The 71930-nt window shown below is 45.1% G+C and overlaps 2 protein-coding genes across 8 annotated transcripts in view; both read left to right on the top strand.

The window, feature by feature from the left end:
• The first annotated feature begins 13231 nt into the window (after positions 1–13231).
• BNIP2 (BCL2 interacting protein 2) lies at positions 13232–50782 on the top strand. Of its 7 annotated transcripts, XM_038746506.1 has the most exons (12): positions 16699–16716; positions 32087–32184; positions 33350–33417; positions 36635–36817; positions 39713–39889; positions 41977–42079; positions 42328–42459; positions 43653–43739; positions 43846–43944; positions 45092–45127; positions 45207–45271; positions 49101–50782. In XM_038746506.1, exons 1-11 carry the CDS (start codon positions 16711–16713, stop codon positions 45232–45234), a joined length of 1017 nt encoding a protein of 338 aa, XP_038602434.1. In that variant the 5' UTR covers positions 16699–16710; the 3' UTR covers positions 45235–45271; positions 49101–50782. The 7 variants fall into 7 exon arrangements, with proteins under 7 accessions (XP_038602438.1, XP_038602434.1, XP_038602439.1 ...); XM_038746510.1 differs by lacking the exons at positions 16699–16716; positions 45207–45271 and adding an exon at positions 13232–13313 and having other exon boundaries at positions 49098–50782; XM_038746511.1 differs by lacking the exon at positions 45092–45127.
• A 9506-nt stretch (positions 50783–60288) lies between these two features.
• Positions 60289–71930, top strand: part of GTF2A2 (general transcription factor IIA subunit 2) — a 15869-nt gene continuing 4227 nt past the window's right edge. Inside the window, exons 1-4 of the mRNA XM_038747532.1 lie at positions 60289–60373; positions 65274–65411; positions 67723–67827; positions 70205–70331. Of these exons, the coding sequence (XP_038603460.1) occupies positions 65340–65411; positions 67723–67827; positions 70205–70331 (304 nt within the window). The 5' untranslated portion in view covers positions 60289–60373; positions 65274–65339. The remainder of the gene's footprint in view (positions 60374–65273; positions 65412–67722; positions 67828–70204; positions 70332–71930) is intronic.

The following is a 71930-nucleotide window of genomic DNA, read 5'->3' as shown; positions in this document are numbered from 1 at the left end:
CTGAGGGAGGGGTGAATTCACTCATTCAATCATATTTATTGAGCGCTTACTGTGTGCAAAGCACTGTACTAAGCGCTTGGGAAGTCCAAGTCGGCAACATATAGAGACGGTCCCTACCCAACAACGGACTCACAGTCTAGAAGGGGGAGACCGAGAACAAAACAAATAGAGAAGCAGCGTGGCTCAGTGGAAAGAGCCCGGGCTTTGGAGTCAGAGGTCAATCAATCAATCAATCAATCAATCATATTTATTGAGCACTTACTGTGTGCAGAGCGCTGTACTAAGCACTTGGGAAGTACAAGTTGGCAACATATAGAGACAGTCCCTACCCAACAGTGGGCCCACAGTCTAAAAGATATGTACAAACATATATACATATATACAGGTGCTGTGGGGAAGGGAAGGAGGTAAGATGGGGGGGATGGAGAGGGGGGATGGAGGGGGGGACGAGGGGGAGAGTAAGGTCATGGGTTCGAATCCTGGCTCTGATGATTGTCAGCTGTGTGACTTCGGGCAAGTCACTTCACTTCTCTGGGCCTCAGTTCCCTCATCTGTAAAATGGGGATGAAGACTGTGAGCCCCCCGTGGGACAACCTGATCACCTTGTAACCTCCCCAGCGCTTAGAACAGTGCTTTGCACACAGTAAGTGCTTAATAAATGCCATTATTATTATTATTAAAGGGTGCAAATCCAAGTGGAAGGGCGCTGCCAAAAGGAGTGGGAGGAGAGGAAATGAGGGCGTAGTTGAAGAAGGCCTCTTGGCCGGGATTTGCCTTCAGCAAGGCTTTGAATGTGGGGAGAGTGATCGTCCCATATGGAGAGAGGCCATTCCAAGCCAGAGGCAGGATGTGGGCATGGGGCCTGAGGCGCAATAGAGGAGATTGAGGTGCAGTGAGTAGGTTGGCATTAGAGGAGCAAAGTGTCTGGACTGGGTCATAGGGGGAAATCAGGGAGGTAAAATAGGAGGGGGCAAGGTGATTGAGTGCTTTAAAGCCAGTGAGAAGGAGTTTCAGATTGCCAGTTCTCAGCTGTGTGATTTTGGGCGAGTCACTTCTCTTCTCTGTGCCTCGGTTACCTCATCTGTAAAATGGGGATGAAACCTGTGAGCGCCCCCCCCCCGTGAGACAACCTGATCACCTTGTAACCTCCCCAGTGCTTAGAACAGTGCTTTGCACATAGTAAGCACTTAATAAATGCCATCATTATTATGATGTGGGGGTTTTCTGTTTGATGAGCCATCCCTAGTGGGGAAACATGGACTGAATGGTTGTGTGGAGAAACACTCTGGGCAGCAGAGTGAAGTATGGACTGGAGTGGGGAGAGACGGGAAGCAGGGAGGTCAGCAAAGAGGCTGATGCAGTAATCAAGGCGGAGTGGGATAAGGGCTTGTATTAACGCGGTAGAAGTTCATTTATTCATTCAATCGTATTTATTGAGCGCTTACTGTGTGCAGAGCGCTGTACCAAGCGCTTGGGAAGTGCAAGTTGGCAACATATAGAGATGGTCCCTACCCAACAGCGGGCTCACAGTCTAGAAGGGGAAGACAGACAACAAAACAAAACATATTAACAAAATAAAATAAATAAAATATGTAAATTATGTACAAGTAAAATAAATAGAGGGGCTGTAGGGAGGGGAAGGAGATAGGGTGGGGAGGATGGGGAGGGGGCGAAGAAGGAGGGGGCTCAGTCTGGGAAGGTCTCCTGGAGGAGGTGAGCTCTCAGTAGGGCTTTGAAGGGAGGAAGAGAACTAGCTTGGCGGATGTGTGGAGGGAGGGCAATCCAGGCCAGGGGGGAGGACGTGGGCCGGGGGTCGATGGCGGAACAGCGAGAATGAGGCACAGTGAGGAGGTTAGCGGCAGAGGAGCGGAGGGTGCGGGCTGGGCTGTAGAAGGAGACAAGGGAGGTGAGGTAGGAGGGGGCGAGGGGATGGACAGCCTGGAAGCCAAGGGCGAGGAGTTTTGGCCTGATGTGTAGGTTGACTGGTAGCCACTGGAGATTTTTGAGGAGGGGAGTAACATGCCCAGAGCGTTTCTGCACAAAGATGATCCGGGCAGCAGCCTGAAGTATAGACTGAAGTGGGGAGAGACAGGAGGATGGGAGATCGGAGAGGAGGCTGATGCAGTAATCCAGTCAGGATAGGATGAGAGATTGAACCAGCAGGGTAGCAGTTCGGATGGAGAGGAAAGGGCGGATCTTGGCGATGTTGTGGAGGTGAGACCGGCAGGTTTTGGTGACGGATTGGATGTGAGGGTCACGAGAGAGCAGAGTCGAGGATGACACCAAGGTTGCAGGCTTGTGAGACGGGAAGGATGGTAGTGCCGTCAACAGTGATGGGAAAGTCAGGGAGAGGGCAGGGTTTGGGAGGGAAGATAAGGAGTTCAGTCTTGGACATGTTGAGTTTTAGGTGGCAGGCAGACATCCAGATGGAGATGTCTTGAAGGCAGGAGGAGACATGAGCCTGAAGGGAGGGAGAGAGAGCAGGGGCAGAGATATAGATTTGGGTGTCATCAGCGTAGAGATGATAGCTGAAGCCATGGGAGTGAAGGAGTTCACCAAGGGAGTGAGTGTAGATAGAGAACAGAAGGGGACCAAGCACTGACCCTTGAGGAACCCCTACAGTAAGGGGATGGGAGGGGGAGGAGGAGCCCGCAAAAGCAACTGATAATGAACGGCTGGAGAGATGAGGAGAACCAGGAGAGGACAGAGTCTGTGAAGCCGAGGTTAAATAGCGTGTTGAGGAGAAGGGGGTGGTCCACAGTGTCGAAGGCAGCTGAGAGGTCGAGGAGGATTAGGATAGAGTAGGAGCCATTGGATTTGGCAAGCAGGAGGTCATCGGTGACCTTTGAGAGGGCAGTTTCAGTGGAGTGTAGGGGACGGAAGCCAGATTGGAGGGGGTCGAGGAGAGAGTTGGCATCGAGGAATTCGAGGCAGCGGGTATAGACTACTCATTCGAGGAGTTTGGAAAGGAATGGTAGGAGGGAGATAGGGCGATAACTAGAAGGGGAGGTGGGGTCAAGAGAGGGTTATTTTAGGTTGGGGGAGATGTGGGCATATTTGAAGGCAGAGGGGAAGGAACCAGTGGAGAGTGAGCGGTTGAAGATGGAAGTTAAGGAGGGGAGAAGGGACGGGGCGAGAGATTTCATGAGATGAGAGGGAATGGGGTCAGAAGCACAGGTGGCCAGAGTAGCACTTGAGAGGAGGGAGGAGATCTCATCTGAGGATACTGCTGGGAAGGATGGGAGAGTAGTGGAGAGGGTTCATTCATTCATTCATTCATTCATTCATATTTATTGAGAGCTTACTGTATGCAGAGCACTGTACTAAGCGCTTGGGAAGAACAGGAGGGTTGGAAAAGAGGGAGGAGTGACTTTGGGGAGCTCAGACTTGATGGAGTTTGTTTGGATGGAGAAGAAAGGGCAGATATCAGCCAAGGCGTGACGGTTGAGCCTACAGGATTTGGTGTCAGATTGAATTTACGAGATGAATGAGAGAGAGAAATCGAAAATAACACCAAGGTTATAGGCCGTGAGACAGTGAGGATGGCGGTACTGGCTATAGTGATGGGAAAGTCAGGGGGAGGACAAGATTTGGGTGGGGAGATGAGGGGTTCTGTTTTGGACATTCGATGTGTCAGTGGGACATCCCCGCAGAGATGTCCCGAGGGCAGGAAGAAGTGAGAGACTGCAGACGAGGAGAGAGATCAGGGCTGGAGATGTAGATTTGGGAATCGTTTGCATTGAGATCGTAGGTGAAGCCATTCAGTTCTCCAAGACAGTGGGTGTAGATGGGGAATAGAAAGGGAACCAGAACTGAGCTTTTAAAGAGTCCCAAAGTTAGGGGGTGGAAGGCAGGGGAGGAGCCTGTGGAAGAGATTGAGAAGGAGCGGCCGGAGAGGTAGGAGGAGAACCGGGAATCGGCGCAGTCGAGGTTGGATAATGTCTCCAGGAGAAGCAGGTGGTAAACAGCGTCGAAGGCAACTGAGAGGTTGAGGAGGATTTGGATGGAGTGGGGGCCATTGGATTTGGCAAGAAGGAGCTCATTGGTGACCTTTGAGAGGGCGGTTCCTATAGAGTGAAAAGGAGAGGAAGCCAGATTGGTGGAGGTTAGGGGAAAATTGGAGGAGAGGAAGTGATGATGGTAGGGGGTGCGCACAACTTGCTGAAGGAGTTTGGAGAGGAATGACGGCAGGGAGATGGGGCGATAACTTAAGGAAGCATTTGTGCTATGTCCTCGGGTACAGACAAGATAATCGGGTCCTGTTCCAGACAGGGCTCACAGTCTAAGCGGGAGGCAGGACCAGTATTCACTACCCGTTGTATGAACGAGGAAATTGAGGCACGGAAAAGTCGAGTGACCCTCTCAGGTTTCCACAGCAGCGTGGCCTAGTGGAAAGAGCACGGGCCTAAGAGTCAAAGGACCTGGGTTCCAATCCCGCCTCCACCAATTGCTTGCTGTGTGACATTGGGCCAGGCGCTTAACTTCTCCGGGCCTCAGTTTCCTCAACTGCAAAATAGGGATTCAACACCCGACCTCCCTCCAACTCCGAGGCCTGTGGGGGACAGGGGCTGTGTCTTGACCCGATCAACGTCTCCCTATCCCAGCGTTTAGGACGGTGCTTGACACATAAATAAGCAGCTCAACAAGCACTATAATACTAGTAAAAATCGGGATTAGATCCCAGGTGTCCTGACCTCCAGATCTGTTGGGTCTCACTGCTTCTGAAGCAGTCAAGTGTGAGGCAGGGATTGGGCCAGTTCCTGGTGTGGGGAGGTGAAGCGTTGCAGCGAAACAACTGATGTTGACACGGCGGGTGAGTGGAGAGCTCTGCTACACCTCCTTAATCCTCTTCCTCCTGTTCTTTTTTTTGTTTATGGAATTTGTTAAGCGCTGACTGTGTGCCAAGCACTATGCTCCCTTTGCTCTTCCCCCACCTCCCTGCCCCACAACACATATGTATATATTTGTCATTTTATTCATTTCTGTTGATGTCTGTTTCTTCATATTGATGTCTGTCTCCCCCACCTCCCTAGACCGTGAGCTCGTTGTGAGCAGGGATTGTCTCTCTTTATTGCTGTATTGTACTTTCCCAAGGGCTTAGTACGGTGCTCTGCACACAGGAAGCGCTCAATAAATACGATTGAATGAATGAATAAAGTGCTGGGGTACATAGAAGCTGATTAAGTCGGATACAGTCGCTGTCCCACGTGGGGCTCCCAGTCTTCATCCCCAGTGGGGCTCAGTGGAAAGAGCCCAGGCTTTGGAGTCAGAGGTCACGGGTTCAAATCCCGGCTCTACCACTTGTCAGCTGTGTGACTTTGGGCAAGCCACTTCACTTCTCTGGGCCTCAGTTACCTCATCTGCAAAATGGGGATTCATAATAATAATAATAGTAATAATAAGGATGGCATAAATAAGCGCTTACTATGTGCAAAGCACTGTTCTAAGCGCTGGGGAGGTTACAAGATGATCAGGTTGTCCCACGCGGGGTTCACAGTCTTAATCCCCATTTTACAGATGAGGGAACTGAGGCTCAGAGAAGTGAAGTGACTTGCCCAAGGTCACAGAGCAGGCATGTGGCGGATCTGGGATTCGAACCCATGACCACTGACTCCAAAGCCCGGGTTCTTTCCACTAAGCCACACTGCTTCTCACAGATTGAGACTGTGAGCCCCCGTGGGCCAACCTGATCACCTTGTAACCTCCCCAGCGCTTAGAACGGTGCTTTGTACATAGTAAGCGCTTAATAAATGACATCATTATGATATTAAAGATGTGGGAACCGAGGCCCAGAGGAGTGTAGTGATTTTCCCAAGGTCGCACAGCCGACAAGTGGAGGAGGCAGAACTAGAACCCCGGTCCTTCTGACACCAGGCCGGCCCACGTCCTCCCCCTGGCCTGGAATGCCCTCCCTCCGCATATCCGCCAAGCTAGCTCTCTTCCTCCCTTCAAAGCCCTCCTGAGAGCTCACCTCCTCCAAGAGGCCTTCCCAGACTGAGCCCCCTTTTTCCTCTCCTCCTCCCCATCCCCCCCGCCCTACCTCCTTCCCCTCCCCACAGCACCTGTCTATATGTTTGTACAGATTTATTACTCTATTTTACTTGTACATATTTACTATTCTATTTATTATATTTCGTTAATATGTTTCGTTTTGTTGTCTGTCTCCCCCTTCTAGACTGTGAACCTGCTGTTGGGTAGGGACCGTCTCTATATGTTCATTCATTCATTCATTCATTCATTCATTCAATCGCATTTATTGAGCGCTTACTGTGTGCAGAGCACTGTACTAAGCGCTTGGGAAGTACAAGTTGGCGACATGTAGAGACGGTCCCTCTTAATCTCCATTTTACAGAGAGATAAGTGAGGCACAGAGATGTAAAATGACTTGCCCAAGGTCACACAGCAGACAAGTGGCAGAGCCCGAATGAGAACTCGGGTCCTTCTGATTCCCAGGCCAGTAGGCCACACTGCTTCACTGTCAGGTAAAGCCCTTTGTGAGTTTGTGTTATGTTGCCGACTTGTACTTCCCAAGCGCTTAGTAAAGTGCTCTGCACACAGTAAACGCTCAATAAATACAATTGAATGAATGAATAAATGGTCTTGGGTAGGGAATAATAATAATAACGGTATTTGTTAAGCGCTTACTATGTGCAAAGCACTATTCTAAGCACTGGGGAGGTTCCAAGGTGATCAGGTTGTCCCACGGGGGGCTCACAGTTTTAACTGCCCCATCATTTTTTGATTAAGGACTGTTTAAAGATCCACTGACTCCCTTTCTCAAAGGAAAGGATAAGTGGGTGAAAATTTGCCCCCCCAAAATGTAGAGGCATTGTGATGAGAACAAGAATGCTCTTTGGGTCTCCTGAATTGCAGTCAGCGCTTAGAACAGTGCTTTGTGCACAATAAGCGCTTAACAAATACCGTTAGTAGTAGTAGTTGTAGTAGTAAAGCCAGGAGACCCACTCTAGGACAGAATTGGTTTTACCTGCAGCCAGAAATATGGTGAATTGTATTCTGGACCAAAAAAAAAAAGTAAGCTCATTGTGGGTAGGGAATTTATCTGCTGACTATTGTTTTGTACTCTCCCAAGCGCTTAGTACAGTGCTCTGCACGTAGTAAGCGCTCAATAAATACCTTTAACTGATTGATTAGTCCCCATTTTCCAGATGAGGTAACTGAGGCCCAGAGAAGTGAAGTGACTTGCCCAAAGTCACACAGAGTCGGAATTTGAACCCACGACCTCTGACCCCAAAGCCCGGCCTCTTTCCACTGAGCCATGCCGCTTCCCCTATAATATAATAAGAATTATTATAATAATGGCATTTGTTAAGAGCTTACCGTATGCCAGGCACCCTTCTAAGCGCCGGGATTGATCAAGTCGGGCACCGTTCCGGTCCCACATGGGGCTCGCGGTCTTCACCCCCATTTTACAGATGAGGGAACTGAGGCACAGAGAAGTGAAGTGGTTTGCCCAAGGTCACACAGCAGACACTGGCGGAATGTGTCTGTAATGTTGTCATATTGGATTCTCCCAAGGGCTTAGTGCGGTGCTCTGCACACAGTAAGCCCTCAATAAATACGGCTGACCGAGTGACTGGGCTCTATTCGTTAAGTCCGCTGGTCCTGATTGTTATCGACAGACATGACGGGGTCCCTTCTTGGAACTGTTGTCGACAAACAGGGTTGTCATATGGGTTCATTTAGTCGATGAAGAAACGAGGGACTCCGAGAGAACGGGTCATAGATCGGGGCAGTAGGAAAGCGGCGATGGGGTACGAGCGACTGCAACGCCCGAACCACCCGTGTAAATCGGCCGCAGGGTTTAGTACAGTGCTCTGCACACAGTAAGCGCTCAATAAATACGATCGATGATGACGATGAGAACCCAAGGCGGTGACGCAGATGGAAAAAATGACCCGGAGACATGAGTTCAGATAGAGCAGGAAAGGAGGAAAGCGGCCACCTGCCCGTTCACCTCCCGAGAGAGGTACGAGTGACGAGCCGCCCCGATCCCATTCTCACTGTTTCTTTTATTGAGTTACAAGCAACGCGGGAGCGGAGCATTTGGGAATTTCAGGAATCCACTTAGGACCGACAGGACGTTACAAATTCTCGTTATTCCCTGTTCTCACTGCCTTGTGCAGGATGTTGTTATCTGCCCCATGGCCTTGCATAGGTAGGTGGTACTTGCTACTGGCCTTGAAGACATCTGTTGCTGAGCCTGGCATAAAATACAAAAAAGGAGTTGTTCTCTCGGCCTGCACAAAATGGAGGGTTACTGTCAGCATGCATTCATTTATTCATTCAATCGTATTTATTGAGCGCTTACTGTGTTCAGAGCACTGTACTAAGCGCTTGGGGAGTACAAGTTGGCAACATATAGAGACGGTCCCTACCCAACAACGGGCTCACAGTCTAGAAGGGGGAGACAACAAAACAAAACATGTGGACAGGTGTCATCAGAATAAATAGAAGTAAAGCTAGATGCACATCATTGACACAATAAATAGAATAGTAAATATGTACAAGTAAAATAAACAGAGTAGTAAATCTGTACAAACAGATATACAGGTGCTGTGGGGAGGGGAAGGAGGTAGGGCGGCGGCAGGAGGTTCCGAGTCCCGGCATTTTCTACCTTTACAGATGGAGGGACGGAGCCGGTCGCGCCACCAGGCTGAGGCCACCCACCATCATCATCATCATCAATTGTATTTATTGAGTGCTTACTATGTGCAGAGCACTGCACTAAGCGCTTGGGAAGTACAAATTGGCAACATATAGAGACAGTCCCTACCCAACAGTGGGCTCACAGTCTAAAAGGGGGAGACAGAGAACAAAACCAAACATACTAACAAAATAAAATAGACTAGATATGTACAAATAAATTAAATAAATAAATAGAGTAAAAAAATATGTACAAACATATATACTTATATAGAGGTGCTGTGGGGAAGGGAAGGAGGTTAGATGGGGGGATGGAGAGGGGGACGAGGGGGAGAGGAAGGAAGGGGCTCAGTCTGGGAAGGCCTCCTGGAGGAGGTGAGCTCTCAGCAGGGCCTTGAAGGGAGGAAGAGAGCTAGCTTGGCGGATGGGCAGAGGGAGGGCATTCCAGGCCCGGGGGATGACGTGGGCTGGGGGTCAATGGTGGGACAGGCGAGAGCGAGGTACGGTGAGGAGATCAGCGGTGGAAGAGCGGAGGGTGTGGACTGGGCTGTAGAAGGAGAGAAGGGAGGTGAGGTAGGAGGGGGCGAGGGGATGGATGGACAACCTTGAAGCCCAGGGTGAGGAGTTTCTGCCTGATGCGCAGATTGATTGCAGGAAGCAGGATGGGCCTTAAACTCGGGGTTATAGTCAGGGATGCCGGTTTTCCGCAAAAAAATGCCAGGTTAAGTATTATTCTAATCTCTCCCCCCACCGTGCCCCTTTTTACAGCTAGGAAAACGGAGGCAGCGTGGCTCTCGGGCTTTGCCGGGTTGAGCCAAACAGGCTGGTCTGGAGCTCAGTTTGGCAGCGCTCCCCACACCTTCTCAAATCCCACTCCTCCAAGAGACCTTGCCCAGTTTGGTTTTTTTTTTTGCATGTTCCCACTCAGCCCTCGCAGCTGCGGACCCTGTAATCCCCCTGAGTACAACAATCATGCCTTTCGTGTTTCTGCAGTACTCTCCTCGGTGTTCACTGTACCACTGGTCAGCGGCTAGCACCCTGCCATTTTCCAAAATATAACGCTGTCTTCTGAGGAGCCTGGGCCCTGAGTCTCGGGTTCTCGACCGCCTATTTGCACGGGAGTAGTCAAGCCGCCCTGAGCTGCCGGCTTGTACTCCTCTGCCGAAAGTGGCTGCAAATTGCCTCTCCCCGAATCCTCGGTTGTCTTTTTAGCAAAAGCGGGGATGGTTCTTGGGATCCCTCAGAAAAGAAACACTCCTTCTGGGAAGGCTCTCGTCCTCTTGTCTTTAAGATGCATTTTCATGACTCTTCTCCTTCTTTGCAGGCCGAACGGTTCATTCGGGCAGACGCTTGTCAAGTCCGCTAACGGACAACACGATCCAGGAGGCCTTCCCAGGCTCAGCCCCCCTTTTCCCTGTTCCCCCTTCCCTCCCCATCGCCCTGACCCGCTCCCATCACGCTGCCCTCCCCCAGCCCCACAGCACGTGTGCTTATATGCACACACTTATAACTATAATTCTCTTTATTTTTTATTAATGATGTCTAGATAGCTATAATTCCACTTATCTATAGTGACGCTACCGATGCCTGTTTACTTATTTTGATGTCTGTTTCCCCCCTTCTAGACTGCGAGCCTGTTGTGGGCAGGGATTGTCTCTCTGTTGCTGAGTGGTCCTTCCCAAGCGCTTAACACAGTGCTCTGCACACAGTAGGTGATTGATGAATGAATGGATGAATGAATGATCCAGATCCCCGGCCGAGGCCTGTATATATGTATATATGTTTGTATGTATTTATTACACTATTTATTTATTAATTTTACTTGTACATATTTATTCTATTCATTTTATTTTGTTAATATGTTTTGTTGTCTGTCTCCCCCTTCTAGACTGGGAGCCCACTGTTGGGTAGGGACCGTCTCTATATGTTGCCAACTTGTGCTTCCCAAGCGCTTAGTCCAGTGCTCTGCACACAGTAAGCACTCAATACGATTGAATGAATGAATGAACTATAATTCTATTTATCTTTATTAATGATGTCTAGATAACTATAATTCCACTTATTTATAGTGACGCTACTGATGCCTGTTTACTTATTTTGATGTCTTTCTCCCCCTTTTGAGACTGTGAGCCTGTTGTGGGCAGGGATTGTCTCTCTTTGTTGCTGAGTGGTACTTCCCAAGCGCTTAATACAGTGCTCTGCATACAGTAAGTGATGAATGAATGAATTAATTAATGAATGATCCAGGTCCCAGGCCGTGGCCTATATGTATGTATATATGTTTGTACATATTTATTACTCTATTTATTTTACTTTTACATATTTATTCTATTCATTTTATTTTGTTAATATGTTTTGCTGTCTGTCTCCCCCTTCTAGACTGTGAGCCCACTGTTGGGTAGGGACCATTTCCATTCATTCATTCAGTCAGTGATATTTATTGAGCGCTTACTGTGTGCAGAAAACCGTAATAAGCGCTTGGGAAGTACAAGTTGGCAACATATAGAGACGGTCCCTACCCAACAGTGGGCTCACAGTCTAGAAGGGGGAGACAGAGAACAAAACAAAACAAAACAATATGTTGCCAACTTGTACTTGTACAGTGCTCTGCACACAGTAAGAGCTCAATTAATATGATTGAATGAATGAATGAACTAAAATTCTATTTATTTTTATCAATGATATCTAGATATCTATAATTCCACTTATAGTGACGCTACTGATGCCTGTTCACTTGTTTTGATGTCTGTCTCCTCCCTTCTAGATTGTGAGCCTGTTGTGGGCAGGGACTGTCTCTCTTTGTTGCTGAATGGTACTTCCCAAGCGCTTAATACGGTGCTCTGCATACGGTAAGTGATGAATGGATGAATGAATGAATGATCCAGGTCCCCGGCCGAGGCCTGTATATATGTATATATGTTTGTACATATTTGAATTTGGGCAAGTCACTTAACTTCTCTGAGCCTCAGTTCCCTCATCTGTAAAGTGGGGATGAAGACTGGGAGCCCCACGTGGGACAACTTGATTACCTTGTATCCACCCCAGCGCTTAAAACGGTGCCTGGCACATAGTAAGTGCTTAACAAATACCAATATTATTATTATTATTATTACTCTATTTTACTTGCACATCTTTATTCTATTTATTTTATTTTGTTAATATGTTTTGTTTTGTTGTCCGTCTCCCCCTTCTAGCCTGTGAGCCCGCTGTTGGGTAGGGACTGTCTCTATGTGATGCCAATTTGTACTTCCCAAGCGCTTAGTACAGTGCTCTGCACACAGTAAGCGCTCAATAAATACGATTGATTGATTGATTGATTGATTAATACGGTGCTCTGCATACAGTAAGTAAGTGATGAATGAATGAATGAATGAATGAATGAATGAATGAAAATGAATGAATGAATGATCCAGGATCCCGGCCGAGGCGCGGGTAAAGAAGAGCCGGCAACGCGGCGCATGCGCGGAGGACTCCCCATCCCTCCCTTTCCCCGGCGGGCGGGGCTGCCAAGGGGCGGTGCATGCGCAGACGAATCCCCCGCGCGCCCTCAGCGGCGGGCGGCGCTGTCAAAGAGCGGCGCATGCGCAGAGGACTCCCTCCGTCTTCCCTTCCCCGGCGGGCAGTGCTGTCAACGAGCGGCGCATGCGCAAGCGACTTCCCCCGCCCTCCCTTTCCCCGCGGGGCGGGGCTGTCAACGGGAGGCGCATGCGCAAACGACCCCCCTTCCTTTCCCGGCGGGCGGAGCTGCCAACGGGCGGCGCATGCGTGGAAGACTTCTCGCGCCCTCCCTCGCGCCGGCGGGCGGGGCCGCCAAGGGGCGGCGCATGCGCGGACGACTTCCCTCGCCCTTCTTTTCGCCGATGGGCGGGGTCGTCAACGGGAGGCCCATGCGCAAACGACTCCCCCCGCCCTTCCTATCGCCGGCGGGCCGGGCTGTCAACGGGCGGCGCATGCGCAAATGACTTCCACCGCTCTTTCGCCGGCGCGCGGAGCTGTCGACGGGCGGCGCATGCGCAAATGACTCCCCCCGCCCTTCCTTTCGCCGGCGGGCGTGGCCGCCAAGGGACGGCGCATGCGCGGACGACTCCCCTCGCCCTTCCTTTCGCCGGCGGGCGGGGCTGCCAAAGGGCGGCGCATGCGCGGACGACTTCCCCCGCCCTCCTTTCCGCCGGCGGGCGGGGTTGTCAACGGGAGGCGCATGCGCAAACGACTCCCCCCGCCCTTCCTATCGCCGGCGGGCCGGGCTGTCAACGGGCGGCGCATGCGCAAATGACTCCCACCGGCCTTCCTTTCTCCGGCGCGCGGAGCTGTCCGCATGCGCGGACGACTTCCCCCCGCCCTCCCTTTCGCCGGCGGGCGGGGCCGCCAGGGGGCGGCGCATGCGCAAATGACTTCCACCGCCCTGCCTTCCGCCGGCGCGTGCGCAGAGGACTCCCCCCGCCCTTCCTTTCGCCGGCGCGCGGGGCCGTCAACGGGCGGCGCATGCGCGCGCGGCGGGCGCGGCGGCCAACGGTGGTGGGGGCGCGCTTCCGGTTTGGGGGATGTCTGCATCCGGGTCATCGGCGGGGCCGGCGCCGGGCGCGCCCCTCCCCCCACCCCGGGACCCGCCGCGGGAGGACGACGGCGACGACGACCGCCCCCCCTCACAGGTGGGACCGCCCGCCCGCCCGATCGCGGGGCGTTATGACGACATTAATCCTAATAAAGGCTTTTATTAAGCGCTTACTGTGTGCAAGGCACTGTTCTAAGCGCTGGGGGGAGGTTACAAGGGGATGAGGGGGGCCCACGGGGGGGGGGCTCGCAGGCTTCATCCCCATTTGACAGATGAGGGAACTGAGGCCCAGAGAAGTGAGGGGATAATAGTCATGCGGCCTTTATGAAGCGCTTACTATGTGCCAAGCGCTGTTCTAAGCGCTGAGGAGCTTACAGGGTGATGAGGTGGTCCCACGGGGCGCTCACGGTCTTCATCCCCATTTGACAGATGAGGGAACTGAGGCCCAGAGAAGGGAAGTAATGATAATAATAATGACGGCATTTATTAAGCGCTTACTACATGCCAAGCACTGTTCTAAGTGCTGAGGAGGTCACAAGGTGATGAGGTGGTCCCACGGGGGGCTCGCGGTCTTCATCCCCATTTGACAGATGAGGGAACTGAGGCCCAGAGAAGTGAAGTGACAATAATAACATGGCATTTGTTAAGCGCTTACTATGTGCCAAGCGCCGTTCTAAGCGCTGAGGAGGCGACAAGGCGATCAGGCTGTCCCATGTGGGGCTCACAGGCTTCATCCCCATTTTACAGATGAGGGATCTGAGGCACAGAGAAGTGAAGCAATAGTAATTGGCATTTATTAAGCGCTTACAATGTGCCAAGCGCTGTTCTAAGCGCAGAGGAGGTTACGAGGCGATCAGGCTGCCCCACGGGGGGCTCACAGTCTTCATCCCCATCTTACAGATGAGGGAACTGAGGCCCAGAGAAGTGAAGTAATAATGATAATGTGGCATTTGTTCAGCGCTTACTATGTGCCAAGCGCTGTTCTAAGCGCTGGGGAGGTGACAAGGTGATGAGGTGGCCCCACGGGGGGCTCACAGTCTTCATCCCCGTTTGACAGATGAGGGAACTGAGGCCCAGAGAAGGGAAGTGATAATAATAACATGGCATTTATAAAGCGCTTACAGTGTGCCAAGCGCTGTTCTAAGCGCTGAGGAGGTGACAAGGTGATCAGGCTGCCCCACGGGGGGCTCACAGGCTTCATCCCCATCTTACAGATGAGGGAACTGAGGCCCAGAGAAGTGAAGTGATAATAGCAATGTGGCCTTTATTAAGCGCTTACTCTGTGCCAGGCCCTGTTCTAAGCGCTGAGGAGGCGACAAGGCGATCAGGCGGTCCCATGTGGGGCTCACAGTCTTCATCCCCATTTGACAGATGAGGGAACTGAGGCCCAGAGAAGTGAAGTGATAATAATAATGTGGTATTTATTAAGCGCTTACTATGTGCAAAGCACTGTTCTAAGCGCTGGGGAGCTTGCAAGGTGATGATGATGATGGCCTTTATTAAGCGCTTACTATGTGCCAGGCACTGTTCGAAGCGCTGAGGAGGTGACAAGGCGATCAGGCTGTCCCACGTGGGGCTCACACTCTTCGTCCCCATTTTACAGATGAGGGAATTGAGGCCCAGAGAAGTGAAGTAATAATAATAACGTGGCATTTATTAAGCGCTTACTATGTGCCAAGCGCAGCTCTAAGCGCTGAGGACGTTACAAGGTGATCAGGTTGTTCCACGGGGGGCTCACAGGCTTCATCCCCATTTTACAGATGAGGGAACCGAGACACAGAGAAGTGAAGCAATAATAATTGGCATTTATTAAGCGCTTACTATGTGTCAAGCACTGTTCTAAGCTCTGGGGAGGTTACAAGGTGATCAGGCGGTCCCATGTGGGGCTCACAGTCTTCATGCCCATTTGACAGATGAGGGAACTGAGGCACAGAGAAGTGAAGTAATCATAATGATGATGGCATTTATTAAGCGCTTACTATGTGCCAAGCGCTGTTCTAAGCGCTGGGGAGGTTACAAGGTGATGAGGTGGTCCCACGGGGCGCTCACAGTCTTCATCCCCATTTTAAAGATGAGGGAACAGGCCCAGAGCAGTGAAGTAATAATAATAATATGGCATTTATTAAGCGCTTACTACGTTCCAAGCGCTGTTCTAAGCACTGGGGAGGTTACAAGGTGATGAGGTGGTCTCACGGGGGGCTCACAGTCTTCATCCCCATTTGACAGATGAGGGAACTGAGGCCCAGAGAAGTGAAGTGATAATAATAATGTGGCCTTTATTAAGCACTTACTATGTCCCAAGCGCTGTTCTAAGCGCTGGGGAGGTTACAAGGTGATGAGGTGGGCCCACGGGGCACTCACGGTCTTCATCCCCATTTGACAGATGAGGGAACTGAGGCCCAGAGAAGTGAATAATAATAAGAATAATAGTATTTGTTAAGCACTTACTATGTGCAAGGCACTGTTCTAAGCACTGGGGAGGTTACAAGGTGATCAGGTTGTCAATCAATCAATCGTCTTTATTGAGCGCGTACTGTGTGCAGAGCACTGTACTAAGCGCTTGGGAAGTACAAGTCAGCAGCATATCGAGACGGTCCCTACCCAACAGCGGGCTCACAGTCTAGAAGGGGGAGACAGAGAACAAAGCAAAACAAGTAGACAGGCATCAGTGGCATCAAAATAGATAAATTGAATTATAGATATAGACACATTACTAATCCATCCATCAATCGTATTTATTGAGCGCTTACTGTGTGCAGAGCACTGTACTAAGCGCTCGGGAAGGACAGGTTGGCAACATTTAGAGATGGTCCCTACCCAGCAGTGGGCTCACAGTCTAGAAGGGGGAGACAGACAACAAAACAAAACATATTAACGGAATAAAATAAATAGAATAGATACATACAAGTTAAATAAATAAATAGAGTAATAAATCCGTACAAACTTATATACAGGTGCTGTGGGGAAGGGAAGGAGGTAAGGTGGCGGGGGGGATGGAGAGGGGGAGGAGGGGAAAAGGAAGGAGGGGGTCTCACAGTCTTCATCCCCATTTGACAGATGAGTGAACTGAGGCCCAGAGAAGTTAAGTGCGTTGCCCCAAGTCACACAGCTCCCAAGTGGCAGAGCCAGGATTAGAACCCATGACCTCAGACTTCAAAGCCTGTGCTCTTTCCATTGAGCCACGCTGCTTCTCTAATCAATCATCATCATAATGATGGTATTTGTTAAGCACTTATTATGTGGAAAGCACTGTTCTAAGCGCCGGGGGGGATACAAGGTGATCAGGTTGTCCCATGGGGGCTCACAGTCTTCGTCCCCGTTTTACAGATGAGGGAACTGAGGCACAGAGAAGTGAAGTGACTTGCCCAAAGGCACCCAGCTGACAGTTGGCGGAGCTGAGATTTGAACCCCACGACCTCTGACTCCAAAGCCCGCATTCTTTCCATTGAGCCACGCTGCTTCTCCAATCAATCATCATCATCATCGTCAGCATAATGATGGTATTTGTTAAGCGCTTACTATGTGGAAAGCACTGTTCTAAGCGCTGGGGGGATACAAGGTGATCAGGTTGTCCCACGGGGGGCTCACAGGCTTCATCTCCATTTGACAGATGAGGGAACTGAGGCACAGAGAAGTTAAGTGACTTGCCCAAGGGCACACAGCTGACAATTGGTGAAATTGGTGACAATTTAGGGAAGCAGCGTGCCTCAGTGGAAAGAGCCCGGGCTTTGGAGTCAGAGGTCATGGGTTCGAATCCCTGCTCCGCCACATGTCTGCTTTGTGACCTTGGGCAAGTCACTTAACTTCTCTGTGCCTCAGTTACCTCATCTGTAAAATGGGGATTATGACTGTGAGCCCCATGTGGGACAACTTGATCACCTTGTATCCCCTCCAGTGCTTAGAACAGTGCTCTGCGCATAGTAAGTGCTTAACAAATCCCATCATTATTATTATTAGTAGTAGTAGTAGTAATTGGCAGAGCCGGAATTTGAACCCATGACCTCTGACTCCAAAGCCCAGGCTGTTTCCACTGAGCCACGCTGCTTCTCTAATCAATCATCATCATAATCATCATCATCATAATGGTGGTATTTGTCAAGCGCTTACTGTGTGCCAAGCACTGTTCTAAACCCTGGGGAGGTTACAAGGTGATCAGGTTGTCCCACGGGGGGCTCACAGGCTTCATCCCCATTTTCCAGATGAGGGAACTGAGGCCCAGGGAAGTGAAGTGACTTGCCCAAAGTCACACAGCCGACAAGTGGCGGAGCCAGGATTTGAACCCATGACCTCTGACTCCAAAGCCCAGGCTCCTTCCACTGAGCCACGCTGCTTCTCTAATCAGGCATCATCATGATGGTATTTAAGCGCTTACTATGTGCCAAGCACTGTTCTAGGCACTGGTGATCAAGTTGTCCCACAGGGGGCTCACAGGCTTCATCCCCATTTGACAGATGAGGGAACTGAGGCCCAGAGAAGTGAAGCGACTTGCCCAGAGTCACACAGCCAACAAGTGGCGGAGCCAGGATTTGAACCCACGACCTCCGACTCCAAAGCCCGGGCTCTTTCCACTGAGCCCCGCTGCTCCTCTAACATGGTATTTGATAAGCACTTACTCTGTGCCAAACGCTGGAATAATGATCATCATCATCATCATTCATTCATTCATTCAGTAGTATTTAATATAATAATAATGATAGCATTTATTAAGCGCTTACTATGTGCAGAGCACTGTTCTAAGCGCTGGGGAGGCTAACAAGGTGATCAGCTTATCCCACGGGGGGGCTCACAGTCTTCATCCCCATTTTACAGATGAGGGAACTGAGGCCCAGAGAAGTGAAGTGACTTGCCCAAAGTCACACAGCTGATAAGTGGTGGAGCCGGGATTTGAACCCATGACCTCTGACTCCAAAGCCCGCGCTCTTTCCACTGAGCCACGCCGATTCTCCAATTTATTGCGCGCTGACTGTGTGCAGAGCACTGGACTAAGCGCCGGGGAAGGACAAGTCAGCAACAGATACATAGAGACGGGCCCGACCCGATAACAGGATTTGTTAAGCGCTTAGGCTGTGCCAGACGCTCTATTAATATGGTGGTAATAATAATAATCATAATAATAATAATGATGATAATGAAATAGGGTTTGTTGAGCGCTTACTCTGTGCCAGATGCTCTAATAATGATGGTGGTAATAATAATAATAATTATAGGATTTGTTAAGCGCTTATTCTGTGCCAGATGCTCTAATAATGATGGTGGTAATAATAATAATAATTATAGGATTTGTTAAGCGCTTATTCTGTGCCAGATGCTCTAATAATGATGGTGGTAATAATAATAATAATTATAGGATTTGTTAAGCGCTTATTCCGTGCCAGATGCTCTAATAATGATGGTGGTAATAATAATAATTATAGGGTTTGTTGAGCCGCTTACTCTGTGCCAGATGCTGTAATAATGATGGTGGTAATAATAATAATTATAGGGTTTGTTGAGCGCTTACTCTGTGCCAGATGCTCTAATAATGATGTTGGTAATAATAATAATAATTATAGGGTTTGTTGAGCGCTTACGCTGTGCCAGACGCTCTAATAGTGATGGTGGTACTAATAATACTAATAATAATCATAATAGGATTTGTTGAGCGCTTACTCTGTGCCAGATGCTCTAATAATGATGGTGGTAATAATAATAATAATTATAGGATTTGTTAAGCGCTTATTCTGTGCCAGATGCTCTAATAATGATGGTGGTAATAATAATAATAATTATAGGATTTGTTAAGCGCTTATTCTGTGCCAGATGCTCTAATAATGATGGTGGTAATAATAATAATTATAGGGTTTTTTGAGCTGCTTACTCTGTGCCAGATGCTGTAATAATGATGTTGGTAATAATAATAATAATAATTATAGGGTTTGTTGAGCGCTTACTCTGTGCCAGATGCTCTAATAATGATGTTGGTAATAATAATAATTATAGGGTTTGTTGAGCACTTACTCTGTGCCAGACACTCTAATAATGATAGTGGTAATAATAATAATAATAATAATAATAATAATAATAATAATAGGGTTTGTTGAGCTCTTACTCTGCCAGATGCTCTAATAATGGTGGTAATAAGCATTCATTCATTCAGTCGTATTTATTGAGCGCTGACTGTGTACAGAGCACTGTGCTAAGCGCTTGGGAAGGACAAGTCGTCAACAGATAGAGATGGTCCCTACCCGATAACAGGGTTTGTTAAGCGCTTACGCTGTGCCAGATGCTCTAATAATGGTGGTGGTAATAATAATAATATAATAATAATAATAATAATAATAATAATAGGATTTGTTGAGTGCTTACTCTGTGCCAGATGCTCTAATAATGATGGTGGTAATAATAATAATAATTATAGGATTTGTTAAGTGCTTATTCTGTGCCAGATGCTCTAATAATGATGGTGCTAATAATAATAATAATAATTATAGGATTTGTTAAGCGCTTATTCTGTGCCAGATGCTCTAATAATGATGGTGGTAATAATAATAATAATAATAATTATAGGGTTTGTTGAGCCGCTTACTCTGTGCCAGATGCTGTAATAATGATGTTGGTAATAATAATAATTATAGGGTTTGTTGAGCGCTTACTCTGTGCCAGACACTCTAATAATGATAGTGGTAATAATAATAATAATAGGGTTTGTTGAGCTCTTACTCTGCCAGATGCTCTAATAATGATGGTAATAAGCATTCATTCATTCAGTCGTATTTATTGAGCGCTGACTGTGTACAGAGCACTGTGCTAAGCGCTTGGGAAGGACAAGTCGTCAACAGATAGAGATGGGCCCTACCCGACAACAGGGTTTGTTAAGCACTTACTCTGTGCCAGACGCCATAATAATGATGGTGGTAATAATAATAATAATTATAGGGCTTGTTAAGCGCTTATTCTGTGCCAGATGCTCTAATAATGATGGTGGTAATAATAATAATAATAATAATTATAGGGTTTGTTGAGCCGCTTACTCTGTGCCAGATGCTGTAATAATGATGGTGGTAATAATAGTAATAATAATTATAGGGTTTGTTGAGCGCTTACTCTGTGCCAGATGCTCTAATAATGATGTTGGTAATAATAATAATAATTACAGGGTTTGTTGAGCGCTTACTCTGTGCCAGACACTCTAATAATGAGAGTGGTAATAATAATAATAGGGTTTGTTGAGCTCTTACTCTGCCAGATGCTCTAATAATGATGGTAATAATCATTCATTCATTCAGTCGTATTTATTGAGCGCTGACTGTGTACAGAACACTGTGCTAAGCGCTTGGGAAGGACAAGTCGTCAACAGGTAGAGATGGTCCCTACCCGACAACAGGGTTTGTTAAGCGCTTACTCGGTGCCAGACGCCATAATAATGATGGTGGTAATAATAATAATAATTATAGGGTTTGTTGAGCACTTACTCTGTGTCAGACCCTGTAATAATGATGGCGGTAATAATAATAATAATTATAGGGTTTGTTGAGTGCTTGCTCTGTGTCAGACGCTGTAATAATGATGGTAATAATAATCGTAGGTTTGTTAAGCGCTTACTCTGTGCCAGCCGCGGTAATAATGATGGTAATAATAATAATAATTATAAAGTTTAAGTGCTTACTCTGTGCCAGATGCTCTAATAATGATGGTGGTAATAATAATAATAATTATAGGATTTGTTAAGTGCTTATTCTGTGCCAGATGCTGTAATAATGATGGTGGTAATAATAATAATAATTATAGGGTTTGTTGAGCGCTTACTCTGTGCCAGATGCTCTAATAATGATGTTGGTAATAATAATAATAATTATTGGGTTTGTTGATTACTTATTCTGTGCCGGACACTCTAATAATGATAGTGGTAATAATAATAATAATAATAGGGTTTGTTGAGCTCTTACTCTGCCAGACGCTCTAATAGTGATGGTAATAAGCATTCATTCATTCAGTCGTATTTATTGAGCGCTGACTGTGTACAGAGCACTGTGCTAAGCGCTTGGGAAGGACAAGTCGTCAACAGATAGAGATGGGCCCTACCCGACAACAGGGTCTGCACACGGTAAGCGCTCAATTAATATGATTGAATGAATGAATGAGGTAACTTTAGGTAAAGTTAGGTGCCTGGCCCAAGATCACACAGCAGACAAGTGGTGCGACTTGTACTTCCCAAGCGCTTAGTACAGTGCTGTGCACACAGTAAGCGCTCAATAAATACGATTGATTGATTGGTGGAGCCAGGAGTAGAAACCAGGTCCCTATCGCTCCCAGGCCCGTGCTCTATCCCGTAGGCTGCTTCAAGGCTGCACCAAATGGGACACCGGAGGAGAATGGGGAACGAGAGAAGTAAAATTGGGAAGTCGCGAAGCAGAGAGGCCGGAGGAAATGATGTAAGGGCGCAATAAAACCAAGGCTTAGTAAATGGTATCAGTTGGTGCAGGTAGATCAGCAGGATGCACTGCACTCCCAGTAGGCGCTCAATAAATACGATTGATTCCTCAGCGCTTAGAACAGTGCCTTGCACATAGTAAGCGCTGAGCAAATACTATTATTATTATTCTTACTTCTCTGGGTCTCAGTTCCCTCACCTGGAAAATGGGGATGAAGACGGTGAGCTCCCCGTGGGACAACCATATCACCTTGTAACTTCCTCAGCGCTTAGAACAGTGCCTTGCACATAGTAAGCGCTTAACAAATACTATTATTATTATTATTACTTGACTTCTCTGGGTCTCAGTTCCCTCACCTGGAAAATGGGGATGAAGACGATGAGCTCCCCGTGGGACAACCTCATCACCTTGTAACTTCCTCAGCGCTTCAAACAGTGCCTTGCACATAGTAAGCACTTAACAAATACTATTATTATTATTATTACTTGACTTCTCTGGGTCTCAGTTCCCTCACCTGGAAGATGGGGATGAAGCCTGTGAGCCCCCCGTGGGACAACCTCATCACCTTGTAACTTCCTCAGCGCTTAGAACAGTGCCTTGCACATAGTAAGCGCTTAACAAATACTATTATTATTATTATTACTTCTCTGGGTCTCAGTTCCCTCACCTGGAAGATGGGGATGAAGATGATGAGCTCCCTGTGGGACAACCTCATCACCTTGTAACTTCCTCAGCGCTTAGAACAGTGCCTTGCACATAGTAAGCGCTTAACAAATACTATTATTATTATTATTATTACTTGACTTCTCTGGGTCTCAGTTCCCTCACCTGGAAAATGGGGATGAAGACTGTGAGCCCCCCGTGGGACAACCTCATCACCTTGTAACTTCCTCAGCGCTTAGAACAGTGCCTTGCACATAGTAAGTGCTTAACAAATACTATTATTATTATTATTACTTCTCTGGGTCTCAGTTCCCTCACCTGGAAGATGGGGATGAAGACTGTGAGCCCCCCGTGGGACAACCTCATCACCTTGTAACTTCCTTAGTGCTTAGAACAGTGCCTTGCACATAGTAAGCAATTAACAAATACTATTATTACTACTATTATTACTTTACTTCTCTGGGTCTCAGTTCCCTCACCTGGAAAATGGGGATGAAGACCGAGCCCCCCGTAGGACAACCTCATCACTTTGTAACTTCCTCAGCGCTTAAAACAGTGCCTTGCACATAGTAAGCGCTTAACAAATACTATTATTATTATTATTACTTCTCTGGGTCTCAGTTCCCTCACCTGGAAGATGGGGATGAAGACTGTGAGCCCCCCGTGGGACAACCTCATCACCTTGTAACTTCCTTAGTGCTTAGAACAGTGCCTTGCACATAGTAAGCAATTAACAAATACTATTATTACTACTATTATTACTTTACTTCTCTGGGTCTCAGTTCCCTCACCTGGAAAATGGGGATGAAGACCGAGCCCCCCGTAGGACAACCTCATCACTTTGTAACTTCCTCAGCGCTTAAAACAGTGCCTTGCACATAGTAAGCGCTTAACAAATACTATTATTATTATTATTACTTCTCTGGGTCTCAGTTCCCTCACCTGGAAAATGGGGATGAAGACGATGAGCTCCCCGTGGGACAACCTCATCACCTTGTAACTTCCTCAGCACTTAGAACAGTGCCTTGCACATAGTAAACACTTAACAAATACTATTATTACTACTATTATTACTTCTCTGGGTCTCGGTTCCCTCACCTGGAAAATGGGGATGAAGACCGAGCCCCCCGTGGGACAACCTCTTCACCTTGTACGTTCCTCAGCGCTTAGAACAGTGCCTTGCACGTAGTAAGCGCTTAACAAATACTATGATTATTATTATTCTCCTGGAGCAGAAATCAGGAGGCCAAAGCAGAAACAGCCCCGGAACTGTGAGCGATAAACAGGACGGCACAAGGAGAATCAGCCTTTATGTGTGTGAGCCCGCTGTCGGGTAGGGACCGTCTCTGTATGTTGCCGACTTGGACTTCCCAAGCGCTTAGTCCAGTGCTCTGCACACAGTAAGCGCTCAATAAATACGATTGAATGAATGGATGTGTGTCACTGGCCGGGTGGGTCCTGTCGCGGTGTTTTTATCCTCTTCCCCCGCCACGCACACACAGCTTGTCCCGCAGTGGCAGGAAGAGCGTGAAGCCTGCCCGCCTCCACGTCCCCCTAAATCCTAACCCATTTTGGACCTCTTTTTCGTGATTTCGTCCTTCGTCCAAACCGTTCTAGCACCTAGTAGTATTTTGGGGTCGTACAACTTTCGAGGGTGACAGATTATGCGTCTTGACCCCCCTGTGTGTGAAATGGACTCTGTGCGTTTTATTTTAAAGTCAACTTGGAGGTTTAACGGAGGTCCCCTCAATCATGCCGACTTTATGTAAGACCCTCCTTAGCCTTGATCTTTCCAGACTCGAGGGCCCGTTCTTTTTGGACTCCCCTCACTCAGGAGCTTCTCCCGTCTCCCAGATGCCCTGGTTACCCGTTTCTGTAATAATTAGGATATTAAGCATTTACTGTGTGCCACGCAATGCGCCGAATGCTGGGATAGATGCAAGATAATCAGGGTGAACAGGGTCACACGGGGTTCACGTCTAAGTAGGAGGCAGTAGGGTTTTAATCCCCGTTTTACGGGTGAGGAAACTGAGGCACAGAGAAGTAAAGTGACTCACTCAAGGTCACGCGGCAGGCAAGCGTCAGAGCCAGGATTAGAACCCGGGTCCTCGGATTCCCAGACCCGTGCTGTTTCCACCAGGTCACGCTTGTGGCCCTCAAGCGCTTAGTACAGTGCTCTGCACACAGTGAGCACTCAATAAATGCGATTGATGATGATGATGAGCCTTCCCCTCCTTTATTTTGTCCCCCGTAAAATGAGATGACCAGAAACGGAGGCCGAATTCCAGGTGTGGCCATCCCATGACTGAATGCAGTGTTAAAAACTATGTTTTTTTGTGTTTTCTGTGAAAACCTGGATAATGCCCAGCAGTTTGTTGGCTTTATTTATAACCTCCTGGTTTGTAAACTCGTGCCAACATCGAAGTCCCAAGCGCTTAGTACCTGTATATATGTATATATGTTTGTACATATTTATTACTCTATTTTACTTGTACATATCTATTCTATTTGTTTTATTTTGTTAGTATGTTTGGTTTTGTTCTCTGTCTCCCCCTTTTAGACTGTGAGCCCACTGTTGGGTAGGGACGGTCTCTATGTGTTGCCAACTTGTACTTCCCAAGCGCTTAGTACAGTGCTCTGCACACAGTAAGCGCTCAATAAATACGATTGATTGATTAGTACAGTGCTCTACACACAGTAAGCGCTCAATAAATACGATTGAATGAGTGAATGAATGAATGAAGCCGCAATTTCAATACGGCTAAGTAATTACTGTTGTAGGATCAAAACCGCAAATCTTTTGTAAATGCAAACTCATACTGGGATGCTGATTTTTCTAACGTGCCGTGCCTTTGAGTTTGGAGTGATCTATTAGAAAATCATTCCTGCAAGTGTCTAATAGCGCACGAATCGATTGAGAGCTGACCGGTTTAGTGTGGTGAGCTTGAACCACGTTTAGAGGGGTTAATTTTATGTTGCTTCAGTAGAAATTGCCAAGGGTTTCCGTTCCTCCTACTCTTTTGACAGTTGTGAGCAAAAAAAAAAGAAAAATGGCCAAACCGTAAGTTTGCAGACCAGCAGTATCCTGGTTTCCTTCAAAATGCCTGGGATTCTATTCCTCATTTCATTTTTGTTTCCTGTTCTTACAGCTGCTTGATGATGGTCAGTCGATCAGTCGTTTTTATTGAGCACTTACTGTGACCGGAGTGTACTATAAAATAATAATAATAATAATGGCATTTGTTAAGCGCTTACTATGTGCAAAGCACTGTTCTAAGCGCTGGGGAGGATACAAGGTGATCAGGTTGTCCCACGTGGGGCTCAGTCTCCATCCCCATTTTGCAGATGAGGGAACGGAGGCTCAGAGAAGTGAAGTGACTTACCCAAAGTCACCCAGCTGACAATTGGCGGAGCCGGGATTTGAACCCGTGACCTCTGACTCCCAAGCCCGGGCTCTTTCCATCGAGCCACGCCGCTGCTTCTCCATATAACAAAATAACGGACACATTCCCTGCCCACAACTCGCTATCAACTTAGAGCGGGGGACAGTTTGTACATATCTATTCTATTTATTTTATTTTGTTAGTATGTTTGGTTTTGTTCTCTGTCTCCCCCTTTTAGACTGTGAGCCCACTGTTGGGTAGGGACTGTCTCTATATGTTGCCAATTTGTACTTCCCAAGCGCTTAGTACAGTGCTCTGCACATAGCGCTCAATAAATGCGATTGATGATGATGATGATGATGACAGAAATTATTATAAATAAATTACGGACGTGTACCTAAGTGCCGGGGGGCTGGGAAGGGGGATGGATAAAGGGAGCAAGTCAGGGCGACGCAGAAGGGAATGAAGGAAAAGGAAAAGAGGATTTAGTCAGGGAAGGCCTCTTGGAGGAGATGTGCCCTCAATAAGTCTTTGATGGCGGGGAGAATAATCGTCTCTCGGTGATGAAGAGGGAGGCCATTCCAGGCCAGAGGCAGGACTTGGGTGTATAGCTTTAATTCTATTTCTTCTGACGATTTTGACACTTGTCTACATGTTTTGTCGTCCGTCTCCCCCTTCTAGACTGCGAGCCCGTTGTTGGGTAGGGAAAGTCTCTATATGTTGCCGACTTGGACTCCCGAGCGCTTAGTACAGTGCTCTGCACACAGTAAGCGCCCGATAAATACGATTCAACGAAAAGGTCGGTGGTGAGATAGATGAGATCGAGGTACAGTGAATGCGTTGGCGTTAGAGGAGTCAAGTGTGCGGGCTGGATTGAAATAACAAAGTAGTGAGGAGATCCACAAGCGCTTAGTACAGTGCTCTGCGCACGGTAAGCGCGCAATAAATACGATCGAATGAATGAATGAATAGGAGCCGGCAAAGTGATTAAGGACTTTAAAGCCATTGGTAAGGAGTTCCAGGCACAGAGCGTTACTTAAGTGGTTTTTATCTAAACCTGACGCATGTCGGCATTTAGCTCCAGAAATTTATGAAGAACTGTCAAATACCATCGTTATTATTAGATTTCGTAAATTTTGTGTTCATCCTTACACCGTCTTGATTATTCTTATTTTGGTCTCGGGGGTGCAAGTAAGGCATTTTTCGCTATTTCCCGTGGGAAGCAAAACCTTTAAAGAACTGTCAGGCCTCCTAATATTTCACGAAATTAAACCATCGCAATTTCTGCCTTCCTTAAAATGAGAAGTGATATAGGGGAAACGCTTTTAAACAGAGAACACCCACGTTCCACGTTTATTTTCATTCCAAGTTTAGCTAAACAGCTGCTTTATAAAATTAAGGATTGTGGGGATCCGATTTGGCCATCCGTTGCTCAATTTCTAGGCCTAGTGTTTATTTATGAGGGTATACGTACACACACGTAAATAGCCTTGAGTGATAGTTTTTGTAGGAAACTGGTTTCTTGGGAACAAGTTGATCCTTTGCATAATGGGGGGAAATAAATTCTGATTCCTGGGGTGATGGGAGGCATTGAGTTTTTATTGTTTTTGTTTTTCATTCTGTTGCAGGGATCCCCCTGTTGTAGGGCACGTGTTTAGTGCCCTTTCCTCGTAAGGTCTAGACTGTGAGCCCGCCGTTGTGTTGGGTAGGGACCGGCTCTATATGTTGCCAACTTGTACTTCCCAAGCGCTTAGTACAGTGCTGTGCACACAGTAAGTGCTCAATAAATACGCTCAATCGTATTTATTGAGTGTTTACTATGTGCAGAGCACTGTACTAGGCGCTTGGGAAGTACAAATTGGCAACATATAGAGACAGTCCCTACCCAACAGCGGGCTCACAGTCTAAAAGGGGGAGACAGAGAACAAAACCAAACATACTAACAAAATAAAATGAATAGAATAGATATGTACAAATAAAATAAATAAATAAATAAACAGAGTAATAAATATGTACAATATTACTTTATGAATGAATGAATGAATGAGGTCATTTGCTGTGAATGCCAGGATTTGTGCCCCCCCCCAAGTCACATCCCGGCTCCGCCACTTGTCTGCTGGGTGACCTTGGGCAAGTCACTTCACTTCTCTGTGCCTCAGTTCCCTCATCTGGAAAATGGGGATTGAGACTGTGAGCCCCATGTGGGACAGGGACTGTGTCCAACTCGATTTGCTTGTATCCACCCCAGCACTTAGTACAGTGCCTGGCACATAGTAAGCGCTTGACAGATGTTGTTGTTTTATTATTATTATTATTATTATTGCAGCCCTCTCTGACTTTGAGGCTAGTCCTTCCTATAATTTTGGCTCAGACCAACACCTCCCATCCTCTGCCTCAACCTCTGAAGGGTTTCGACTGACCGGACAGACCATTTCATCAGTTTCCCCTTTTAGACCGTGAGCCCACTGTTGGGTAGGGACTGTCTCTATATGTTGCCAACTTGTACTTCCCAACCGCTTAGTACAGTGCTCTGCACACAGTAAGCGCTCAATAAATATGATTGATTGATTATTTGCTATTAGCATTAGATAATGACAGTCATCATCATCATCAATCGTATTTATTGAGCACTTATTATGTGCAGAGCGCTGTACTAAGCGCTTGGGAAGTACAAGATGGCAACATGTAGAGACAGTCCCCACCCAACAGTGGGCTCACAGTCTAAAAGGGGGAGACAGAGAACAAAACCAAACACACTAACAAAATAAAATAAATAGAATAGATATGCACAAGTAAAATAAATAAAGTCATCAGCATATGTGAATGATTATACTCTGAATTTAGGTAAAGTAAAGCCTTAATAGTACTGCCATGTTAACATCGCTGTTAACACGCTGAGAAGCAGCGTGGATTGGGGAAAGAGCCCGGGCTTTGGAGTCAGAGGTCATGGGTTCAAATCCCAGCTCCGCCACTTATCAGCTGTGTGACTGTGGGCAAGTCACTTCACTTCTCTGGGCCTCAGTTCCCTCATCTGTAAAATGGGGATTAAGACCGTGAGCCCCCCCATGGGACAACCTGATCACCTTGTAACCTCCCCAGCGCTGAGAACAGTGCCTTGCCCATAGTAAGCGCTTAACAAATACCGTCATTATTATTAGATTTCGTACATTTTGCGTTCATCTTTACACCGTCTTGATTATCCCTATTTTGGTCTCGGGGGTGCGAGTAATGCGTTTTTCATTATTTCCCGTGGGAAGCAATACTTGGTTTAACACGCCGTTTCTGCGGAGCCAATTCCGTCGCCTCTGAGAAAAGCACCGTGGTAACGGCCACCTTGCGTCGTGTCACTGGGGACCCCGTCCTCGGCCTGCTTCAGGCTTCACGCCCTCCAGACCGGGGATATAAGCCGCTCCTGCGTGCGCTCAGACTCCTCCGTCCTAGAAAAACACTGTAGTAACCTCCTCCTTCTCTCCGGCCTCTAAGGGTCCCCAGTTCTTGCCACGTTCCACCATCATCTTGGATTCCTCTGTCCCCATCGAGACTGAAGCTCTTTTGTGTATCCGTCTGTGTTGTGTTTCGGTGTTTCCTCACTCCTGATGTGCCGCTCCCCGATCCCTTCTCCCCACTTAGGTTTTGAGCCCCACAAGGGACGGGATTTGGTCTGATTTTCCCATGGTAGTCTCTCCCAGCTCTTAGTACAGTGCTCTACCCACAGTAAGCATTCATTCATTCAATCGTATTTATTGAGCGCTTACTGTGTGCAGAGCACTGTACTAAGCGCTTGGGAAGTACAAGTACTGCTTAACTCTTACCTTAACTCTTCGATTCTTCACCTCAAAACTTAGGTCCTAAGTAATAGTGAATGTTGCATGGGTGTTTTTATGCCTTCTTCCCTGTCCATCGATTCTTTGCCCCACCAATTTTAGTATTAAAAAGTGTGCCCGAGGAAATCTGTCTTTGACATCGTACGAAACTTTGAATATCAAGCTTCTAATTCCCGAGTGTCCAGATTACTCTGAGAGCTGTTTGGAAGGCGACTAGGAATTCCCTTTTCAGTTTTTCATCCCGGGTTTGGACCCGGGGAAACTCCATAGGAGGTGACTGCTCGTAATCGAAGCATATGAAAAGTCTTTTTCTCCCTGTTTCTCCCCTACGTGCTGAGCACAGTGCTGGACACGTAGTGCTTAACAAATAGCATTCTTCTCATTATTGTGAAAACCAGTCGCACGTCCTCACTGTGAATGATAAATGGAGCATCTTCGGTTGGAGACCCTTTTTGTTTCAGCAATTCCAGTTGTTGCCCAGCTTTGTAAGATTTATAGCACTGCTCTGTGCCGATTTTGTTCTCATTTATCCAGTTAGGATGAGCACCTTTGGTAAAATTTGGGAGGAAAGATTTGAAAAGGAAAATGAAATGCTTAACAGATGAGCGCAGTGTAGAGTCAACCAGTCAGCGGTGTTTATTGAGCGCTTACTCCGTGCAGAGCACTGTATTAGGCGCTGGGGAGCATCTATCACAACAGAATGAGCAGACTTGTGCCCTGCCCATAATGAGGATTTATTCGATTCTGCCATGGTTCTTGTTTTTCACTACTCACTTTGGCTAGAGCATCACTGAGGTATTAGGGGATGTTGGTCCCACAAACCTGTTTGGATACGGAGTGCTGCAGTGTTGGATTAAATGGCCTGTACCCTGAGCATAGAGTCCAAGTAGGTGAGCCCACTGTTGGGTAGGGACTGTCTCTATATGTTGCCATCTTGTACTTCCCAAGCGCTTAGTACAGTGCTCTGCACACAGTAAGCGCTCAATAAATACGATTGATTGATTGAATGCCTCAGGATGAGTTCCCCAGAACGTGGGCTTTTTCCACAACCCTCATGTGATAGGAGAACTGAGTCAATCATATGAGAAGCAGCGTGGTTTAGTGGATAGAGCACAGACCTGGGCATCAGAACTTTCATTCATTCATTCAGTCATATTTCGTGAGCGCTTACTGTGTGCAGAGCACTGAACTAAGCGCTTGGGAAGTCGGCAACATATTGAGACGGTCCCTACCCAACAACGGGCTCACAGTCTAGAAGGGGGAGACGGACAACAAAGCAAACCATGTAGACAGGTGTCAAACTCGTCAGAACAAATAGAATTAAAGCTCTATGCACATCATTAACAAAATAAATAGAATAGTAAATATGTACAAATAAAATAAATAGAGTAATAAATCTGTACGAACATATATACAGGTGCTGTGGGGAGGGGAAGGAGGCAGGGTGGGAGGGATGGGGAGGAGGAGGGGAAAAAGGGGGCTCAGACTGGGAAGGCCTCTTGGAGGAGGCGAGCTCTCAATAGGGCTTTGAAGGGAGGAAGAGAGCTAGCTTGGCGGATGTGCGGAGGGAGGGCATTCCAGGCCAGGGGGAGGACGTGGGCCGGGGGACGACGGCGGGACAGGCGAGAACGAGGTACGGTGAGGGGATTAACGGCAGAGGAGCGGTGGGTGTGGGCTGGGCTGTAGAAGGAGAGAAGGGAGGTGAGGTAGGAGGGGGCGAGGTGATGGACAGCCTGGAAGCTGAGAGTGAGGAGTTTTTGCTTGATGCGTAGGTTGACAGGCAGCCACTGGAGATTTTTGAGGAGGGGAGTAAGGTGTCCAGAGCGTTTCTGCACAAAAATGATCCGGGCAGCAGCGTGAAGTGTAGACTGAAGTGGGGAGAGACAGGAGGATGGGAGATCAGAGAGGAGGCTGATGCAGTAATCCAGTCGGGATAGGATGAGAGATTGAACCAGCGAGGTAGCGGTTGGGATGGAGAGGAAAGGGCGGATCTTGGCAATGTTGCGGAGCTGAGACCGGCAGGTTTTGGTGACGGACTGGATGTGAGGGGTGAACGAGAGAGCGGAGTCGAAGATGACACCAAGGTTGCGGGCTTGTGAGATGGGAAGCATGGTAGTGCCGTCAACAGTGATGGGAAAGTCAGGGAGAGGGCAGGGTTTGGGAGGGAAAGTAAGGAGTTTGGTCTTGGACATAATTGAGTTTTAGATGGCGGGCAGACATCCAGGTGGAGATGTCCTGAAGGCAGGAGGAGACCTGAGCCTGGAGGGAGGGAGAGAGAGCCTGGGTTCTAATCCCGGCTCCACCGCATGTCAACTGTGTGACCTCGGGCAAGTCACTTCACTTCTCTGGGCCTCAGTTACCTCATCTGTAAAATGGAGATTAAGACTGTGAGCCCCACGTGGGACAGGGACTATTTCCAGCCTGATCAACTAGTATCGGCCGCAGTGCTTAGAACAGTGCTTGGCACACAGGAAGCGCATGACAAGTATCATAATAATAATTATTATTTTCTTCCCAGGGGCGTATTAACGAGTAACTAACTGAAGTATAAGTCTGAACTGCTGTTCCTTCCTCTCATCCCCTCTGCAGGTCAGCAACTCCCTGGACTCCGTCATCGACATCGAGACCCGGCTAAGAATGGAAGGCGTGGAACTGAAGGAAGAGTGGCAAGATGAAGACTTCCCAAAGTAAGCAGCGACGGCCGTGAAAAGCTCTCGTTCAAAAGAAGTACAGCCATATCAGCTGTTTTCTCTCTGGGTTTGGGCTAGAATGTGGTTAAGGAGTTAGGATACTTCCTCTGATAACGCCTGCCCGCGTGGGCTGATCATGCTGCTTTACGAGAAGAAATCAACTTCTGCGCACATGGGCGCCATCGGAAAGGGTGAATGCAGCTGGAAGAGTTTTCCTTTTTGCAAGAACGTAACTCCGGGATTATGGAAAGCTTGCATTATAATTCTCGCCGGGCACGTTCACAGCTGTTCGTCCCAACACCGCATCAGCGTATTATCCCGACAGATGTACGTAGTAGAAAGAAAGAGCTCTCCTCCTGAGCTAGAGGAATGGGGATGTGGACACCTGGGGTGTAATCCCAGCTTCCCTCATTTGCCCGCTCTGTGATCCTGGGCATGCCAGTTTATCTGGGCCTCAGTTTCTTCATCTGTAAAGTGGGGGTTAAGTACCCGTCCTCCTCCCTGTGAGCCCCGTGGGAGACAGGGACTGTGACCTGATTTATATTGGACCTGCCCAGTGTTTCATCCACCCTAGGCACTTAACCAATACCACAAAATAGCGTTGTTTTTAAAATATGTTATAAGAACCCATAGTATAGAAGAACTGACTGTGTGTAATTCCAACAGTGTTTTTGGGCAGGGCGGGGAGGGAGGGGTTAGTTAATATTTTTAAAGAATTTACATTATGGTGAGTTAAACCACGTGGTCGTTTGGCTTGTTGAACCTATAACGCTGTACATACCGTTTAAGGAAGAAGTAAAATAGTTATTTAGTCAGTACTGTTGACTAAGCCTGAGTTTGCGTGAACTTAACTGAATGAACTGGGCCGCTATTCTCGGCCATGATTTGGTAAACTATGGGCAAGTTTTGGTTTTAATAGGAGTGTGTGGACTCACAGCTAGCTATGTGAACTGCAGCTGCATGTCATCTGGCCATAGCATACAATCCAGACAGGCCAAATGGTCCAGATTCGCCTATGCTCAATAGTCACCGCCTCGGTCTCTGTGCCAAAATCCAGTTCTCTTTGCAGATTTACTTACGGTGATCCGTTTTTAAAAGATCTGTCGATATACTTCTGCTTTGAAAAAAGAAAAAGTACAGGACCAAAATGTTTGTCTTCCAGGCCACTACCAGAAGATGACAGCATCGATGCAGATACACTCAGTGCAACTGGACAAGAAAGCGAGCCTGGTAAGACTTTTAATCCTGATTTATCTGCAAGTACAGCATTTCCGTTTCTTCTCATACGCACGCACATTTTCCAGATGAACAGTAGCACTGGGGCTCTGTCAGTTTTAGGAGACTTGTTTCTAAAGTTGTACCCCAAAGTTTCCTAAGGTACACGTGTAACTCAACCCTTCCCTGTCCTTTCATCGATTTCCCCTAAGCATCCAGTGCTTAGAACGGTGCTTGGCACATAGTAAGTGCTTAACAAATACCATTATTATTATTATTATTATTATTATTATTATTATTATTATTATTATTATTATTATCATTATTCCTGTGTGGACTTTTTGGTGTTCTTTTTTAAGCATCCTTGAAAGGACAGGTAGGTAGCCTCATTCCAGCATAAAAGGGGTAAGACTTGAGTAAGTCATCAAATAATTTTTTGTTCTAATAATAACAAAGAATTTAAGAATTTTCCAACTCTAAAAAAAATCGAGTGATGGTACTGAAGAAGCGGCGTGGCTCAGTGGAAAGAGCCTGGGCTTTGGAGTCAGAGGTCATGGGTTCAAATCCTGGCTCCACCAGTTGTCAGCTGTGTGACTTTGGGCAAGTCACTTCACTTCTCTGGGCCTCAGTTCCCTCCTCTGTAAAATGGGGATGAATCCTGTGAGCCCCACGTGGGACACCCTGATTATCTTGTACCCCCCCCCAGCGCTTAGAACAGTGCTTTGCACATAGTAAGTGCTTAATAAATGCCATTATTATTATTATTACTATTGGCATGGATGCTTGACAGTGTTGGCGGAATCTAGAGGTACTTAGATGTCGGTACCTTGATTTATTCTTAAAACCTGATCACTGTCCTTTAGCTTTTTGGAATGAACCTTTATTTTTTGGTATTTGTTGAGTGCTTACTATGTGCAGGCACTGTACTAAGCGCTGGTATGGATGCTAGCTAACCTGGTTGGACCCAGTCCATGTCCCACGTGGGACTCACGGTATTAATCCCCATTTTACAGATGAAGCAAAGACAAGTTTTGTTTCCAGATCAACCAGTCTGTAGTATTTGAGTACTTACTATGTGCAGAGCACTGTACTAAGCACTTAGCTATTGGACATTGGGAAGGCTGTGGCAGCTTATAATTTAAAGCTTCTTCACCAATCAATCAGTCAATCAATCGTATTTATTGAGCGCTTACTGTGTGCAGAGCACTGGACTAAGCGCTTGGGAAGTCCAAGTTGGCAACATGTAGAGACGGTCCCTACCCAACAACGGGCTCACAGTCTAGAAGGGGGAGACAGAGAACAAAACAAAACATATTAACAAAATAAAATGAATAGAATAGATATGTACAAGTAAAATAAATATTTATTTATATATAAATATATTTATATATTTATATAAATAAACCAGAGAAGTGGAGAGCCTCTCTGCTTCGTCCAAGTACTGTTTCAGATACTGATTTTAATGAGGTTAATTTGGATCATTTTCTCCCGTCCTTGTTCGTGTTCTTACTGGTCTGAGTCCCTTTCCTCCCTTAATCAGTGGTATTTATTGAGCACTCACTATATGCAAAGCACTGTACCAAACACCTGGGAGAGTACAATCCAATAGATTTGGTATACGTAATCCCTACTCTCAAGCAGCTTTACAATTGGACTGTGAGCCCTAGGTGAGACAAGGGACTGTGTCGTACCCGACTGATTTCTGTGTATTCCAGTGCTTGGAACTGAGTGCTTGACACATAGTAAATGCCATAGAAAAAGTGGCGGCAACAGATTCCAAAAGAATTACAGATAGGGGAAGCGGCAAAGTGTAAGTAGATTCATTCAGTTGTATTTATTGAGCTCTTACTGGGTGCAGAGCACTGTACTAAACCCTTGGGAAGTCCAGGTTGGCAACATATAGAGACGGTCCCTACCCAACAGCGGGCTCACAGTCTGCATAAGCATTGTGGGGCTGGTGGTAGGTTAGCAAAGTGCTTAAAGGGTGCAATCCTAAGAGCATAGGTGATCATCATCATCATCAATCGTATTTATTGAGCGCTTACTGTGTGCAGAGCACTGTACTAAGAGCTTGGGAAGTACAATTTGGCAACGTATAGAGACGGTCCCTACCCGACAGTGGGCTCACAGTCTAAAAGGGGGAGGCAGAGAACAAAACCAAACATACTAACAAAATAAATAAAATAAATAGATAAATAAATAGAGTAATAAATATATACATATATACAGGTGCTGTGGGGAAGGGAAGGAGGTAAGGCAGGGGGGATGGAGAGGGGGAGGAGGGGGAGAGGAAGGAAGGGGCTCAGTCTGGGAAGGCCTCCTGGAGGAGGTGAGCTCTCAGGTGATGCAGAGGGGAGGCAAAAAGAATAGGGAAACGAGGGGTTAGTCAGAGAAGGCCTCTCAGAGGACATCCGATTTACTTGTCCTGTCTTATGCCGTCGAGTCGTTTCCGACCCGTAGCGACACCACGGACATATCTCTCCAGAACGGCCCGCTCCCCATCTGCAACCGTTCCCGTAGTGTATCCATAGAGTTTTCCTGGTAACAATCCATAGCAATCCAGCCTTCCGCGGGGTAAACTCGAGTCTCTCTCCCGTGCCGCTGCTGGCCCAGCTCGAATTGGAGCAGATTGCCTCCCACTCGCTAGCCACTGGCCAAGCTGGGAATGGAATGGGTAGGCCTCCGCTTGACTCTCCCTCCCTCAGCCGAGCCTGGTAGCCCACTGGAAACTCTCCAGGTGCGACCCTGAGAGGGGCATATCATCTTAGAAGGGCTCTAAAGACGGGGTGGGGGCTTCACGCCAGAGGAAGGACGGGAGCCTCCATGAAGGCGGGATTTAAGGGTGGAGTAGGTTTGTACTAAAGGAGTAAAGTGGGTGGACCGCGTAGTTGTAGGAGATTAGCAAAGTTAGGAAGAAGGGGACGGGCCGACCGAGTGCCTTAAAACCAATGGTAAGAAGTTTGTTTCTGTTTGATGCGGAGGTGGGTAGATAGCCTCTGGAGGCCCGGAGAAGTGCCTACGGAACATAAAATCCAACATTTTATTAATCAAGTACCGATACCCTTCTCTGTTTTGCTTTTTCGGATGTTCCAAAATAGGGTTTTCCTGAATTTATCAGTTGCGCTACACTCAAGCGGCTCTTTTAAAGTACTGGCAATGCGGTGTTTTTCCTCTCTCAGCTTTTCCTAACGGTAACAGAGAATAATCTAGCGTTTTCCTTTGTGCTTCGCAGTTCCTTGTCCGTTAGAAGTGAATGGAAATAAAGTAAGGAAAAAACTAATGGCTCCGGATATCAGCTTAACACTGGATCATAGCGATGGTTCGATTTTGTCAGATGACCTGGACGAGAGTGGGGAGATTGACTTGGATGGTTTGGATACGCCATCTGAGAACAGTAATGAGTTTGAATGGGAAGGTAATATTTCACCGTGTGTATTCTTTATATAGAGAAATTGTGTTTTCTAATGGTTCTCATGTTTAATGAATATAGTAACAACGAATGTAAATAAGACCAGATTTGAACTGTGGGGTACAGTGTATAAAGTACGGTGTATAAAGCGTACACATGTGTGTTTTTTAAAAACATCAAAATTTTAGTCCGGATTTTTAGAAAAATGTGAACATTTTAAAAATCTTAGAGCCGGTGTTCATTAACTTAGGAATTACAGTGAGGAAGGCTTTCTTTTTTGATCAGATGATGGTGGAGTTGCCTCAGCGTGTCATGATTCTTCCCAGTGCCTCAGGCTTACAGAAGTTAGACCGGTAGCTCTTAGGGATTTTGATGGAAGAGTTAATATCTGCTTCTCCATATAATGGGCTTTAACTTGATACCCTTATGAAAACTTCATAACGTACTGTTTAATGGGAAACAGAATGGAATCTCTAGTCTGTAAGCTCACTTTGGGCATGAATTATGTTACTTTTTTGTTCCTTTGTGACTGCTTTAAAAACTGCAGCAGGTGCATAAAGTAGTAATAGATCACTCAGACCATCACACCCCCTTCATAACCATCCAGTTAGGCTGATCTATGTTTTAGTCATTGATCATTTAGTCAAGACTCTTTGGGTATACCAGTAACCCTCTAAAATGCACCATTTTATCCTTTTCGGTTACTTGGGAACCGCTACTATTAGTCTAGTATTGTAAGAATATTAGATGGGGATTTTGAGAGGACGTTACCATGGCTCTAGGTAAATGGCACTTTAAGTCAGATTGTGTGGCTCCTTACCAAATGACCCTCAGGTTAGATGATCAGTTTCTTTGGTTTATGAAAATTCAGGATGAATTTCAAATGATTAGAGGTACTAACACTTTATTTTGCTTTGTATGTGGAATGGGGCATTTTCTTTTAAGTAGTTCATTATTGCCTCCTAACGATGTTGGATCCTTTTTTTTTTACTTTGATAATGTTTTGTGTCAAAATGCGAGGTTGTCAGAACTTTAATTTCTATCTTAAAATTGTATCAATGTCAGCATTTTGCATTTAGCTTTAATACTTTTCAATGAAAGCAGTTTTAAGTACCTTGTAGCATTTAAAGAAGAGAATGTTCATCATAATACAGAAGAAGAGATGATATTAAAGATTTTCTTTGCTTTTTTTAAAGGGGGAGGGAGTTCTTCCCTCACGGGGGTTCAAGAAATAACCCAGTAAAATATATAATATTTTATCAAGATGCTGAAATGGGATTCTATCTCTGTTTTTGTTTGTTTTTTGTTTTGTCTTTTCTTTCTTCCTTTAATGCTGCTGCCTTCATTTTCCTGGAAGGATAGTTTCCATTAACAGCTTTGTCTTGGAAACAGACAACTAACATACAGTAGGTTCCCCCCACCCCCTTCCCAGCCTTTGGTAAGGACCATCATACCAAAATAGAAAATCATTAATTCAACTTTTAAAATGTGCCCGAATATCAATTTTACTTAATGATTTGGTGCTGATGCATTGGTCGAAATTAATTTTGCATAAATTTACCTGCATGTAGACCGTCAAATGCCTTAGGTGTATTAATCGCTGCTTCCCCGGAAATCTGTATACTTAAATGAGAAACGATCATGTAAGTTAACCATTTTCTATCTAGTGGTCTAATGCTTTTGGAGTAATTAGGATTTCCTCGTATTCAGCCATCGAACTGGCCAAAATCGGACCTGTAAGGAGCGAGTGGTTGGGGAGCAAGTGGATTTTTGGCTGTTGCTTTTTATTGAGATTTTATTAAGTAATTACTATGTGCCAAGCACTATTCTACCTCTGAGGTAGACCGAAAGTAATCAGGGCAGCCACAGTCCCTGCCCCGCATGGACTCTCAATCTGAAAGGGAGGGATTAACCATATTAAACCCGTTTTCTGGATGGGGAAACTGAGTACTGAGAAGTTAGGTGACTTGCCCAAAGTCCCACATTAGTCAAGCGGCAAAGGAATTCTCTTGAATTCCAGTCCCTTACTGTTCCTGTTAGCCAAGCTGCCCTCCACGATTTGAATCTGGAATGCCCATACAGTCTCTTACTGTGTAGAGTTTGGTTATGGTTCATTTCAAATATTCATCGAACCTCTCCATTTAATGGCATTCGGATTAGATGGTGACGGTTTTTGTTAAGCGCTTACTATGTGCCAAGCCCTGTTCTAAGCACTGGGGGAGATGCAAGGTAATCAGGTTGTCCCACCTGAGGCTCACAGTCTTAATCCCCATTTTCCAGGTGAGGGAACTGAGGCCCAGAGAAGTGAAGAAGAGTATTTATTACTCTATTTATTTATTTATTTTATTTGTACATATCGATTCTATTTATCTTATTTTGTTAGTATGTTTGGTTTTGTTCTCTGTCTCCCCCTCTTAGACTGTGAGCCCACTGTTGGGTAGGGACCGTCTCTATATGTTACCAATTTGTACTTCCCAAGTGCTTAGTACAGTGCTCTGCACATAGTAAGCGCTCAATAAATACGATTGATGATGATGATGATGAAGTGACTTGCCCAAAGTCACACAGCTGATGCGGTGGAGCCGGGATTAGAACCCACGACCTCTGACTCCTAAACCCTTGCTCTTTCCACTAAGCCCCGCTGCTAATTCCTGCCTTTGAGGAACTTATGTTTAGAGGAGATTGCGGACACAAAAACACACAGTTGATTCCTTTTTCCCCTCCGTTTAAAAAAAAAAGAAATTCCTCTAATTGGATTATTCAAAAGCAGAGCCTCCGTAGACGGTGAGATAAAAAAATTAATTCAGCGGTCCAAATAGATAGTAAAGTGGTTAACTTATCGTTTGATTTTGTTTTTAGTTGTATGTCCCAATATACGTATCAACTCCTTCGTTTTGGCAGATGACCTTCCTAAGCCCAAAACTACTGAAGTAATTAGGAAAGGCTCAATCGGCGAATATACCGCAACAGAGGAAAAAGAAGACGGAAGACGTTGGCGTATGTTCAGGATTGGCGATCAGGATCACCGAGTTGACATGAAGGCCATCGAGCCCTATAAAAAAGTTATCAGCCATGGGGGTAAGTAACGGTTTCACAGTTTTCCCCTCTTCCCTTCCTCCCCCCACTGCCCCTGCTCACCGTTTTAAATTTGGGGCAGTGGTTCTGATGATCCAGACCCTTCTTAGTGTCTTAAATAGTCTCCTAATTTCTACTTTCCCATTCAACCTTGCCATTGAATTTGGTGAAAGTGGTGGCCGCTCTGTGCTGCCCACTCCCCATTTAATAATAATAATAATGATGATGATGATGGTATTTGTTAAGCGCCTATTGCGTGCAAAGCACTGTTCTAAGCACTGGCGGGGTACAGGGTGATCAGGTTATCCCACATGGGGCTCACGGTCTTAATCCCCCTTTTACAGATGAGGTAACTGAGGCCCAGAGAAGTGAAGTGACTTGCCCAGAGTCACACAGCTGACAATTGGCGGAGGCGGAATTTGAACCCATGACCTCCGACTCCAAAGCCCGGGCTCCCTTCTTATGGTTGGGGGCTACTTAATTACGGTACTTGTTACATGCTTACTAGGTACCGAGCACTGTTCTAAGCGCTGGGGTAGATACAGATTCATCAAGTTGGACAGCCCCTGCCCCACGTTGGGCTCACACTCTTAGTCCCCATTTTACAGATGAGGTAACAGGCCCAGAGAAGCGAAGTGACTTGCCCAAGGTCGCAGAGCAGACAGGTGGAGGAGGCGGGATTAGAACTCGGGTCCTTCTGACCCCTGGGCCCGTGCTCACGATGTTCCTCTACACGTAGAAGCTGTCTCCGGTTTGGCTGCAACATGTGCCTGCTGGTTGAGAGTCTGTTGTTCAATTCGGCCGTGTTTATTGAGCACCTACTGGGTGCCAAGCACTGTACTAAGCGCTTGGGAGAGTATAATACAACAGTCAACAGGTACATTCCCTCCCACGACGAGCCAAACGGTCGTCTTTAGCATTCCACGGTGTTTGTATTTAAACAAAGACTTCAACACAGAGCCTTTTCTATTTCTACACGAAGCAAGGTTTGGCCCTGCCGAAGGTTTGATTTTCTGCCAGTGTCCTAAGTGGATGTTTCTAAACCGGCTTTGCGAAGGGGAAGACGAGCCCACTGTTGGGTAGGGACCGTCTCTATATGTTGCCAATTTGTACTTCCCAAGCGCTTAGTACAGTGCTCTGCACATAGTAAGCGCTCAATAAAGACGATTGATGATGATGACTCGTCTCCAGTGTTGGGCCAGTCAGGATTTGATTCATCATCATCATCATCAATCGTATTTATTGAGCGCTTACTATGTGCAGAGCACTGTACTAAGCGCTTGGGAAGTACCAATTGGCAACATATAGAGACAGTCCCTACCCAGCAGCGGGCTCACAGTCTAAAAGGGGAAGACAGAGAACAAAACCAAACATACTAACAAAATAAAATAAATAGAATAGATATGTACAAGTAAAATAGAGTAATAAATATGTACAAACATATATATATGTATATACATATACATATACATACATATGTATGTGTGTATACGTACAAGATTACGTATCTTATACGTATAGATTGTATATGTACAATGATTGTATATGTAGATTGTATATGTGCAATCTATATGTATGTACATCTCCCCCTTTTAGACTGCTCTCCCCCTTTTAGACTGTGAGCCCACTGTTGAGTAGGGACTGTCTCTATATGTTGCCAATTTGTACTTCCCAAGCGCTTAGTACAGTGCTCTGCACATAGTAAGCGCTCAATAAATACGATTGATGATGATGATGATGATGATGGATGAGCGATATCAGGTGCCTGGGGCCATCTAGCCACGTGTGGTTCGTTTTAAATTTCAAGGTTCTCAGGTTTAATATTGTTGATGAGCGTTTATTTTGCACAGATTTCTTTGACGGATAGGGGTGGGATTGGGAGAAATGCCAAGTGTATCCTGCTTCTTGAGAGTGAGTAGCTTTTGAGCCACTTGGATGAAAAAAGCTGAGCTATAACATGTGATAAAACCGCGGATATTAAATATTATGAAGACTAAAACCAGGCCACGCAGAAATTGACTTCCATTCAGCCCTTCTAGGGGAATAACACCGTTGTTTAGTAATCCAATCCCCGTACGTTTCTTTTGCAGGTTATTATGGAGATGGTTTAAATGCCATCGTTGTGTTTGCTGTTTGTTTTATGCCCGAAAGTGGTCAGCCCAACTATCGATATCTAATGGACAATCTTTTTAAGTAAGTGACCTGTAGCCCGTGGAGCGTTACGGTTGATTATAAGAGGGAGGGCGGCTCTGGTAATGTAAACAACATAATCTAATCAATTTTCGACTTTTTTTAACCTGCTTCGTATCTGGATTGTGCACTTTAACTTCTTAAAACTTTTCAAATTACCAAATTTCTCAGGGATAATTTTTTTTTTTTAATTTGAGGAGGAAATAATGTTTTAGCAATTCTGAAGGTACGGTATTTACTTGTTCCGGCAGGTACGTCATTGGCACTTTGGAACTGTTAGTAGCAGAGAATTATATGATAGTTTATTTAAATGGAGCTACTTCGCGGAGAAAAATGCCAAGTCTGGGTTGGCTCAGGAAATGCTATCAGCAGATTGACAGAAGGTAATTATAAGTCTTTCATATTATCGACTACATCTCGTTGCCTCGCTCTGTGAAGTTATTTTGATTTTGTTTTGAAGTACGGTGTAAATAGTCATACCACCTTCCTTTATTTAAAAAAAAAATCAGTAAATCTCCTAGATCACCGTGGCATTTTATTGATGAACTCTGAATTAAAGGTAGCTCAGGTTACAGTATTCATGCTGTTTCCAATGCCGCATGCATGTACACAGCTGTTTTCTCCGTTGTCAAAGCATAGTGTGTCCAGAAAGGCATAGGTTGTCAGAAAAATCGTACCTAATTCGGCCATTGTGCCCAATTCAGAGCGTGTGGTGAAAGCACACATTGTAGAAGAGCTGCGTGTAAAATGTTTTCCGTGATTTAAGCACAGGTAATGTTTCGCATCCTCCCCTGAGATCCTTTGAAGGAACAATTCACATAATCCTCCATAATGATAAATCACGTAGTAGCTTCCAAACACTGATTAACGTGTCTTCACCGTTCATTCATTCTTCCATTGAATCGTATTTATTGAGCGCTTGCTGTGTGCAGAGCACTGTACTAAGCGCTTGGGAAGTACAAGCCGGCAACCTAGGGAGACGGTCCCTACCCAACAGCGGGCTCACAGTCTAGAGGGGGGAGACAGACAACGAAACAAAACATGTGGACAGGTGTCATCAGAATAAATAGAAGTAAAGCTAGATGCACATCATTAACAAAATAAATAGAATAGTAAATATGGACAAGTAAAATAAATAGAGTAATAAATCTGTACAAACATATATACGGGTGCTGTGGGGAGGGGAAGGAGGTAGGGCGGTGGGGGGGGATTATCATCCTAATTAGCGGGATGCAGTTGCTAGTAGATTGTGTGTGTGTGTGTATGTGTGTGCACATCACACTTGGACCGGGAAAAAGCTGTCCTAACTGAAACCAGGACATCTTCCATCACCTTCTGTCCCGGATCTGCCCCAAAGCGCCGGAGTGCCACATTTTTCTCCACTCTTGCTTTAGGAGAGCCAATCCGAATCTGCCCTGGATAAACGAAATGGACTCCGTGTCCATCCCCTGGATTCAAGACGTTTGTTACCCTCCTTAGGAAGAAGTTGGAGATGGGCGGCGCGCGCGCACGCGTGTCAAATCAGCGATGTAAATTACTCCTAATGCTAGCGTTTGATATTTCCAATTTTTTTTAGGCTAAGGAAAAACCTGAAATCTCTAATCATAGTTCATCCTTCTTGGTTTATCAGAACACTTCTAGCAATCACAAGACCTTTTATTAGGTAATATTTGGGAAATTACTTTATTTCAAGGAATGTAACTAATCAATTGCGGGGGGGGGGGTGCTATATTTAATTAGAGAATTAACACATAATATTTATTTCACAGCTCAAAATTCAGCCAAAAAATTAGATACGTCTTTAACCTGGCAGAACTAGCCGAACTTGTCCCCATGGAATACGTTGGCATACCAGAATGCATAAAACAGTATGTATTTTTGTTTGGGCCTTTTGGGGATGCTTTTGGTTTTGTTCCTGGCGTGCAAGGTACTCATTTTAAATAATAATAATAATAATAGTTCAGGAAATACTTTTTGTTATCTTGGCCAAAGAACATTAGGTTGGGACTTCAGAGTTGGAGTTTCTCTGTTCTGACTGTGACCGTGGGCAAGTTAACGTCATCCCATTAGTAAAATGTGGAGCATTATACGTTACCTTAGGAAGAAATGTACTGCATAGGCACAGTGCTTGTTCTTATCATTATTGCTACTTAATTGAAGTACCGTTGGCTCATTATTTTGAATTGCTTAACCCTGGGGAGGTTTATAGCTGAACGTAGGAAAGAAAGGAAAGCGTCCTTTCTTTCAAATTACTTGGCCTGCAATGATGTAAACCCAATCCGATCATTAAATTTGTTTATTTAAATCTATTTATTTACTTATTTACTTATTTACTTATTTATTTATTCATTTTACTTGTACATATCTATTCTATTTATTTTATTTTGTTAGTATGTTTGGTTTTGTTCTCTGTCTCCCCCCTTTTAGACTGTGAGCCCACTGTTGGGTAGGGACTGTCTCTATATGTTGCCAACTTGTTCTTCCCAAGCGCTTAGTACAGTGCTCTGCACACAATAAGTGCTCAATAAATGCGATTGATTGATTGATTGATTAAGTAATCATGAAGCTGGAGAAGTTCAAAGATGCTTTATGTTCAAGTGATGATTTCTCTTATGGTGGGGGGCGTAAGCCTTTGGTCATCTACTGACTTAGGAAATCCTCTTCATGTAAACACCAAAAAGGCTTGCTTTGGTTTGCCGCTATAAAAACAGTTCCTATACTTCACTAGAACTGTTTTGAGCTGATTCTTTTTTTAAAAATAAACAATTTGTATTTGCCTACAGGAAGGTCTGGTGGATTACTTGGTAATTCGTTTCCTGGTGTCTTTTTCTTTCTTTTGTATGGGAAAACCAAGTAGCTACAAAATGAATTATGCTTCTGACATGCGTATTACACTTCTCAGCTTTATATTGCTCTGAATGTTTATTTTAGTACCTTATTATTTTTTTTTTTTGTTCTCAAGTTTTTCTTGGTCGTCTTAACTTTTATTTACCAAAATAACTTTTCCCTACCAAGGTATGAAGAGGAAAAGTTTAGAAAGAAACACAAAAGGTATATGCACACCTTGACTGGTTTGCATTTAGACTAGTCCATTCGCAATGCTCAAACTAACTCTTCCCTGACTGGTTAGCTTGCAGAAGAGGCGATCGCATCTGTAAATATAAACATGAACCAGTGGTTCGATACTATGTCCAGGTGAGGAATAATGATTTTTCTTAAGTAGATTCGGCTGCACCGCTTTCAAAATTTATCTCCCTCCATCCGGTGGACCATTTTGAAACGGGGTCATTGACTTGGCGTTGCACACAGTAAGCGCTTAACAAATACCAGCACTATTATCATTATTATATAAAGTCTAAGGGGTTCCTTTCATTTATGTCAGTGATACCTTATTGTCAGTTTTAGGCAGGATGCCCAGGCTTCCCGGTTCCATGGAAAATTTTAGAATTTCAGATTTTCATTTCCCTCTGGGATATCTTTTTAAGGCATCCGATTTACCAAGTCTTCGCCGATCTCGTTTTCCCCCACTAGATTCTTTGTTTATATTTGCAGTGCATTGTTTCCTTGGCTAACCAGTCTGTTGAATTTTCTGTTTGTGTAAATTTAAACGGCCTGCTAACCAGTCAAGCAAATCCTACATACGATGAAGTTATTTACAGAGTTACTGCTTGGTCACTGTAAAGTAACGGTCCAAACCCCTCTGCTTTTAATTTCAAGTTTGATTCTGAACCGTCTGCTTTGTGCATAACTTACAAGGATAACTCATTATCTTTCTGTTGTCTCACCCAAAGTAGAGGAGAGGCGTGAGGATAGAGCGGGAGCTGAGATTTCTTTTTATTGTAAAAAATCTTCATTTAAAAAATAGGATTTTAAACTATTTAATATTCAGTGCCCTGTTTTAAAAAGCACTAAATTTTTTCGTGAAGGACTACAAAATGATACTCATGGTCACAAAGATATTTAAAGTTTGTGAGGGTAAAAATAACACAAAAAAGCATGCCCCCCCAAAACCCCAAGAATTCAGAATAATCCTGAGCAGTGAACTTTTTCTTCCAATAAACGATTTGCTGTTTTTGTAGTTTATGACCACATTATGGTAGTCGAAGCACACAGCTCATGTTGTGAAATGTATACATGCATGTCTTTTTAAATGCACACTCACATCCCCTGTTTGCACTGGACAAATCCCACGTTCAGGAAAACTCGTGTTATAGTGCTGACGTATTGATTGATGCACACCGTCATTTATTTTACCAGCATCATATAATAGCCTATCCAGTTACATGTGTGTTGTCAGAAGAATTATGTTCGATGCAAAACACGTAGTGAAAACACTACCCTTCAAGGGAAACGGAGTGTACTTGGGATTGGATTTTGAGAGGCTTTTTTGCGAGCCCTAATTGTTCACACAGCAAAAACCTGGTTAGTCCGAGTTCTTCTTCCCCAAACTAAATTATAAAGTCCTGGCAGCAAACTAAGCAGTTAGGGAAATATGTCCCTAACTAAATATTAGGTAATATTTATTAATAAATATTAATTAATAAATATTAGGTAATATCCCTTCCCTGGTACTTCATTTATTACCAGGGAGCGATTTCAGGCCCTGAAGAGAGTAAAAATATGTAAAGCAACCTGGCGCAATAGATAGAGCATGGACCCGGGGGGTCAGAAGGACCTGGGTTCTAATCCCGGCTCCATCACTTGTCTTCTGTGTGACCTTGGTCAAGTCACTCTACTGCTCTGTACCTCCATTCCCTCATCTGTAAAATGGGGATTGAGACTGGGAGCCCCACGTGGGACAGAGACTGTGTCCAACCCGATTTGCTTGTATCCACCCCCAGCGCTAAGTACAGTGCCCGACAGTAAGCGGTTAACAAATACCGCAATTATTATTATTATAAATCTGAAGCCAGATAGACTAGAATCCCTAGGGGTTTGTTTTTTTCCATCCAATCGTTTCCCTGAAAGGATCTCCAGAAAAGAGCCTCCCACTTGCATTCCCCTTTTTCTGGAGATCCTTTCAGGGAAACGATTGGATGGAAAAAAAAAAAAACCCCTAGGGATTTTAGTTTATCTGGCTTCAGATTTATAATAATAATAATTGTGGTATTTGTTAACCGCTCCCACTTGTATTCCCCTCCTTCCCTGTTGTATGCACAAATGCACAGTAGCACACTACTGAACTTTGCATCTTGGCATGTACTTAATTCATTCATTCAGTTGTATTTATTGAGCGCTTACTGTGTGCAGAGCACTCTACTAAGCGCTTGGGAAGTACAAGTCGGCAACAGCATAGTATAAGTACCCTGTCCTTTAAACCAACTCGACTCCATGCTAAATGTTTTAGATCATCTCGTTATAAAGAAAAGAAGTCCATTCAGCCTGTAAATATGACTGGCCTACCTATCCCTTCCATTGTAGAAAGCCATCTCCTTAGGTCTAAAATGTCACTACATTGGTAGGTGAGAGGAAATTGGTTTCAAATTTAATGGTGTGGTGCTGGTAATTAGGAATTAAAACCTGGTGGGAGCCTATGGGTAGCAGATTTAAATGTCTTCACTAAAACACCACCAGGTATTTTTCGTTTCAAGGAATTCGCTATTCAAAAACAGCCCCGCGGGCCGCATGAAAATCTTTAGAAAAGTCACGGGGCATAAAATATGCAAACTCTTCCGAAATGCCTAAAAAATATGTCATGCTTTTTGAAATAACATCTACTTATGGGTAGCTGGGTACCATTTCCTACCATCTATGGCAGATTCATTCATTCATTCAATCGTATTTATTGAGCGCTTACTGTGTGCAGAGCACTGGACTAAGCGCTTGGGAAGTACAAGTTGGCAACATATAGAGACAGTCCCTACCTAACAGCGGGCTCACAGTCTAGAAGGGGGAGACAGAAAACAAAACATATTAACAAAATAAAGTAAATAGAGTAAATATGTACAAGTAAAATAAATGTTCATTCATTCATTCAATCGTATTTATCGAGCGCTTACTGTGTGCAGAGCACTGTACTAAGCGCTTGGGAAGTCCAAGTTGGCAACACATAGGGACGGTCCCTACCCAACAGCAGTCTTCCGGTCTAGAAGGGGAGACAGACAACAAAACCAATTAACAAAATAAAATAAATAGAATAAATACATACAAGTAAAATAAATATTCATTCATTCAATAGTATTTATCGAGCGCTTACTGTGTGCAGAGCACTGTACTAAGCGCTTGGGAAGTACAAGTTGGCAACATATAGAGACAGTCCTACCCAACAGCAGGCTCACGGTCTAGAAGGGGGAGACAGACAATAAAACGAATTAACGAAATAAAATGTTTCCACGGTACGTGCACCCTTTTTTTTTTTTAAACAACCTGCCCGGCGTTTTCAGACGTTAGTAATAATTTGGACTCCCAGCAGAACCCAGGTTCTCATGCTGGCTCTGCCACTTGTCTCCTGAGTGACCTTGGACAAGTCGCTTCACCTCTCTGGGCCTCGGTCACCTCCCGTATCAAATGAGGGGTAAGACGGTGAGCCCCGTGTGGGACGTGGACTGTCCAAATTGATTAGCTTGTATCTACCCCAGTGCTTAGAACAGGGCCTGACACGTGATAAGCGCTTAAGAAATTTAACCGTCACGTGTATCACCACCGTAATAACTGATGACGATGACGGTCGTTTCGAGAGAGCAACCGTTAGCAACACGTGTTTCTTGTTTTGTCTCTTACTGGTGTCCTCTCCTCGTCACCCGGCATTCTCACTCCTGACCCTATCCCTCTTCGAAGAAAATTAACGTGCGGAGAGAGATGGTGAAAGGTTCCCATTTAAAACCGTAGCCCCACCTTACCCCTTTGCAAAGCTTTCCTTTAACAGTTTAATCTTTCCAAGTACTAAAAACATTCCCTGGATAAATCGATAAGATGCGGAGCAAGGTAGCCGCGGCCGTTGTAAGCGGTAGCTCGCTTGGTAGTCCGGATCTCTTCACTGGGTGAAACTTATTCTTTTTGTTTCCTTTTCTTTTTCATTAAGCAGAGTTGACCAGGATCTTAACGGAAAACAGGAAGAGCGGAAGAGTGAACAGTAGGCTCGGAGTCCAAAGAAAAGACTGAAGAATGTGCAGATGGAATAATGCCCTTTTGCGTTCACAGTGCATTTATTAGCCCCTAATTTTATGTAACTTTTATTACCCCCCCCCACCATGGACTTATATACAAAGAACTGTTTACCGCTGTCTCGGTTTGCAAATCCCTCGGATTTAACTCTGTAATAGCTACTTAAATATTGTATTGTAATCGTTTTATATATTGCTAAATGTCAAAGAACCACACTTTTTTTTATGAGGCATTCTTTCAGTTGTTATCTAAATGGTGCATGTTCTTCAGTAAAATATTTATATGCATAAATGGTAAAGGAAAGAGATAATATATATTTTTATGACTTTTTGAGCAATATTTTATTGTACTCGGCACCTGCATGGTGGATGAATTATGTAGGTGAATAAGGCCATATAAATGACGGAAGTCACTGTTTTGTAAAAATGCACGGTGGAATATTTCTGTGTGTAAATGGTTTAAACACATTTCTTTGCTTTTGAACATCGAGAGCCACTCCGCTTAGTTGTCACAGGCACGCGTGCATATCCTTATGTGTCTAATACCGTGAGACTGCTTTATTCTGACACGTGGAGCTTTCCCTTCTGTTTTTAATGGGGAAAAAAATCCTCACGGTCCTAACAGATTTCCATTTTTTAAAGGATAAATCAAAGCCATTTTAGGAACTGGGTCCTCGAGAAGATATGGGGAATTGGGTCGCGTGCGTGTGGATGTGTGTAAGGACATCCCTTCACTTTCTGACCACAGATCAGACCTTGTGGTCGTCTGTTACTGAACAGTTGATGTTCAGTTTTGCCACCGATGCAAACAAAGCTTTTGGATGGGTGTAAAAAGTCGGGAAAATGAGGCGAGTTGTGCAATGTGAGAATCCCTGTATTAAAAAACCAGGGTTTCTGTTTTCAGCGCCCGGCATGGGGTGTCCTCCGTAAACGTTCATTTCCCTGTCAGTTTGTGTAGAAGTGCTTGACGTTTAGTAACGACAAACTTTAGTTCTGTGTTGGTGTTCATGTTTGGCACTAAAAAACAAGGTGCATGGCAAATCATCTGTGCTGCTGTGGGTGAACCGTTTGAAGATGGGTAAATGGGCTAAATTGGTGTTTTCTCTGCTAGGACAAATAGTACAGGTGGGTGAATATGTCCGAAAACGTCAAATTTGGCCGTTCGGTTCTTGAGTAACCAAAGCGGAGGGGGAGTGCTGATAAAGTCCTGAACTTAATATTAAATTCATCCAACTACTTTAACCGCTCTAAAGGGTATTTCGGAAAGCTCAGTTTTCCCACCTCTCACCTCCTCTGTGCCCTGGTTCGGATTTGAAACCGTTAATATATTTCTTACTATTAAACGTTTGGAAGCCTCCAAGACGTCCGTGTTTTGAATGACGCGACTTGCGTCCGCAGAAAATGACCTGCTGCTGGTAATGAACAGCATCCTGTAGAAAATTCAGAGCTGCCTCAATAGCCTGTGACGGAGACCGTCTCTCAAACTTGTCTCTTCTAAGAATGGAATTCAGACCTAATGATACTTCATTTTGATTGCAGGGCAGGAGGATTTATTTAAGCAGACTGTGCCGGGTCACAAAGTCACCGGCTTCTCTCAAGCGCCGAAAAGGATGGAAGTTTTTTTCTAGGAAATCAGTCGGTTTCTTTAAAACTAAGTATCTCAAGACTTAGAGTCGCATCCACCAAGGTGAAATAATGAATTTGGCATTTTGTCCTTAGCTCTTGGTTTCCATATTTATCATGCTCTCTCTCTCTCTCTCTCTCTCTCTCTCTCTCTCTCTCTCTCTCTCTCTCTCTCTCTCTCTCTCTCTCTCTCTCTCTCTATATATATATATGTTGCCCGCTTGGAGACTTCCCAAGCGCTTAGTACAGTGCTCTGCACACAGTAAGGGCTCAATAAATATGATTGATTGATTGATCATGCTGTCACTGAATCGATTGCAAAGCGAAGGGTCTTTTTGAGTCCCGTGAAGCCCAGATAGATGCCTGGCTCTCTTTAGCTGTGTGTCGGGCGCTTTCGGGCTTTCTGCCTTTGGTCTCTTGCAGGATTTTCTGCCTGCCTTCAGTGTGGTCCTGCTTTTCATTCCGATGTGAAGGACAAACTTGCCGCCGCTTGACAGCCTAGGAGTTGTGTCTTAGGTGCACAAACCCAGGACAACAAGAGGGGAGGCTTTGGAGGCCCGATTTTGACGTCTCTGTTATTGGGCCCTTAGTGGCTTTAGAGTTAAAAGATGCCCAAAATGGTCACTGTCCAATCTCTCTACTTCAGATTCATTTCTGCACGGAAGGTGACGGGATTACACCTTCCAGAAGTTTCCAAACGTTAGGAAGTGGACTGATGTTTGGTTGAAGGGAATGGTTTTCTCGAGCCCACAAGTCATCTCTTGAAAAACTGAAGCACCCCGACTAGAAGTCCAGCTCTATCGATGGAACGGGTATGTGTCGTGGTGGGAGAGTTTAAGCTTGGATGGGGGTGAGACGAACCTTAAGAGTCCCTACTGGCTCTCTAGCTCACCAGCAGTGAGAATTTGTTGCAAGTTGGGGTCCGCGTAGTGGGTGGGAAGATAAGTGAGGGGCTTCTAGAGAAGTGGAAGAATAAACAAACCCTGCTTTACTCATTTACCGTGTTTCCTGCTGTAATGGAAAAGGCGCTCCTTCACTCCGCTGTTGCCTTCCTGTCCTGCCAACTTGTTGTCCGTAATGGCTTTTTCACCAGTTCCATCCAATGTAACGTTTAAAGCGGTCTCTCAAAGCTTTAATCCCCTCTCCGCACCCCAAATCGCACGCGTTCCATAGAGGTAGGACCTAATGGAGACTACTCAGTAGTGAATTTTGATCCCGGCAGGCAGAAATGGTGTCGGGCCAGCCAAATACATTATCGTGGCCTCCGCGTTTTCTTGCCTGTTTGGACGTATTACAGAATTGGATCCCAGAACTCTAAAACCGGAACTAAGCAGAGCATCAAAAGCAGTCAGTTGCCTTGAATTTTATCATTCATTCATTCAATCGTATTTATTGAGCGCTTACTGTGTGCAGAACACTGTACTAAGCGCCTGGGAAGTCCAAGTTGGCAACATATAGAGACGGTCGCTAACCGACAGCGGGCTCACAGTCTAGAAGGGGGAGACAGACAACAAAACAAAACATAACAAAATAAAATGAATAAATATGTACAAATAAATGAGTAATAAATATGTACAAACATATATACAGGTGCTGTGGGGAGGCAAAGGAGGTAAGGCAGGGGGATGGGGAGGATCAGCTCGTTTATACACGGAAGCATAAGCACATTTGCAATTTAGGTCGACACATTCTTCCGATAACTTCAGTTAAGAGAGAAGTAGGAAGCGTCGCAGGAAATAGGAAATTTAGTGAATCATTTTCCCCGGCGACTGTGCTTGCCGCTCTGAATATTATTTTAAAATCTGGCCTCGGAACTGGTCTCACAGTTTCAAGAGATACTTGGCTTAAAATAACTTGTATATTCTTGGAATTGAAGTGAATTGACTTTGAATCTAAAAAAGTTCCGCTTCCATAACAAGTTTAAAGCAAAAGGCCGTATAAGCGTCGCTAGGTTTAACATCGCTCACGCTTTGCTGCCCGGAACCGAGATGAACGTTTAGAGAAATCCCAACGTTTTATATTGAGAGAAATTCAGCCGGTTGTCATGAGAGCATGTGAACATCAGTTTTCAATGGGATGGGCCGCTGGGTCTTATGATTTATTTGTCAGGAAATGCTGGGGCAACCTAATTCTTAGCTGTTTATTTTTGTTTTCGATAGTTTTGGTTCTTTGTATTTTTGTCCTGGCGTGTCAGGAATAGAGTGGTCTGTGGTCTGGTCTCTTGCACTTCAGGCTGTCGTTACTGTTTGAACGTGTACCTTAAATAAATTAATTGCAAATCATATTCCATCTCATTTATTCCAACCTTAACCTTGCAAATGACCGTTATTCTTGCCTTTCTGGAAAAGTCTTTAGGGTCTCTCACCAAAAGAACAAGAAGTCATCTTTACAGTCGGACCTTTGTCTCTTTTTTTTCCATCAATGGGTCCAAGGGACTTGACCAAATCCATTCATTCTATTGAAAGCTTTTAATGCCGAACGCTGTTTAAAAAAAAAAATCAATTCAACAGTAGATGCTTGAGTCTAGGCAAAATTAATTAGCAAAATGTCCACAGTATTTCTTGCATCTCCCTCTCCAACCGTAGGCCACCATTCATTCATTCAATCGTATCATTCGTATCATTCTGATCATTCAATTAGAAGCAGCGTGGCTCAGTGGAAAGAGCCCGGGCTTTGGAGTCAGAGGTCATGGGTTCAAATCCCAGCTCCGCCAATTGTCAGCTGTGTGACTTTGGGCAAGTCACTTCACTTCTCTGGGCCTCAGTTGCCTCATCTGTAAAATGGGGATTAAGATTGTGAGCACCCAGTGGGACAACTTGATCACCTCGATACTTCCCCAGTGCTTAGAACAGTGCTTTGCACATAGTAAGCGCTTAATAAATGCCATAATAATAATAATAATTGAGCGCTTACTGTGTGCAGAGCACTGTACTAAGCACTTGGGAAGTACAAGTTGGCAACATATAGAGACAGTCCCTACCCAACAGTGGGCTCACAGTCTAGAAGGGGGAGACAGAGAACAAAACAAAACATATTAACAAAATAAATAAATAGATATTAACAAAATAGCAGCTCGTCTTATCCCAGTGTGACTGTTATATCGTGTCTTTGCCTATAGCTTCTTTCCTTTCCACTCCATGCTTTGCGGGGTTTTGTTGGGTTTTTCTTAATGATTTGTTGGGCACTTACTCTACGCCAGGCATTGTATTAGGCGCTGGGATAGATAATAACAGTAATGGTATTTTTAAGCGCTTAACTACGTGCCAGTCACCGTACTAAGCACAGGGGTGGATACGAGTTAATCAGGTTGGACACCCTCTCAATCCCCGTTTTACAGAAGAGGGAACTAAGGCACAGAGAAGTGAAGTAACTCGCCCAAGGTCACACAGCAGACAAGCAGACGGGTTTTCGAGCCCAGGTCGTTCTGACACCCGGGCCTGCGGTCTGTCCACTAGCCCGAAACGTTTGGATCTTCAATCCGAAACGTCGTTCCGGATACATCTCACCACCCCTCAAAGGCCTCAGTGTTATCCCTGTGAGCCCACTTTTAGACTGTGAGCCCACTTTTAGACTGTGAGCCCACTGTTGGGTAGGGACTGTCTCTATGTGTTGCCAATTTGTACTTCCCAAGCGCTTAGTACAGTGCTCTGCACATAGTAAGCGCTCAATAAATACGATTGATTGATTGATTGATCCCTCCGTCTCCGCGTCCAACAACAGCGTCAGCCCTGTTTTCGTCAAGTGTCCGTCAGCCCTTGCTCAGTCCCTCCTGCCCCAAATTTCCTCCCCCTTCAAACCCTCCAGACCGCAGCTCTCCATATTTTCAAAACCCTTCTGAAATCTCACCTCCTCCAGGAGGCTTTCCCCGGTTGGTTTTTCTCCTCCCTTTAGACTGTGAGCCCACTGTTGGGTAGGGCCTGTCTCTATATGTTGCCAATTTGTACTTCCCAAGCGCGTAGTACAGTGCTCTGCACACAGTAAGCGCTCAATAAATATGATTGATGATGATACTGTCCTCTCGGCACTTCTGCACTCAGGCCGTTGTGTCACGCCTTGGTATCCGTCATTTTATATTCTCCACAGTATAAGCATGTCTTCCGTTGAATTGTAAATTTTCTCTCCCCCAATAAATCCTAAATTCTTGGGGGCAAGGATAGGGAATCTAATGTCGTATTCTCCGACGCTCTTGGAAAGCTCATTGCGGTGAGCAGGGAATGTTGCTGTTTGTTGTTATATTGTAATCTTCCAAGCGCTTAGTCCAGCGCTCTACACACAGTAAGAGCTCAATAAACACGACCGATTGAACAAATAATCCCCATTTAACAGATGAAAAGTAAGCTACACAGTAAGCGCTTAATAAATATCATCATTGTTATTATTATTATCCCCTCTGAAGAGTGCTAAAGTGTTGAGAGGCTAGACGGTGAGCCCATTGTTAGGTAGGGACTGTATCTGTTGTACTTCCCAAGCACTTAGTCTAGCGCTGCTCTGCACACAGTAAGAGCTCAATAAATACGACCGAATGAATGAATAATCCCCATTTAACAGATGAAAAATAAGTAAGCTACACAGTAAGCGCTCAACAAATATCATCATTGTTATTATTATTATCCCCTCTGCAGAGTGCTAAAGTGTTGAGAGGCTAGACGGTGAGCCCATTGGTGGGTAGGGACTGTATCTGTCGTAGTTCCCAAGCGCTTAGTCCAGCGCTCTGCACACAGTAAGAGCTCAATAAGTATGACCGAATGAACGAATAATCCCCATTTAACAGATGAAAAATAAGTAAGCTACACAGTAAGCGCTTAAGTATCATCATCATTATTATTATCCCCTCTGAAGAGTGCTAAAGTGTTGAGAGGCTGGACGGTGAGCCCATTGGTGGGTAGGGACTGTATCTGTTGTACTTCCCAAGCGCTTAGTCCAGCGCTCTGCACACAGTAAGAGCTCAATAAATACGACCGAATGAACGAATAATCCCCATTTAACAGATGAAAAGTAAGATACACAGTAAGCGCTTAACAAATATCATCATCGTCATTATTATTATCCCCTCTGAAGAGTGCTAAAGTGTTGAGAGGCTAGACGGTGAGCCCATTGGTGGGTAGGGACTGTATTTGTTGTACTTCCCAAGTGCTTAGTCCAGTGATCTGCACACAGTAAGAGCTCAATAAAGAGCTCAATAAATACGACCAAATGAACGAATAATCCCCATTTAACATGAAAAATAAGCTACACAGTAAGCGCTTAACAAATATCATCGTTATTATTATCCCCTCTGAAGAGTGCTAAAGTGTTGAGAGGCTAGACGGTGAGCCCATTGTTAGGTAGGGACTGTATCTGTTGTACTCCCCAAGCGCTTAGTCCAGTGCTCTGCACACAGTAAGAGCTCAATAAATACGACCGAATGAACGAATAATCCCCATTTAACAGATGAAAAATAAGTAAACTACACAGTAAGCGCTTAAGTATCATCATTGTTATTATTATTATCCCCTCTGAAGAGTGCTAAAGTGTTAAGAGGCTAGACTGTGAGCCCATTGTTGGGTAGGGACCGTATCTGTTGTACTTCCCAAGCGCTTAGTCCAGCGCTCTGCACACCGTAAGAGCTCAATAAACACGACCAAATGAACGAATAATCCCCATTTAACAGATGAAAAATAAGTAAGCTACACAGTAAGCGCTCAACGAATATCATCATCGTTGTTATTATTATCCCCTCTGAAGAGTGCTAAAGTGTTGAGAGGCTAGACGGTGAGCCCATTGGTGGGTAGGGACTGTATCTGTTGTACTTCCCAAGCGCTTAGTCCAGTGTTCTGCACACAGTAAGAGCTCAATAAATATGATTGACTGCTTAATAAATGCCATCATTATTATTAAAATAGGGATGAAGACTGTGAGCCCCCCGTGGGACAACCTGATCACCTTATAACCTCCCCAGGGCTTAGAACAGCGCATAGCAGGTGCTTAATAAATGCCATCATTACTATTATTATTAAAATGGGGATGAAGCTTTAATTCTATTTGTTCTGATGACCTTGACACCCTTCTACATGTTTTGTTTTGTTGTCTGTCTCCCCCTCCTAGACTGTGAGCCCGTTGTTGGGTAGGGACCGTCTCTAGATGTTGCCGACTTGTACTTTCCAAGCACTTAGTACAGTGCTCTGCGCCCAGTAAGTGCTCAATAAATACAATTGAATGATCACCTTGTATCCTCCCCAGTGCTTAGAAAAGTGCCTGGCAAATAGTAATTGCTTAATAAGCAGTGTGGCTCAGTGGAAAGAGCACGTGCTGTGGAGTCAGAGGTCATGGATTCAAATCCCGGCTCCGCCAACTGTCAGCTGTGTGATTTTGTGCAAGTCACTTCACTTCTCTGGGCCTTAGTTACCTCAACTGTAAAATGGGGATTAAAACTCTGAGCCCCCGTGGGGCAACCTGATCACCTTGTAACCTCCCTAGCGCTTAGAACAGTGCTTGGCACATAGTAAGTGCTTAATAAATGCCATCATTATTATTGTTAAAATGGGGATGAAGCCTGTGAGCCCCCCGTGGGACAACCTGATCACCTTGTAACCTCCCCAGCGCTTAGAACAGTGTTTGGCACGTAGTAAGTGCTTAATGTGAGCCCATTGTTGGGTAGGGACTGTCTCTATATGTTGCCAACTTGTACTTCCCAAGCGCTTAGTCCAGTGCTCTGCACGCAGTAAGTGCTCAATAAATACGATTGAATGAATGAATGAATAAATGCCATCATTATTATTATTATTAAAATGGGGATGAAGCCTGTGAGCACCCCGTGGGACAACCTGATCACCTTATAACCTCCCCAGCGCTTAGCACAGTGCTTTGCGCATAGTAGGTGCTTAATAAATGCCATTATTATTATTATTAAAATGGGGATGAAGCCTGTGAGCCCCCCATGGAACAACCTGATCACCTTGTAAGCTCCCCAGTGCTTAGACCAGTGTTTGGCACGTAGTAAGTGCTTAATGTGAACCCATTGTTGGGTAGGGACCATCTCTATATGTTGCCAACTTGTCCTTCCCAAGCGCTTAGTCCAGTGCTCTGCACACAGTAAGCACTCAATAAAGACGATTGAATGAATAATAAATGCCATCATTATTACTATTAAAATGGGGATGAAGCCTGTGAGCCCCCCGTGGGACAACCTGATCACCTTGTACCTCCCCAGCGCTTACAACAGTGTTTGGCACATAGTAAGCGCTTAATAAATGCCATCATCATTATTAGTAAAATGGGGATGAAGCCTGTGAGCCCCCCGTGGGATAACCTGATCACCTTCTAACCTCCCTAGTGCTTAGAACAGTGTTTGGCACATAGTAAGCGCTTAATAAATGCCAACATTATTATTATTAAAATGGGGATGAAGCCTGTGAGCCCCCCGTGGGACAACCTGATCACCTTGTAACCTCCCTAGTGCTTAGAACAGTGCTTGGCACATAGTAAGCGCTTAATGTGAGCCCACTGTTGGGTAGGGACCGTCTCTATATGTTGCCAACTTGTACTTCCCAAGCGCTTAGTACAGTGCTCTGCACACAGTAAGCGCTCAATAAATACGATTGGATGAAAATGAACGAATGAATAATAAATGCCATCATTATTATTATTAAAATGGGGATGAAGACTTGTTCCCCCCCCAGCGCTTAGAGCAGTGGTTGGCATTCATTTATTCATTCATTCAATCGTATTTACTGAGCGCTTACTGGGTGCAGAGCACTGGACTAAGCAATTAGCACATGGTAGGCTTTTAATAAATGCCATCATTATTATTATTAAAATGGGGATGAAGCCTGTGAGCTCCCCGTGGGACCACCTGATCACCTTGCAACCTCCCCAGCGCTTAGAACAGTGTTTGGCATTCATTTATTCATTCATTCAATCGTATTTATTGAGTGCTTACTGTGTGCAGAGCACTGGGCTAAGCAATTGGCACATAGTAGGCTTTTGATAAATGCTATTATTATTATCATTATTGTTATTGTATATATGTTTGTACATAGTTTTTACTCTATTTATTTTATTTGTACATATTTATTCTATTTATTTTATTTTGTTAATATGTTTTGTTCCCTGTCTCCCCCTTCTAGACTGTGAGCCCGCTGTTGGGTAGGGACCGTCTCTGTATGTTGCCAACTTGTACTTCCGAAGTGCTTAGTCCAGTGCTCTGCACACAGTAAGCGCTCAATAAATACGATTGAATGAAAATGAACGAATGGATGACCAATGCCATCATTATTATCATTAAAATGGGGATGAAGACTCGTTCCCTCCCCAGCGCTTGGAACAGCGGTTGGCATTCATTCATTCAATCGTATTTATTGAGCGCTTACTGGGTGCAGAGCACCGGAGTAAGCAATTGGCACATAGTAGGCTTTTAATAAATCATCATCATCAATCGTATTTATTGAGCGCTTACTATGTGCAGAGCACTGTACTAAGCGCTTGGGAAGTACAAATTGGCAACATCTAGAGACAGTCCCTACCCAACAGTGGGCTCACAGTCTAGAAGGGGGAGACAGAGAACCAAACCAAACATACTAACAAAATAAAATAAATAGAATAGATATGTACAGGTTAAATAGAGTAAAAACTATGTACAAACATATATACAATAACAATAATAAATGCCATTATTATGATTATTATTGTTGTTATTGTTAATGGGGGGGGGGGGGGTTGGCGCTGTGGTGAGGGGAGAGTAGGCCGCAGCCCCTGAGGTGGGTCAATGGCGGGGGCCGCGGAGGCTGCCGGGAGGCGGGTCATATTTGCACATATTTTTTACTCTATGTATTTATTTATTTTACTTGTACCTATCTATTCTATTTATTTTATTTAGTTAATATGTTTGGTTTTGTTGTCTGTCTCCCCCTTCTAGACTGTGAGCCCGCTGTTGGGTAGGGACTGTCTCTATGTGTTGCCAACTTGTACTTCCCAAGCGCTTAGTACAGTGCTCTGCACACAGTAAGCGCTCAATAAATTTGACTGATTGATTGATTGATTGATGAGGGGAGAGTAGGCCGCAGCCCCTGAGGCGGGTCAATGGCGGGGGCTGCGGAGGCTGCCGGGAGGCGGGTCATATTTGCACATATTTTTTACTCTATGTATTTATTTATTTTACTTGTACCTATCTATTCTATTTATTTTATTTAGTTAATATGTTTGGTTTTGTTGTCTGTCTCCCCCTTCTAGACTGTGAGGCCGCTGTTGGGTAGGGAAAGGCTCTATGTGTTGCCAACTTGTACTTCCCAAGCGCTTAGTACAGTGCTCTGCACACAGTAAGCGCTCAATAAATTTGACTGATTGACTGATTGATTGATGAGGGGAGAGTAGGCCGCAGCCCCTGAGGCGGGTCAATGGCGGGGGCCGCGGAGGCTGCCGGGAGGCGGGTGGGCGAACGCGCCCTCCTCAGCGCCCCCCCCCCTCCCAGTCTCGCGAGACTGGAGGGGCGGCGGCCTCGCGCCCGGCCGCCGGAGGGGTGTGTGACGTGTGACGTGATGACGTCACAGCGTCACATCCGGCGAGCGGCCACATCCGGGGACTCCGGGTCCGGCAGGTAAAGGCCGCGAGGCGGCTCGGTGGGCGCGTGCGCTGTGAGGGAGGATCATTTACTTATAATTATTATAATAATAATAATGATGATGATGATGATGATGATGATGGTGGCATTTGTTCCCTTCCTTCCTCTCCCCCTCGTCCCCCTCTCCATCCCCCGCATCTTCCCTCCTTCCCCTTCCCCACAGCACCTGTATAGATGTATAGATGTTTGTACGTATTTATCACTCTATTTATTTATTTATTTTACTTGTACCTATCTATTCTATTTGTTTTATTTTGTTAGTATGTTTGGTTTTGTTCTCTGTCTCCCCCTTTTCAATCAATCAATCAATCAGTCGTATTTATTGAGCGCTTACTGTGTGCAGAGCACTGTACTAAGCGCTTGGGAAGTACAAATTGGCATCACATAGAGACAGTCCCTACCCAACAGTGGGCTCACAGTCTAAAAGGGGGAGACAGAGAACAGAACCAAACGTACCAACAAAATAAAATAAGTAGGATAGAAATGTACAAGTAAAATAAATAAATGAATAAATAAATAAATAGAGTAATAAATATGTACAACCATAGTGGGCTTCGACTGTGAGCCCACTGTTGGGTAGGGACCGTCTCTATATGTTGCCAACTTGTCCTTCCCAAGCGCTTAGCACAGTGCTCTGCACACAGTAAGCGCTCAATCAATACTATTGAATGAATGAATGAAAGTAAGGAAGCATGTCTTGCCCAATTGAGAGCCCGTATTGCGGGTAATTGAGAAATGTGGGTGTTAGAAAAAGCCAAAGACCCTGCAATCCATTAACCGTGGCTAAGACGACATGGTATTTTCCTCATCTTTGAAAGTGGCCAAAGGAAAGATTTGCCAGCCTCCTTTGGGAATATCGTTCTTTTAGGCTCATTTGTGTGATGTGATGCCAATTTGTACTTCCCAAGCGCTTAGTACAGTGCTCTGCACATAGTAAGTGCTCAATAAATACGATTGATTGATTGATTGATTTGTATCATGTCGTACAGTGTACCTGTTCATTTGATTTAGGAACTGAATCGGCATGTGAAGTGAAGGCCAGATATTTTTGTTCAAAGCTAATCTAAAGAGAGTGAGATTACACAGCAGAAATGTGGGTGTTAGAAAAAGTCAAAGATCCTGCAATCCATTAAAACCGTGGCTGAGACGACATGGCATTTTCCTCATCTTTGAAAGTGGCCAAAGGAACGGTTTGCCAGCCTCCTTTGGGAATATCGTTCTTTTAGGCTCGCTTTTATCCTGTCGTACAATGTACCTGTTCATTTGATTTAGGACCTGAATCGGCATGTGAAGTGAAGGCCAGATGTTTTTGTTCAAAGCTAACCTAAAGAGAATGAGATTACACAGCAGAAATGTGGATGTTAGAAAAAGTCAAAGACCCTGCAATCCGTTAACCGTGGCTAAGACGACATGGTATTTTCCTCATCTCTGAAAGTGGCCAAAGGAACGGTTTGCCAGCCTCCTTTGGGAATATCGTTGTTTTAGGCTCGCTTTTATCATGTCGTACAATGCACCTGTTCATTTCATTTAGGACCTGAATCGGCATGTGAAGTGAAGGCCACATATCTTTGTTCAAAGCTAATATCTAAAGAGAATGAGATTACACAGCAGAAATGTGGATGTTAGAAAAAGTCAAAGACCCTGCAATCCGTTAACCGTGGCTAAGACGACATGGTATTTTCCTCATCTCTGAAAGTGGCCAAAGGAACGGTTTGCCAGCCTCCTTTGGGAATATCGTTCTTTTAGGCTCGCTTTTATCATGTCGTACAACGTACCTGTTCATTTGCTTTAGGAACTGAATCGGCATGTGAAGTGAAGGCCAGATATTTTTGTTCAAAGCTAATCTAAAGAGAATGAGATTACACAGCAGATTTTATGAAGTAAGGAGCGGACATGGATCTCACGTGCCTGGCCAGTTGAATCAGAAAATGGAATGTGGTCAAGACTCCAGGAGTGGATCTGCCAGTGATTTTTGGTTTTTCAGCTCATCTGCTAAGATCAATCAATCGTATTTATTGAGCGCTTACTGCGTGCAGAGCACTGTACTAAGCAAGTTGGCAACATATAGAGACAGTCCCTACCCAACAGCGGGCTCACAGTCTAAAAGGGGGAGACGGAGAACAAAACCAAACATGCTAACAAAATAAAATAAATAGAATAGATATGTATAGGTAAAATAAATAAATAAACAAATAAATAGAGATGTTGGCTAACCCTGGGTAGAGGAAACAGAAAGAATCCCTCCCCTCGGCATGTCTATCAGCCGGCACCTGGCTACCTTCTCCAAGCAGACTTGGATGGGAGAGACACCACCCAGAGAGTTTGGGAGCAGGGGTGGAAAGGAAGGGAGGTGGGAGAAGGAAATCATAGGGTGTCTTTTTCCCTCCTCACAACTCTCATTCATTCAGTTGTATTTATTGAGCGCTTACTGTGTGCAGAGCACTGTACTAAGAGCTTGGGAAGTACAAGTTGGCAACGTATAGAAAACACGTAGAAAACTATAGAAAACTCTCATTTTCCCACAGTTGCTTACAGTTAAGAAGTGGATTGATGATTGTGAATATCGAGGGACAATTCTGGAGGAAAGGATTTGCAAATCATCATCGTCATCATCAATCGTATTTACTGAGCGCTTACTGTGTGCAGAGCACTGTACTAAGCGCTTGGGATGTACAAGTCGGCAACATATAAAGACAGTCCCTACCCAACAGTGGGCTCACAGTCTAAAAGGGGGAGACAGAGAACAAAACCAAACATACTAATAAAATAAAATAAATAGAATAGATATGTACAAGTAAAATAAATAGAGTAATAAATATGTACAAACATATATACATATCAAATCAAGGCAGTCGGAAGGGAGCCCAATTTTTAATGTTGGAAATCATGGGTAAGGTCCGTAACAAGCCGAGCCAAACCTCATTTGAGTTCGGCTGCGATGGAGAGGAACAGACGGCGCGTCCGTACGTCCCGTAGCGGGTTGCCGGCTGAGCGTGACAGCCATTTATTTGGCGGAGGTCATCGGGGTCTCCTGAAGCCACAGTGGAATAGGCCAGAGATACACACAGTGAGCTGCTTGAGGTTTCTCAAGCCCAAACTGAGGGTTCAAGGGGCTCAGTGGCTCCACACTATGTACTTACCTGCTCTGTTGAGCTGGATTTAAGGGGGTGGGCATTCAGGTAGATTTGATCTGAGTTTCAGGTGGCTCAACCAAAGTCCACAGCCGTGTGGAGCCCCGGGGGTGTCAACACACAAGCCGTGAAGCTAAGCCCTGTATTCGATCCTGGGTTGTGTCAGGCTGGTCTACCCTATTGCAGGGGAGCTGAAGTGCCCTTGGTTCTCTTAAATCCGTTCTGAGACTGAGGCGTGTCTGAGCCGACTGTAATTATGCCGTTGCCAGGCCACTTGAAATGTGATTTTAGCAGAGCCGTGTAAGTCCGAAGCAGTCAATCGATCGTGTTTATGGAGTGCTTGTTTTGTGTAGAGCACTGTATTAAGCTCCTCACTCTCGGCTAAACTCCTCACTCGCGGCTTCCAGGCTGTCCATCCCTTCGCCCCCTCCTACCTAACCTCCCTTCTCTCCTTCTCCAGCCCAGCCCGCACCCTCCACTCCTCTGCCGCTCACCTCCTCATGAGGCCTCGTTCTCGCCTGTCCCGCCATCGACCCCCAACCTGTCCTGAAATGCCCTCCCTCCGCACATCCGCCAAGCTAGCTCTCTTCCTCCCTTCAAAGCCCTACTGCGAGCTCACCTCCTCCAAGAGGTCTTCCCAGACTGAGCCCCCTTTTTCCTCTCCTCCTCCCCATCCCCCCCACCCTACCTCCTTCCCCTCCCCACGGCACCTGTATATATGTTTGTGCAGATTTATCACTCTACTTGTACATATTTACTATTCTGTTTGTTAATGATGTGCAATTTATCTGTAATTCTATTTATTCTGACGACTTGACACCTGTCGACATGTTCTGTTTTGTCGTCTGTCTCCCCCTTCTAGACTGTGAGCCCGCTGTTGGGTAGGGACCGTCTCTATGTGTTGCTGACTTGTACTTCCCAAGCGCTTAGTCCAGTGCTCTGCACACAGTAAGCGCTCAATAAATACGATTGAATGAATGAACGAGTATAATAGAATTAGTAGACCAGTTCCCTGCCCACAAGGAGCTCACAGCTTGGGAGGGGAGGCGGATTTTTAAAATGAATCAGTACCGTTGGGCTGAGGGTGGGGTGAATAAGGGGAGCACTGCATCCTCTGCTCAGAATTGGATGTCTTTAAACTACCTCCGAAATTAATTTACAGTAACAAGAAAAGCCCAGTTTCTGTTCAGAAAGAGTCCATCTCTAACAAAGTAGAATTAACGTACAGTGGGAAGCGGCGTGCCCTAATGAAAGAGCACGGGCTTGGGAGTTGGAGGCCCTGGGTTCTAATCCCGGCTCCACCCCTTACCTGCTGTGTGATCTTGGGCAAGTCACTTCACTTCTCTGTGCCTCAGTTCCCTCATCTGCAAAATGGGGATTCAGTACCTGTTCTCTTCCCACTTAATCTGTGAGCCCCACGTGGGACCTGAATATCCTGTATCTGCCCCGCGCTCAGCATGGTGTTTGGCACATAGTAAGCGCCTAACAAGCGTCACAGTTATTAAATAGAATTATCAATCGGTGGCACTTACTGAGCGCTTACTGTCTGCAGAGCATTGTACTGAATGCTTGGGAAGGTACAGCACATGAAGATGGTAGACATAGTCCTTATGGGTTTTGATGTGATAAATGACACACTTACTTGTTCCGAATGTCCTGTTCACGGTCCTTACAGGTTCTGATGTGATAAATGACACACTTGTTCTAAATGTCGTATTGGTTAATGACGACATTATGTTCTTTAGGGCCTCAATGAATGCCTGATATCTGGATGAAAAGAAAACAAACATCTCAGTTCTTCATCTCAAGCCATGGCTTATCAGCTCTACAGAAACACTACTTTGGGAAACAGCCTTCAGGAGAGCCTCGATGAGCTCATACAGGTAGGATATGAGGAATTAAAAGAACGCTTAATTTTCTAGGTATTTTTTTTATAACTGGTTCAACTGGAAGAAAGTTTGGTCTGGTGGGAAAGAACAGAGGCCTAGGATCCAGGAGACCTGGGGGTTAACTTCACTCATTCAGTTGTCTTTATTGAACACTTACTGTGTGCAAAGCACTGTACTGTATGCTTGGGAGAATACAACACAACAATAAACTGACACATTCCCTGCCTAGAACAAGCTGACCCGTTTTGTGACTTCAAACAAATAACTTTTCTGGGTGGACAGGGATCATGTCTACCCATTCTCCCAAGACCTATACAGTGCTCAGCATATAGTAAGTGCTCAGTAAATTCTGCTGGTTAAGTGGATAAGGATGTTGTGAGGACAAATTGAGACAACTGAGGTAAAATTTCTTTGGGAAAAAAAATCAAAGGGTTAGGCATATTCAAGTTACGTCATGTGTAATTCATACATTCAGTTGTGTTTACTGAGCGCTTACCGAGTGCAGAGCACTGTATTTAAGCATTTGGAAAGTACAGTTCAGCAATAAAGAGAGACAATCCCTGCCCACACCGGGTTCATATCTGTGAATTTCTTGTAGTTTATCCTAGTGAGAAAGCCCAGGGTGAGAATTATAAAAGGGAAATTTGGTTAGTGACGCTGCTATTGACAGACCTTGCTTTACTTCTCTGCCTTGGTTTCTCATCTCAATGAAGTTAATCATTCCTATCCCTCCTTACACCAAAGAGATTCTATGAGGATAAAGTTTAGTAACACAGAAAAGAGATTTACATTCTTAGGAAGAAAGGAACTACGTAAATATGAGGGATGTTTATTATTATTATTGCTCCAAAAAAGAAATCAAGTGTCCCACTTCGGAGAAAGGTATGAGAATCTATTAAAGTGATCAGCTGAACTGGGATAAAACGTGCAGTTCCCAAAGCTCTTTTTTTCCCCTTAAAGAAATTCTGCTAGAATAGTAGTTCTATCCTTACATATATTTTTCAACTTTCGTATCATAGTGTGGTTCTTGGGTTTAAGCAGTTCTTAGATCAGATTCCTTCTTTCCCAATATGGGGAAGCTTGCGTAGTAGGAGAGAAATAGTACTGACACCTGAACACTGACATCACATTTTAGACTTCTAGACTGTGAACCCGTCATTGGTTAAGGACCGTCTCTATATGTTGCCGATTTGTACTTCCCAAGCGCTCAGTACAGTGCTCTGCACACGGTAAGCGCTCAATAAATACAATTGATTGATTGATTGATTTTAAGGATACTGGTGCCAAGATTGGAGAACAAATCTAGGAACTTCTTTTCAGTTTATCGCTACCTATATGTAATAGCATGTTGGCGGTTTCATTTAGGGCCAGAGTTTTAAATGCACTTTCCACTGGTGGAGAAATGGTGGAATGGTGAAAATTAATCAGTAGCATTTATTGAGTGCTCTCTGGTGGGCGCTGTATTAAGCATCCGGGAGAATGCAATAGAATTTGTAGACAGGATCCCTGTCCTCAAAGAGTTTACCGTCTAGTGGGTGGTAGGAACCAACCCAAGGCAGCTGTGGCAGTCCAGCGCTTAGAACAGTGCTTTGCACATAGTAAGCGCTTAACAAATACCAAAGTTGTTATTATTATTAAAGTTACCCAAAGTGGGAAATCTGTCCAATTGACTTTTGAGCTAAGAGAAAGAAGACTGTTACATTTAAGTTTCTATAGTTGACTTTTAGATCATGTCAGTAGAAAAATTAAAGATAGTTACTGTTTGAAAATAACAAGCCACCAAGGTTACTTGCATTTTGTGTAGTTTCACGGAGGTCAACGATGACCAAACTCTAGCATTTGGGTCACATTTAGCTCCCTACTTTGCCCAGTACAGCTGTTCTAAGCATCATCAATCGTATTTATTGAGCGCTTACTGTGTGCAGAGCACTGTACTAAGCGCTTGGGAAGTACAAATTGGCAGCATATAGAGACAGTCCCTACCCAACAGTGGGCTCACAGTCTAAAAGGGGGAGACAGAGAACAAAGTGTGTCCCGAACAGTTATTAAGGGTGACAGATAACTCTCTGGTAACACTGTCGTGCCATCTCCTTCTCCCCCGCCGTCCCGTGCCCCGACCCATTCAGTCTGTCAGAAGTGGGCATTACACAACCCTCAGGGTACAGTCATTTATTTCAAGCGGTCGTCAACGAGCAACAAACAAACGTATGGACGTCCTGGATATTTCTCTGCCTTCGTCCGATTCTTCCACTTGTTCCTTTATTGTCTTTTGCCTTGTAAAATGAAACGTCCCTTTCACTCTTAGTCTCAGCAGATCACGCCTCAGCTTGCTCTTCAAGTTCTCCTTCAGTTTGACAAGGCCATCAATTCAGCACTGGCCCAGCGAGTCAGGAATAGAGTCAACTTCAGGGTAAGGTTACTTCGTCCCGTCTTAGACCGCCGTTTCTGCCTCTCAAGGTAGAGTCTGTGTCACGTGGAAGGAGCGTGGCCCAGGGGAGTCCCGGGATCTGGGTTTGTCAGCCCGGCTCTGCCACGTGCGTGATGTGTGACCTTGATCAAGTCACTCGACTTCTCTGTGCCTTAGTTTCCTCTGCTGTAAAATCCTACTTAGGTGGCGGGCTCTGTGTCGGACAGGGAGTGAGTCTTACCTGATTATCTTGTGTCCACCCCAGTGCTTAATAACAGTGCTTCACTCACAGTAGGTGCTTAGCCAATGCCGTAATTATTATCCTTATGGCGTGGCATCCTTTTCGTTTAAGGGCCACCACGGTATTCCTAGGAAGTTCACCTTCCGATTGGAACAAGCAGTGATTCCCCCCAAATACAGGTGAAACTTACTCTGTTTCACGTCTAACAGCGGTGAGTGCTTACTGCGTGCAAAGGACTGTACTAAGCGCTTGGGAAGAGCAGCACAGCTCTTATAGTTCATAAAGAGAATGAACCCGGAGTCAGAGGCCCTGGGTTCGAATTCTGACTCCGCCACGTGCCTGCTGGGGGACCTCGAGTAAGGCTCTGAACTTCTCTGGGCCTCACTTCCCTCATCTGTAAAATGGGGGTGAATTACCTGTTCTCCCTCCTGCTTAGATTGTGACCCCTCTGTGGAACAAGAACCGTGTCTGACTACCATCTTCTCCTTTATCTCCCTGGATTTGAGTTTGCAAAAGGAGGGAGGAGTGGGAGAGACGCCTCTTAGAAGCCAACCAGAGAACTTGACAAATTCAGGTTTGCCATCTTTGGTCTAGTACCCAGTGTCGATTTTTTTTTTCCATTTATATTATTTGTAAAGCCCTTGCTACGTGCTTGGCAACCTACTACTACTACTGCTAATAATAATAATGGCATTTATTAGGTGCTTACTATGTGCAAAGCACTGTTCTAAGCGCTGGGGGGATACAAGGTGATCAGGTTGTCCCACGGGGGGCTCACAGTCTTCATCCCCATTTTATAGGTGAGGGAACTGAGACACAGAGAAGTGAAGTAATAATAATAATGATAATAATGATAATAATAATAATAATAATGGCATTTATTAGGCGCTTACTAGTGCAAAGCACTGTTCTAATCGCTGGGGGAATACAGGGTGATCAGGTTGTCCCATGGGGGGCTCACAATCTTCATCCCCATTTTACAGGTGAGGGAACTGAGACAAAGAAAAGTGAAGTAATAATAATAATAATAATAATGATGGTATCTGTTAAGCGCTTACTATGTGCAAAGCACTGTTCTAAGCGCTGGGGGGGATACAAGGTAAGCACTGGGGTAGATTCAAGATAATAGGGCTCACAGGCTAAGTTGGAGAGAAGAGGATTTAATCCCCATTTTACAAACGAGGTAACTGAGGTCCAGAGAAGCGAAGCGACTTGCCCCAGGTCACAGAGCAGAGAAGTGGCGGAGCAGGATTGGAACCCAGGCCCCCCATCTACCAGCCAGCGCTGTTAGTCTGTTGATGTTACAGTGTAACCGTCATCTCAGAGCGAACCATATCAGTACAGGCAAACTGAAAACCTAATGGAAATATGTGGTAGAAGGAATATGGGGGGAGATTAAAAGAAAAATATTAGTGCCCAAAGTTCAGTAGTTAAGGATGCAGACTGCACTGTGGTTTAGGTATCAGCATTTTGCAAGTTTTTAGGGAGGGTGCTGGTTAGAAACTGCAAATTTGCAGTCCCCCGCAAATTCTGGATCCATTCTTGCATAGTCCCCACCCTCGTTAGCAAACGAGAAGCGCTTCTAACTTCGTAAGGTAACTCCATTCATTTCCTAATGATGCTTCTTGTGCGTATTCAAAGATTCAGTGACTACGTTCTTTTTGCGAAGAGGGTCTGAAAAGACATTCACTGAGAGTAAGCGTTCTCACATGAGCTTTTCGGACACATGAGGGCATTCAAAATGCGTGTTAGTGTGCTAGGATCCCCATAGAAGTTGGTGAATTGTCCACATTTTCCTTGGGTTTATGGATGATTGTTTTTGTACATCAGCCAACAAGTCAATCAAGAAAAGTTCATTTTGAGTCATTTCCTTCAGGTAACCTTTAACGAGTGTGGTGGCCCAGTTTTAGCATTCAAAACGGAGAAAACCGTATTTATTTCCAGATATGCTTGGGGGAGTTTTAGAAGTGGCTGTTATGTGCTGAAATTGAAAACAGTTATCGTAAGATTCCATTAATGCTCTGCGAAAACATCAAAATGTATTTGTAGATGATTGCGAGTTGCCACTCTGAAAATGAAGGAAAATGGACTAAAGAATCATTTCTCATGCCGCATGATTGCGTTTTCTTTTATTTGAAGGGCTCCCTAAATACGTACAGATTCTGTGATAACGTGTGGACTTTTGTATTGAACGATGTTGAATTCAGAGAGGTGACAGAGCTTGTTAAAGTGGATAAAGTCAAAATTGTAGCCTGTGATGGAAAAAGTAAGTGCACCCAACTCTTCAAATGTTATAACCATCTGTGAAGCAAGTTTCTTGAGGTGTGAATTAGTCTTTCTGTCGTTAGAAATCCCTTAGTTCCTCATCACATAAATTATGCCAGAAGGTGTTGCCCGAAAGGTGTGGGTGTGAGCAGCGGAGAAAGAGGAGCAGAACTAATTGCAAATGAAGCTGCTTACGCATGCTCCCTCTCCTTCCACCTCCCTCTCTTTTTCTCTTCTCCCCCCCGCACTCCCCAATATACTTCTTATGATCTTTAATAATAATAATAATGGCATTTATTAAGCACTTACTGTGTGCAAAGCACTGTTCTAAGCGCTGGAGAGGTTACAAGGTGATCGGGTTGTCCCACGGGGGGCTCACAGTCTTCATCCCCATTTTACAGATGAGGCAACTGAGGCCCAGAGAAGTGAAGTGACTTGCCCAAAGCCACGCAGCTGACAATTGGTGGAGCCGGGATTTGAACCCGTGACCTCTGACTCCAGAGCCCGGGCTCTTTCCACTGAGCCAAGCTGCTTCTCTTTAGCTTCTCTTTAAAGGCTGTGTGGCCAAACGGACCAAGTTCTGAATATTCATTCATTCATGCAGTCGTGTTTATTGAGCGCTTACTGTGTGCAGAGCACTGTACTAAGCGCTTGGGAAGTACAAGTTGGCAACATATTATAGACATGGTCCCTACCCTACGGTGGGCTCACAGTCTAGAATATGAAATGAGAAGTAGCATGGCCTAGTGGGAAAAGCCCCTTCTAGACTGTGAGCCCATTCTTGGGTAGGGACCGTCTCTATACGTTGCCGACTTGGACTTCCCAAGCGCTTAGTACAGTGCTCTGCACACAGTAAGCGCTCAGTAAATACGATTGAATGAATAGTAAGTGCTTAATAATAACAATAATGATGGCATTTATTATGTGATCCTGCTCTTGGGTAGGGACCGTCTCTATATGTTGCCGACTTGTACTTCCCAAGCGCTTAGTAGAGTGCTCTGCACACAGTAAGCGCTCAGTAAATATGATTGAATGAATAGTAAGTACTTAATAATAATAATAATGATGGCATTTATTATGTGAGCCTGTTCTTGGGTAGGGACTGTCTCTATATGTTGCCGACCTGTACTTCCCAAACGCTTAGTACAGTGCTCTGCACACAGTAAGCGCTCAATAAATACGACTGAATGAATAGTAAGTGCTTAATAATAATAATAATGATGGCATTTATTATGTGAGCCTGCTCTTGGGTAGGGACCGTCTCTATATGTTGCCGACCTGTACTTCCCAAGCGCTTAGTACAGTGCTCTGCACACAGTAAGCGCTCAATTAATGCTATTGAATGAATGAAAAGCCCAGGCTTGGATTCTAATCCTGGCTCTACCACTCATCCTCTGTGTGACCTTGGGCAAGTCTCTTCTCTGTGCCTCAGTTTCCTCATCTGTAAAGTGGGGATTAAAGCTATGAGCCCCATGTGGGACCTGGGCTGGGTCCAACCTGATTAGCTTCTGTCTGTCCCAGCCTGGCTAATAATAATAATAATAATAATAATAATAATGGCATTTATTAAGCACTTACTATGTGCAAAGCACTGTTCTAA

Source organism: Tachyglossus aculeatus, chromosome 5 (genome assembly GCF_015852505.1).
Source record: "Tachyglossus aculeatus isolate mTacAcu1 chromosome 5, mTacAcu1.pri, whole genome shotgun sequence".
NCBI lineage: Eukaryota > Metazoa > Chordata > Mammalia > Monotremata > Tachyglossidae > Tachyglossus > Tachyglossus aculeatus.
Note: the sequence above shows the minus strand (reverse complement) of the source record. Positions and strands in the feature narration are given on the sequence as shown.

What these genes read in the sequence shown, in the direction of transcription:
- BNIP2 (XM_038746504.1), top strand. An exon ending in TATCAGCAGATTGACAGAAG is followed by an intron (nt 42,460 to 43,652) that starts GTAATTATAAGT and finishes AATTTTTTTTAG; the next exon opens with GCTAAGGAAAAACCTGAAAT. An exon ending in ATCACAAGACCTTTTATTAG is followed by an intron (nt 43,740 to 43,845) that starts GTAATATTTGGG and finishes TTTATTTCACAG; the next exon opens with CTCAAAATTCAGCCAAAAAA.